This window comes from Prunus avium, chromosome 8 (genome assembly GCF_965620075.1).
Source record: "Prunus avium chromosome 8, drPruAviu1.hap1.1, whole genome shotgun sequence".
NCBI lineage: Eukaryota > Viridiplantae > Streptophyta > Magnoliopsida > Rosales > Rosaceae > Prunus > Prunus avium.
Window position 1 is genome coordinate 23807590 of NC_142291.1, and position 72089 is coordinate 23879678.

Here is a 72089-nt window from a genome sequence, read left to right on the forward strand (position 1 = left end):
ACACCATGACTTCCGCCGGAGCCCCTCTTTCAAAGACGGAGGAGAGTGATCGTTTTTCTACTTTAAAGAGCTCCTCAGAGAGCCCCTCGGAGATTTGCACTCCGGATGCTAATTGGGCCATAGCGTTGGCCTGAGAGTTATGTTCCCTTGGTAGGTGAGTGAGTCTCACATCATCAAAATCTTCCATCAATTGGCTGGCCAAGGCATGATACCCGAGCAAAGCTTGGCTAGTCACCTTATAGTCTCCGGACAATTGTTTTAAGACCAACATTGAATCTCCCATAACCGACACACTATTTACCCCAAGTTCTCTCAAGATTTCCAACCCAATGATCAGGGCCTCATATTCGGCCTGATTATTGGTACAATTAAAGTCTAATTGAAACGAATAACGAGTTCGGAATCCTTGGGGCGATTCAATGATGATACCTGCCCCACCCATATTAGATGTTCGAGACCCGTCAAAATAGAGGCGCCATGGAAATAAACTCAACGTGCCCACCTCAAGGAAATCCATGTCTTCTATTTCAACACAAGGGTGGGCCGCCAAGAAATCGGCCAAAGCTTGCCCCTTGACGGCCTGCTGGGGCACATATCGGAAAGTGAACTCCGCCAAAGCCATCGTCCATTTTCCTATCCTCCCTCTAATGATCGGCCGAGTGAGCATGTATTTTATCAAATCAGTCTTGGCGATTATATGCACTACGGAGGGCAACATGTAATGCCTTAACTTGGTCGCGGTAAAGTATAGGGCCAAGCAAAGTTTCTCCACCGGCGAATATTTCCTCTCGGTGGCCGTTAGAATTCGGCTGAGGTAGTATACCGCTTGCTCTTTCTTCTCATCGTTGTCTTGGGCTAACAAACTTCCGATGGAATTCTCCGCGGCCGAAATATATAATTTCAAGGGTCGGCCTCGCTTTGGTGGAATAAGCACCGGAGGATTGGCCAAGTATTCTTTAATGGCGTCAAATGCATTTTGGTGAGTCTCCTCCCACCGAAATTTCTCTTCATCCTTGAGTTTTAACAAAGATGAGAATGGCTCAACTTTTCCGGCGGAATTGGCTATGAACCTTCGGAGAAAGTTAATTTGGCCCAATAAACTTTGCACACCTTTCTTATTTTTGGGCGGGGGTGCATCAATAATAGCCTTAGCTTTATTTTTGTCAATTTCAATTCCCCTTTGGTGCACCAAAAATCCTAAGAAATTTCCGGCGGACACCCCAAAGGCACACTTTTTTGGGTTCATCTTCAATTGGTGCCGCCGCATTCTCTCAAAAGCCGACCGAAGGTCGTCTAAGTGACCTAGTCTAGATTCCGACTTTATGACCACATCATCGATGTACACTTCTAAGTTTCGACCGATCATGTCATGAAAAATAGCATTCATTGCCCGTTGATATGTGGCCCCGGCATTTTTTAGGCCGAAGGGCATCACTACATACTCAAAAGTTCCAATGGATCCGGGGCATCTAAAGGCTGTTTTGTGGACATCCTCCTCAGCTATAAAAATTTGATTATAGCCCGAGTGCCCATCCATGAAGGATAAAATTTCATGCTTGGCCGCCCCATCAACTAAGAGATCGGCCATGGGCATGGGATATTCATCCTTAGGAGTTGCAAGATTAAGATTGCGAAAATCAACACATATTCTTATTGCTCCCGTTTTTTTCTTTACAGGTACAATATTTGAAAGCCATTCTACATATCTAGCTGGCCTAATAAATTTGGCTTTCACAAGCCTTACAATTTCTTCCTTAACCTGTAACTCTACTTCCGCCGACATTCGGCGGGGCGGTTGCTTGAAGGGCTTGAAATCTTCCATCATAGGTAGGCGATGCTCCACCAAGTCACGACTCAAACCGGGCATCTCGGTGTAATCCCAAGCGAAGCAATCCTTGAACTCTCTCAAAAGCTCTTCCATCTTGGTCCGAAGTTCTGGCTCCATTAGACCACTGATGTAAATTGGTCGATGGTTGTCTTCCGTCCCCAAGTTGATTTCCAACAAAGGGTCTTGGACTTCCGCCTTCGAATCATCCATCTCGCTTGCCGCCAACTCTACTTCTTCGAGCTCGAGTGCATCATCCTCCGGACCTTCATGAAGAAATTCCACTAAGTTAACGGTGGACCCATGCTCGGCCGCCCTTTCGGCCCAAAAACCGTATAGCCGTCTCAAAGTGTCTTCCACCGCGGCCTTCTTCTCTTCCTCTATGGTTGTATCACTCATTGAGAGAGAAAAAATCAGCAATAGTGGGGCGCTCCCCATCTGCTTGGGCATCATGTGCCCCCAAGTCTATTAACTTTTGGCCCGAGACTCCCGTAGGTCGGCCGTTCCTATCTGAACCCGTAAAATAAAGAGGCCCAATGTCATCCTCATAAAACTTTGCCTCCACCGCATTAGCGGAAGCCATGAAGGGCCGTCCATCGGCCTGAACAGTCTCTACACTTCCGTCCTCGTGCCAAAATTGTAAAAATTGATGAAGTGAAGAGGGCACACACATACTTCCATGGATCCAATCTCGGCCCAATAAAGCATTAAAATGGGCCGTTGTCTCCACCACAAAGAAAGCAGTCATTCTCACCTTTTGCCCCACTCTGACTTGAAGTGGGATAATTCCCTTTGAAGTCGTGGTGTCTCCCACGAACCCACTGACCGTTGTTTCGGTCGGAATCAATTCATCCGAGCCCTTTTTCAATTTTCTCATGATTGAGGCTGGGAGAATGTTGACCGTAGCCCCCATATCTACAAGGACCTTGCTCACCGGGACTCCATCAAAATGGGCACCCACGTATAAAGGCTTAAGGTGGGAGGACATTTTCTTGGTGGGCATCTCATAGCACACCTTCTCTGGCAATTTCTCCTCCACTTTGGGCACCACGATGCAAGGTTGGGCACTCCATTCCTTTGAAATTTCTCGGGCCATCTCGATTTCTTTGGCCCCTTCTATTTGGACCATGGACTCAACCTCATCGAAAACATCTCCGTCCATATAGTTGGGCTGATCCGGTCGTGCTTCAAAAAATAGTGGGAGTGTAACAACCATGGCGCTCACTTCGTCAAAATCTCCAAACTTGACCTTGCCCACTTTTAATTCGTTCTCAAACTTGGCCATCTCTTCTTTTCGTTCTTTCTCCAAGTGTTCCATAGCCTCCTCAGGTAGATCCTCTAGGTACTCATCATCAGCATACTCCTCATCGTCCCCATAGATCTCTTCGTTGTCGGCTGCCGAACCTTCAAGATTCTCTGATGGCTCCTTAGCTTCTTCCTCGGCCGTGTGCCCAACTTCTTTTTCCACCATGTTGGCGTCGACCATGACTTGGTCTTCTTCGGCCCCAGGTTTGCTTAATATCTCATGGGGCTCATCCCCAGCTTCTTGGACCATGTTTTGGTCCTTTTCCTCTTCTTTCTTCTCAACCTTGGTGGATTGAGCAACTTTAGTTACGGTCGGGGCCTTGGCGATCAGAGGCTTGCTTTTGGTTTGAGTCGCCCTCATCTTCTCGCCTTTCAAAGGTGTATCTCCCTTCATCTTGGTTGGCCTACTGACTTCAACTTTAGAGTTATTTGCCTCAAAAGCCCCAGTCAAATGGGCCTCCAACTCCGAGATTGGCTCTTCCGGGGCCGTGACCACCACTCGGCCATTCACCCATTCTCGGCGTATTCTTATTTCCTCGGCCGCTGCTGCCTCCAAGGAAGCCACGGCGTCGGCCTTGGCCAGCTCTAATTCCTCCAACCGAAGCTTCTCTCGAAGTTCGACTAATCGGTCAAGTTGAGCTTGCCTCTTGTCCGCCCACTCTAACTCCGCCTTGCAAGTGGTAGCATATTGCCTTTGAGCCCTTCTCGTTTGAGTCTTACTCAAAGCTATTGGGGGAAGCTTTGCACCCCTGCTTCTATACCATTGGCCCACCTTAGTGTTTGGCACCTTGAAAGTTGGAACACCATTACCATCCGCTGGGCGGGGTCTCGATACATAGGCCACATCTCGGCTTTTGCCCTCGCCCACCGAGATCCACACGCTTCTATTTTGGCTTGAGTCTGGCGAATCAATGTCTTCATACCTTAGAGGGGCATGTTGATTTCTCCTCTTAGGTTGATATCTCGGCCTCTCATACTTATCTTGGTACTCATGCAATGGCCGTTTGTTCAGCCTCATTTCCATCCCGCCCCTTGGGCTATGTGGGCCGTAATTCTCGGCCGGACTTGTTATCACATTCTTTTCGAAACCCCTAGATCTGCCTACTTGGACTTGATCCTTGACTTGCTCCTTAGTTGGTTCCTTGGTCGGCTCCTTGAGTTTTGGCTGGACTACCTCGAGAGTTACCTCGCATTGACATCGACTGCATAGCACAATTGCCTTTGGAGGTTCTTCCTTGGTCGGGACCTTGGCCACTTCTGAGTACATCTTGGCCTTGCCTTTCGCCTTAGGATATGCCGGGATTTCCCTTGCCCTTCTTTCCGCCGCAGCCTTTGCCGAGCCACCCAAGTCCAACCTTGGCCTCGGTTGGTCTGGCCTTGGGAAGTTGGCATTCACCATGTTGACTTGAGCATTTGGGAAGGGATTCTGGTCGACGCCCATTGCAGCTTTCTCAGGAAATTTCAAGATCTTTCGATCGATGAGATCCTGCACGGCATTCCGAAAAACAAGACAATTGTTAGTCGTATGAGACCACACATTGTGAAACTTGCAATAAGTTTTATTTCTAAGTTCATTGGCCGACGAAATATCATGATCATTAGACAATTTTATGATCTTCTCTTTCAAAAGTTGGTCGAAGATTTGTTCGGCTTTAGAAATATCAAATGTGTAGGACTTTTTCACGACCGCCTTTTGGGAGGTTCCACTAAACTTGGAAACTTGGGCCGTTGTCGGCCTTTGATCTTTAGAGGCTTTAAACAAAGCCTTGCACACAAATGGCCCTTTGGCCACAATCTCGGCCAAGTTTACCTCAGCCGACTCTTCCTCCTCTTCTAAGTAAATTTCATCATCCATTTCTTCCAAGTCTATGTCTTTAATGTCCACCGCGTGGACCGCCGTAGTTCTAGGCCCGGAAGGTTTGGTCGAATTCCCATAGAAGGTTGGCCGAGGTGCCGGCCGCCCCTTTTGTTGCTCTTCTTTTAGAAGGGCTTCATATCGGTCCACCCGAAGTAGGAGGTCATAAATGTCACGGAACTCAATTCCTTCGAATTTCTTTCGGAGGTCGAGCAACAATCCTCCTTGGGCCAATTTCGCAAACTCGTGCTCCGGCATGTTGACCGTGCACCTAGCCCTTGCCTCTCTGAATCGCCCCAAGTATTCTTGAACTGACTCATTTTGCTTTTGGCTTATCTTTGCCACGTCGGCCATTGAGACTTCTGGCTCCGGCCGATAGAATTGCTCATGGAAGATTTGCTCCATGACTTGCCAATTTGGGACGGAGTTTTGTGGAAGCTTGACATACCACGAGAAAGCTGCCCCCGTAAGGGTACTTGGAAATAACCTTAGTTTCAAGCCCTCGCGATGCCCAATCTCTGCACATTGGGCCGTGAATCGGCCAATATGTTCTACAGTCGACTGAAGCCCATCTCCCGAAAATAGTGCAAAATCCGGAACCTTGAAACCCCTCGGAAATTCCTCTTGATCAAAGTGCTCCGGATATGGCCTTCGGTAGACTGGCCTACCAATCCTCCTAGCATGGGGCACCATATCTTGAATCATTTGTTCGACCGCACCTCGGTCGATTGCTTGATTTCCTAGCAACGGGTTATTTGCATTCCCGCCGAGATTATTCCAACCACCGACTCCGACAAATTGGTTGATATGAGGCCCAGCAAAATTGGCTCCGGCCCCTTGGTGAGCTTGTGGGCGAAATTGATTATATGGCGGGAACACTTGAAATTGGTTGGCCGCCGCATATGGGTTGTTGCCCATCAGCGGAACATTAATTGCTGAGGCTGGGTTGCCCCCAGCTGGTGGATTAGGTTGGGGCGGATTTACTCCAAAGACATTTGGTTGGGCCTCCATTTGAGGCCCCGCCGCTGGTACTCCATTTTGCGCCCCTTGGTTCCCATTTTGGCCATTTTGTTGGCCTATCCATCGATCAAACCTTTCATTGATTTGAGCATTTTGAGTGACCATTGTTTGTGCCATTGTCTCCATGACACGCATGAGTTGTTGGAGTTCCAATGAAGTGGCCGGATTCGGCCTCAAGACTGGTCCCCCAATGACTTCCGTAACATCTTCGACTAACACTTGATCGTGGCCGACAGCCGTGGCTCGGCCGGGGCCGTTTTGCTCTTGTTGAGCGGTCGGAACATTTTGTGGCTGAGTATTCATAGGGAGTGATCCAGCCATGCTTGTCTCTGATTCCGACCGAAGTCTAGATTCTTCAGATTCTTGATCTCTTCTAGGATTCCTCCTAGTGTTTACGACCATACAAAACCTAGTGGTCCCACCGGGCGTGCCAAATTATGTTTCCCTCTTTTCGGCCGGGTAGGCCGATTGAAGGAGTTTTTGGTCCTTCTTCTTTTGGATGCGGGGCGTGCCACCACCAAGCCCCGAATTTGGGCTTGAATGGAATGTGAGTAGATGGATGTGTTGCGCTTCTAACTTCTGATCAAACGATTGATCGGCCAAGCAAGGAACCTCCTCTTGGCCTGGGTTCTTTCACTTCCTCGGGCTCGAGGATGGTTAGGTTTCGTACGGATGTTTTTATGATTTTTAGGATTTTAAGTAAAAATAGTGCAATTAAACTAAATGTGCGAAAAACGTAAAGACAAGAATTGAAGTGCGATAAAATAAATCAAAGCAATAAATAAAGCGAGAATGAAAATAAAAGCGATAAGAACAATAAGAACGATAAAATAAAGTAGACTTGAAATTGAACTTAATCGAAGTGCGATAACAATGAAAAGCAAAGCAATGGAAATAAACTTGAATCTAAATGACACAAAAATATAAATTGAACAAGAATTGAAACTTACACTAGAAAAAGGAAGAACTCGCTACACTAGGTGCTTGAAAATAAAATCCTAAGTCTAGGAAAAGAAAAGTGCGAGACGAAAGATAGGTTTGTCTGTATGATGTTGTGTCCTTGAGGTCTTCACTTGGTGATGTTTATATAGGGCACTCGTCAGCCCATGGGCTGGCCATTGACTGGCCAATGTCAACTCTTCTTAAAAGTCTTTCCTTTCGAAGCCCTCCTATATCCGTGGGATTGTATTGATTGAAATATTCTGACATGCTTGATTCTTCCTCCTTTTGGAACACTCGGAGTTACTATTAAATTCCTTGATTTCCTTCCTTGCAAAGCCTTTGTCACGTGCATATGATCCTCTGAAAATCTGGGCTGGAATTGGTGGCTTGAATTTGGCCTCCGATTTCTCTAATATTGCCGCCCATAATATACACTGAATTCCAAATTATCCCATATATACATATATGTACATATACGCATGTGATAGAATATTATAATATATATATATATATATATATATATATATATATATATATATATAAGTATAAAATGGGATAAGGTGGGATAAGGGGGCTTTAGACTATCAGCCGCCACTCATGCACATTCATCTATTCATATATGTTTATATAGATATATTATATAATGATGAAGTAGGATAAGGAAGGTTCAAACAAGATCCCTCCACCCACGCATTTTGCAAAAGCTCCAGCTCCCAAAAATCTGGCCGCAAATAAACCAAAAGTTTGACCCTTCAAACTCCAAATCTCGGCCGCCAAGTTTCAAAAGCCCAAACCCCTTTTGTTTCCAGCCGCAATAATAACACTCCAGCCCACAGATACTTGGCCGCAACTCATCCTTTAGGAAAGGACCCGGCCGCCTATTTTGAAATTCCACCCTCCTTTATTCGAATAAGATATATATGTATAATAATGCAAGTAATCTTTCCAACTCAACAAAACCCTTCAGCCCAGTTTTACAAATAAACTAGATGCTCCAACCGTAACCATTCTCGCACTCTAGTCCAAACACCTTCGGCCGCAACTCACTCTTTTCAACAACCAGAGCAAGCCCGGCCGCGCATTCTGCTCAATTTGAAACGACGCCCGGCCGTATTGTTCAGCAGATCCGGCCGCTCCCTTGCAAGCCCAGGAGCTCCAAAACCCGGTTGTGCCCCAGCTCCATATCCTGGCCGTGCCCAAGCTATATTTGAAAAACCCGGTCGGGCATAATCCAGTCGCACTTCTCAAACCAAGCTCGAACGCAGCCCGGCCCATCCTCCTAACCACGTAACCCAGCCGCCACATCCTTAGGTACCGGCCGCATCACTTCTTCAAGCTCCACACCCGACTGCCAAGTTTCAATACCCCAGGCTGCTCGTCTCATCAAGTGCTCGGATTGGGTGGATTTTCAACACGCCCAAACAATTTTCATATTCTAACTTCTCATGTTTTAGCATGGTATCAGAGCCTAATGGCTAATCCTTAAGATCCTCTGCCAAATTGAGAGTCGTTGGCGTATCTTCATGTTACTGTAAATTCTCTTATTTTTCCTCTCCTCTATAATCAACATATTTTTCTTTCTACCTTAGCCTTTTTCGCAGCTTCTTTTATCACTGCATTTTTCTTCATTTTCTTTCCCTTCCAGTATTAAAATAAAAATAAAAATTGTCACTACCTTGTTTCTGCTAAATTTCCTCTCTTTCATCTGTATGAGCAATAAGCCCCTGGGCCATGATGGCCTGATCTGTTTCCTTTGGGCAGTACGTCCCTTGATCACCATGATCCCTTTCCTCCGTGAGCTTCGTCACCGCTCACCGAGCCGTCGCCTTCCTCTGCGAGCCTCGTCACCGCTCGCCGAGCCTTCTCCAGCCGGCCTTTGTCTCTGTCCTGCCGTGCTTCTATGTCGTTGGTCCCTTTGCACAATCGTTGGTCCCTTGACTGGTGTTGTTGCTCTCTTGCACATGTGCTGACTCTCTCCATGGACTCTCTCTTTGTATTGCCGGCACTGTCCCGGCTCCTTAGCTTGCCTGTATCTCCTCATATCTTCTCTCTCTCTCTCTCTCTCTCTCTCTCTCACGCACACCTTCACTTCCTCTCTTTTTCCTCTTATCTTTTGTTTATTTTTATTTTTGTCTCTTGTTCCCATACATCCTCTTTCATTCCCTCTTCTCTCTCTACACATCCTTTATTCTACTCTTCTTTTCTTTCTTGCTTTTCTCTCTCCTTGTGCACGTCTCTCTCTCTGGCTTTTTTCCCACTTGATAAATGGGTTTCACTTCTCTTTATATTTTAAAATTGTTTTCTCACACCTCACACCACTTCTTCTAACTGCCCACAACTCTCTCACGTGCACCCTCACTTTTTCTTTCTCTGAATCTCCCTTTGTCATTATTTTCCTTCAATGACAACATTATTCTCTCCTTTTTCGGTTCTAGCACCTCCCTTTCTTCCACTAGTTTCAATTTTTAAATTTGTCACATGCCTTGCCCATGCTTTACTTTTTTAATATTTTTAGTTTCTTCCTCTTTAATCTTCCGATGTGGTTTCCTCTACTGCTATGCAGTCAGCCTCTTTTCATGTCCTCTTCATCCTCTGCTTCCTTCTTCCACCTGCAATTTACAACTACTTTCACATTTCTTCAGTCCCAATCCGCCTTGGCAGCTCCATCGGCACCTCTAAACCTGTGCACAATCCTCTTGTCCCTCCTTAGTCCTTTCCTTTGTGATCAGAACAAAGTCTCACTCGCTCTGTGATCTCCAACCTCTCTGTCATCCAAAGAATCGAATCGATACTGGAATACAGGGAATTGGGGGAGCTTCGTCTCTTTCACCCTTTTTTTATATTCACTCTCCACACCCATTGATGGGCATATTTTATATTATATATTTAACCCCATTCTTGGTACATTTTGGTTCATATTTTGGAAGAATTTTGATACTTTGAATTGTTTTCTCAATATAGGACTTTCGACTTTCTCTGGAGCAAAACATAATCAAATGGACGAATTTTGGAGTAATTCCAGTTGGAGGACGTTCGTGAGTCGCTTGGCTTGATCGTATCAAAATTTCAGACTTTTTTACCAAGCAGTTATTTTCTGGCGATAAAATAAAGGAGCAGTGTGCAGTGCTGGAAAGTGACGTTTTGGGCTTTTATGGCGTTTTTGGAGCCCGAGATGACCTCTGATGGATTCGTGGCCTTCTGGAGAAGTGTTCAGAACGTTTTTTTTCTTTAAAACGAACTGTATTGGGCCGGATTTGGAGCAGATTTGAGGCCAAAACGTGGCTGGGCAGATTGGGGGCAGATTCTCCTAGTCCAATTTCGATTTTATGTCATGTCATTATTTTATTTTATTTAGTTTCCTTGTGGGGATAGAAAAGCAGGTTCTGGGCAGCTAGGTTTTAGGGAGTATTTAAGTTCTATTTCACAGAATTTTGGGCCTTCTCTTTTGGCTTTTGAACGCGACTTTTGCTAGGGTTTTGAAAGAACTTCTACTTCAAGGTGTTTTCGATCTTTATTATTTGAATGAAGAACTTGATTATTTTTATTATGAACATGCGTAACTAACGCTCTTTTGCTAGGGTGAGGCCACGAGCCTTAGCAAGAATATGTAATTTCTGTCCAAATTTGCTTATGATTATATGCATGCAGGTTTTCGAATTATTCATCACTGGGTTAAACTATCTAAGTGTCTTGATGCTTGATCACCATTAGGATGTTTAGAAAAGTAATTTGATGCAGTTTTGGTCGGAGGTCGGTCCCTGAAATTGACGAAGGCTTCTTGTGATTAATATGTGCAAGTTCACTTAGGATGAATACCACGTCTTAAGGGTTGCATGGTTTTTCAAAAGGTTTCACAGAACTTAATGAGTCATGTATGTTTAGATTTGATCTGAATACCACAGACGGATTGCATGTGTGATATACGCTCTATGTTGGGGGTCCAAGTAGGCATATATTAGGAATACCTAACCTTCGAAATATGCATGTATAGGTCATAAGTAATTGGGAGAACTATATAGAATTGTTAAGGTGACGGCGGATCCCTAGTGCTTTCTTAATTTGATTTCTAAAAACACAACTGTTTCTCTTGCCCTTAGCTTTAAGTTTGCATATTGCCTTATTTTTATTAGTTAAATTCGTTTTAAGTTAAGGTCTAAAAATCAAACATCTCAACTTTCTCTTTTACAATAATTAATTAGAATTTGGTTGCTACAAGTTATTTAATAATCCCTGCGGAGAACGACCTTGCGAGAATCATTTATACTACAATAACCTTGTCATTCTTGCAAGTTTTGTAGGAGTTTTAACCCTGTTTGCGCAGGTACTGAAAAGCCTATCACCCATCTCTCTGTCCATCTCAAATATCTCACCATTTCTTCCCAAACTCAGTCCCCTTCTCAAGCTCATCACCCACGAAAACCCGTTCTCTTATTGCTCACTTGAGCAACCTTTTCAAAGTTTTCCTTCTTTTTTCTTATCAGACAACTTTTTTGTCAGGCACAATTTTTCTTTCTTCCTTTTTCTTTATGGTCATGTTTTGTCTTTACCTTACTTTTTAATATTTGTTAGTCCTTCCCTGTCATGTGCTCCTGGCACCCTTCTATTTCTCTTCTTTATTTTTCCCACGCTGTTTCTCTTTATTCACTCTCCACTACCCAACTCCTATTTCTTTTCGTCCAAAAAAAAACCCCAACTCCTATTTCTTTTTTCGGTGGGTCTCTCATTTGTTTTATTTTATTTTATTTTTTCTCCTTTTTCAACAACCTAGCCACATGATGGTTGCTCCCTTTAATTATTTTTTATCCTATCTTCTCCCAATTTATGTTGTTGCTCCTTTTAATTATTTTTTTTTTTCTTATCCTCTCTTCTTCCAATTTGATCTTCTTTTCTTTATTGATTTTATTTGCTTTTGCCAACTTATTGGCCCGAGGGTGTTTTCTTTTTTTTACCTTGTCTACCTTTTTTCTCCTCTTCAATTTGACTTCTCTCTCACGACAACATCTTGTGTTTTCTTATTCTTATTCTTTTTTATGGTTTCTTTTCTCACCAACAAAGTGCTATCTCTTGTGCTCTTCTTCTTTTTCCTGTTTGCCTCACGGCCTTTTTTTTTTCCTTCTCTGTCTATTTTTCCACTGGTATCTTTTATCATCTTTTTTTCTATGTTGGCTCCCTTATATGCTTAACCGCATGCTCCTATTTATTTTCCTCTCATGCTTAATCGTATGCTCTCTCTCTGTGCACGCATGTATGGCCTTTTCCCATTTGATAATGTGTTTCACTTCCTTTTTATTTGTTCAAATTGTGTTCATCCTTTATGTTCCTTATGTTATTGAAGGCCACAATTTTCTTTCTCAGACTTTGTTCTCATCTCCACGTGCACTCTGTCTTCCATTTGTTTCACCTTGTATTCAAGATCCTATGTCATGCTCTGCCCAAAACACCCGTGGGTCATCTCATCTTTTCATTTATTTATTTTGTTTTTTGTTGTTGTTATCTTCTCTTCACTCGTGTCTGCCCGAAACACCTGTGTCTTTCTACTCTCTACTTATTTGGGTGTTACTTTCTCCAAATCTCAACTCTCACACATCGTCGGATTTGAGGGGGAGTGACACTGCTGCTGCAATTCTCATATATTCCGCTGCAATTCACCTACCTATCTGCCATGGCTTATTGTTCGTGCATGTTTCTCAAGTACCACTGATCATATGGCTCCATCGACCCCTTCTCTTCAGGGGGAGAGGGGGACTGAAGAGAAGTTGTCTATGATGTTGTTGCTACCATAGTTGTTTGCCCTGCCTTGTCTTGCTGGTGCCAGTGCCTTGTGTTGCTCTTGCTGCGGACAGTGTTGATTACTGTTGATGATGCTTGTTATGTCTCTTGCTGGGGACAGTATTTTTGCTCCTGGCTGTTATGTCTCTTGCTGGGGACAATGTTGTTGCTCATGCCTGTTATGACTCTTGCTGCTGGCCAGTGTTGTTGCTTCTGCCTGTTATGTCTCTTGCTGGGGACAATGTTATTTCTCCTGCCTGTTATGTCTCTTGCTGGGGACAGTATTGTTGCTCCTGCCTGTTAAGTCTCTTGTTGGGGACACTGTTGTTGCTCCTGCCTGTTATGACTCTTGCTACTGCCAGTGTTGTTGCTTCTGCCTGTTATGTCTCTTGTTGGGGACAGTATTGTTGCTCTTGCTGGTGCCAATGCCTTGTATTACTCTTGTTGGTGCCAGTGCCTTATATTGCTCTTGTTGGTACCAATATTGTTGCTCCTGCGTGTTATGGTGCCAATATTATTGCTCATGCCTTCACAAGGTTTCTGTGTCCTTGCCTTGTTCACAGGGTTTCTGTGTCCTTGCCGTGTTCACAGGGTTTCTGTGTCCTTGCCGTGTTCACAGGGTTTCTGTGTCCTTTGCCATGTTCACAAAGTTTCTGTGTCCTTTGCCGTGTTCCCAAAGTTTTTGTGTCCTTGCCGTGTTCACAGGGTTTCTGTGTCCTTTGCCGTGTTCACAGGGTTTCTGTGTCCTTTGCCGTGTTCACAGGGTTTCTGTGTCCTTGTCGTGTTCACAGGTTTCTGTGTTCTTTGCTTTGCTTTGCCTTTGCCTTGTTCCTATGGTTTCTGTTATCTACTGACCAACCGGCCGCACTTGGATTTGGTGTTGCCACTGACAGACCTAAATGATTAACTTCGATGTGGCCTTAGCTCCACGTGTGGCCCACTATATGGTGATTCCACGTGAGGGGGCATGTTGAAGTGGATCGACATTCTATTAAGAAGAAGCTCGATGCGGAAATATTAATAACGACAGTCTCTCTTTTGGCAAGTTGGTCATTGATGACATCTATGCACCAACTTGAGGGGGAGTGTTAGCTAAAGCTATGTTTCCTTGTTTTATGGGAACATTGTTTCCTTGTTTTATGGAAACATTGTTTCCTTGTTTCATGGAAACCTTGTTTTCTTGTTTGTAGTTGTAGGACTTGTATAAATATGTTGTAAGTAATAGAATCAAACAAGTTGAAAACCCAGAAAATTATCTTCTCTCATTTTCATATTCTCTTATATTTTCATATTCTAACTTCTCATGTTTTAGCAGAGAGAAAAAGAGAGAGACTAGAAAGCAGCCATCTTCATCATCATCTTCAGTAAAAGTAGCCATCTTCATTATCTTCACAGCTGAAGTAGTCACGTTCCGAGTCTTGCTCATCTTCACATAGATCAATACAATTATCTCCATCAAACCTCTCATTAGCATCTTCCAAGTCATTGGATTCAGACTCACCATCTTCCGTAAATATAGACAGGTCTTCATCATCCTGTGTCATTACCAGGTGGACCCCAAAGCTTTTAAAACGCTGCGAATCTAGTGTCAATTTCAGAAAATTAACTCGACACGCAAAAGGCGACTGAGGCCAGGTAATCTGATCATCCCGGTAAAACATTTCTCTGAATCGAATATAGCACAGCCACACATGACCTGACCCTATCTTTCTGAAATGGTAATCGAACTGAATAAAATGAGGTACCACTCCTGGTTGATTGACGGAAATTTTTGTTAGAAAACCATTGTAACGTCGTCTTTCATTTTGCGGGTTTTCAAGAGCAGCGTATAGAGCCAATCCTTGGTTCTGGCATTTGAAGTTTGGGGGCATTTCAATCAAAAGTTCACATGATTCATCATGCTCCTTCACATCCTTATGACACCTGAACAACGTCGAGAGAGCTTCAAAACTTGCTGGAAATACAACCTGAAATCCATGTTTCCGTGAAGACAGAAGGTGATCAAAGAAGAGAGTGATCTGCTCCTTTGCTAAAATGTTTTGCTTCTTCGTGAGGTCACGAGCCAGATTGTCGCACAGTCTCTGGCAATTACACAAGTCCACCAACTCAATCATTTGTGAGTCTTTTTTACCTTTCAGAATGTTGGACAATGATGAAAACCTTTCCAATGATACGCAATCACTTGCCTCTAACTTTACTATTTTTGGTGGAAGTTCCGGAATATCTCGAAGCCTCTTGCAGCCATGCAAGTAAAGATCCCGCAAATTGAGAAATTTCGTAATGCTTTCGGGAATACTTACAAGGAAATCACATCGTGTTAGATCAAGCATGCTCAATGTAGACACACAATCAAGAGTCCAGAGGAAATTAAATTCTGATAAATTGCTCCCTTCCAAAATGAATTCCTCAAGACTGGGAAGCGCTAAAGGATGTGATACTGCACTCCCCAAAACTTCAGACTTCACTTTATTTGGAAATGTAACAAGCTTTCGACTTCCTTGGAGAAAAATTTGGTTTAGATGTTCCAACTTATAAATGCTGGGTGGCAGATTCGTAAGATTTTCACAACTGCTTGTTCGGTTCATTTTTACACATGATTTTTCATGTTATTCACCCACTATTTTGAGTTAGTTCTTGACATTTTATAGCTTTTTACTTCCTTTTTGTGTTTTCTTAGATTTTACCTTGGTTGGAATGAAAATTAGCTAAAAGTGCATTATTGGTTATAAACTTTGTTTTTGTTCATTTTCGTAGGTCAACTTCTTGGCCTGGGATCAGCATGCTCTGGTGCTCGGATGAGGTCACGATCTTCATGAGACTTGTTCCAATGGATGTTAACTACAACATATCCAAATTTGAGCTCCATTGGACAAGTATTGCCTATCCAACCAATCCAGCATGTTACCACAGCTCTGAAATCCGAATTTGGCCAGCTTTTACCTCCTTTGTGTTATCTTGATTTTCTTGTTACCATAACTCTTGGTAACAAGAAGTTACCTTAGCTTTGAGATATTTTCTGAAGCAATTGGCATCTTATTGAGGACAAAGCTTCATCATGGCAAGGGGACAATGGGCTAAGGCTTTATCAAAGGTGGTAGTTTAATATTAAAAGGTAAAAGCTGGAAAGGAGGAGAGAGGGAAGCAAAGGAATTGCAATCTGAAGTTGGGGAGCCTTTTGAACGTGGGAAAGGAAGTCATTCAGGAGATTACACAGAGGAGAGCAGATTTTGGAGAGCTTGGAGCTTGGAGAAAGCCAAGGTGCAGCCAAGCTAAGTGGAGAAGAAAGCTTCCACCATTGATGACCTTGAAGCTTTCATCATATTCTCAAAATCTGTAAACTCTTTCTAATTTTATTTTGAGTTTGTATTTGGAATGAGTATGAGCAACTAAACTCCATAGCTAGGGCTTAGGTTGAAGCCCTAAACATGATTACCTTATTGTTTTGATGCTTGAGTGTATGAATTTCTAGATATTGTTGATGAATTCCAATTCACCAAATTAATCTATCCTTGATGTGTGTTTTTCCTTGGTTGGCCATCTTTGAAAGCATGCTTTTTGAGATTGTTGGGATTATGTGTATCTTCATGTTTTCCTAAGCAATAAATGGATGGAGTAAGAACCATCCATGTGAATTGGTTTCTTGAATACCTAATGTAAACACCATGCTATTAGGGTTCTTGTGATGTTCATATTCTCTTTGAACTTAATGGGTTTTTCTTGTAATTGAATCAAAGTACTAAGCACACCTAGATTCGATTATAGGGAAGGCACAAGTATTGTAGCACTCGTACTGCACTTTACGTACATTAGAGTGAATCAATGCGTCTTGAGCCACTCGTACTGGTCTTGATTGCGAACATCTTCATCAACACGTTTAGAGTTCATCACTTGAGTATTCATGAACTTGGGTAGAATTGTTTAGGGTGGATTCCGAAACCCTAGTGTTTGTTACAATTTGTTTCCACTCTTTGATAATTCATCTCTGCCATTCTCATTAATTTTCAAAGTCCATTTACTTTCATGCAATAGAAATAGGTCACTTCAAACAAATCAAACCCCCCCCCCCCCCCCCCCCCCCAAATGTGTGTGTGAGTTGCGTGTTTGACACGTTACGTGTCTTTGTTACTGAATTTTATCTGTTTCCGTAATTGTTTTGGACTTTTGGTCCGCGTTGTGTTCTTGCATTTTCTGTGCTGAATCCAACCGTATAAAGAACGTGAATTTTGGATAAACGGTTGGAAAATTATAGGCAAAACACTGGACAGAGGTCGAAACTGAAAAACAGAGAAAACGAATCTGCCCAAAAACGACCGGTCGCTTTTACCTGACGACCGGTCGCTTTTCACGTCAAATTTTGAGTTTCGACTCTGTACTAAAACGACCGGTCGCTTTTACCTCACGACCGGTCGCCAGACAAAAACGACCGGTCGCTCTTAACTAAACGACCGGTCGCTTTTCACTGTTCACAGCACATTTCCTTTTTTTTTGTTTGTTTGTTTCTTTTACGTTTCTTTTACATTTCTTTTAGTTTCAAATTTGCGTTTGTGCATTGTGGTGTGTTAGTTAAGTGTTCTCTTTGTACTCGAATTAGAACTTATAGGCAACCGACAAGTTCTTCGTGGGATCGACCCCGTACTTACAAAATCTATACTTCGATAGATTCGTGCACTTGCGGGTATTTTTAATTGGTTGTTTGCACATTAAATTGTGTCCTTTTAGGAATGCAACACTGCTTAGGTCTAAAAATTCAAGACTGATGAGATATGCAATTGACGCAGGCAATTCTTTGATGCCACTACCACGTAGAAACACGTGACGTAAGGAATCCATCTTTCCCCCAATTTCAGGGAAAGTCTCTAGTCTTCTGCAATCTTCAAGATTGAGAACTTCTAGAGATTTTGACTTGATTATTGGAAATAGTGTGAGGTTATGGCAACTCTCAAACCTCAAGTCCACAAGCTTATCATGAAATCCAACAGAAGGATGAACCTCAACTAAACTTGTGCAGAAGTCTAGATTCAAGGACTGTAAGTTTGGAATTCCAGAGATATTTGGGGTTTTTGTTAGGAACTTACAGCTCTCAAAATTCATGGACGTCAAATTTTGCAAACGCTATATAACACAAAAATAGAAAAGAAAAAGAAGGATCAAACGATAAGGCATAAACAAGCATAACTCCAAAAATTTAATAAACTTTTGAAAATACGAAAGGATGAAAATAATTTAAATTACCTTGAATCCCTCCCCAAGTTGTGACAAGCGGCTACGAGGCATATGAAGTTCAACAAGTTTCCTTGGATTGAAAGTAGATGGTAAAGTTTCAAAAGGACAACCAGGCCAATGAAGAAACCTCAACTCATTAGATAGATAATCCATGTGATCGCCATAAAATCGTGCATTCACATTGATGAAAAGTCGAAGGTTTTTCATCTTTGAGAAGCTGTCATCACTCAAGCATATGTCATCTGGTGTCGGAAACTTTGCTATGATGCCTTTAATATTGTTTGTTCCCTATTATTAAAATAAAATAAAAAAGTAGTGTTAACATACAAAGCTCTATAGCAAATAAAAATGCAAGTGTACACACACACACAGACTTACTGTTCCTTCTATTAGAACACGATAAACATCCTCGTGAAACCACAATCTGCTACGTTCACCAGGCTCATTTGGCGACTCTTGATAAACTATTCCTCTACCCAATTCTTCAAGCAAGTCATGCATCCCAATTGTGCCTTGTTCAATATTTATGAGGGCCTTGTCTACGAGTACTTTAATAGCATACTTAGGCTTGAGGTCACAACCTTCCAGGGTCGGTATCACATCGTACACCTTTCTACCTTTAAAGAAACATGCTATGTCAAGGAAAACTTCTTGAACCGAATATTCCAATGCATCATAGCTTATTTTGAGAGTTTTTTTAATGTCCGAGTGCAGATTCCCATCCAATGCATCATGCCACTCATCTATACTTCTACCACATAGATGAGAACCTAAAACCTTGAGAGCTAAAGGAAGACCTTGAGCATGCTTCACCACAGTTTCTGCAGCTTTCACATAATCATCATCCAAATTTTTATTTCTCCCACCATTCCAACTAATGAAGAGATCAAGAGATTCACCAAAGTTTAATTTATTGGCCTTGTATATTATACTAACTTGATGAGAAGTTAGCAAATGCTTATCTCTAGTCGTTATGATAATTCTACTGCCCAAACCAAACCAATCACAACCTCCAACTAAGTTGTTTAACTGGTCCAAATGATCCACATCATCTACAATTACGAGGACCTTTTTACGACTCAACCTTTCCTTTATCACATTGATTCCTTTATCGGCACTGGTAACCTTTATTTCCTTTCCCCTTAGAATCTCATAAAGAAGAAGATTTTGTAGGTCGGCTAGGCCTCCGTATGGTATTGATCTTTCTCTTACATTTTCCAGAAAACAACTCCCTTCAAACACATGGGCCAGTGAGTTATAAACGGCTTTAGCAACAGTTGTCTTTCCTATTCCACCACTCCCCCATATTCCTACCATGCGAACATCATTTCCGTCAACATCTAAAGCTTTATGAATATCTCGTACACGTGCCTCTATTCCAACTTGGTATTTTGCCACATTGATATGGGTATCATTTAATACTTGTAAGGAAATCTCGTTGACAATGTTCTGAATAAATTCAGTTTCACGGCTGCCAATTTAAGGAAAAAATAACATCTAAGAATGAGATTTTGCTATATATGTTTTAAATAAGGTAAAGAATGTATATATGACACAAGAAAAGAAATAGAATTTTGCTGGGTTCAAAAACAGATCACTTGAAGTTCGAAACAACCTGGCATTAGTACAATAGGAAGATTGATAATTTGATATGCTCTAGACACTTCTTCTTAATAAACTCTAGGTTTATTGATTAAAAGTTGGATTCAATCCATAATTGTCATACATTTATGAAGAAAAATAAGTAATGAGGGTTTCTTAATAAAATGAAATAAAGGAGAAATTAAGAGAAGCTCAAAAAGCCCTCAAATATAAAGAAATATACCTTTCTAAGTAATGCGACCCAGACAAATTTGCAGCTTCTGTAAGGGTTTCCTTCCATCTCAGCACCTTCTTCATATTGTCCTCGAATTTACTTTCATCATGGTTAGTAAGTTTCTCTTCTTTGAATTTGCGTTCATGGTTATTAAGTGCCTCACCATAACTACCTCTTTGGTTCCTTACATCTGAGGGATCCACTTTGTAGAAAACTGGCCAAACCATCTGTTGCTTTGATTTTCCACACTGAATGATATGAACAAGTTCATCTAAGCACCACTTCGAGGATGCATAGTTTTCAGAGAATACGACGATGGAACACCTTGATCCTTCAATTGCATCAAGAAGTGCTTGTGATATTTCTTCTCCTCTTGGGAGCTCATCATCTATGAAGGTTCTGATGCCTTTCTGGACCAAATTTTTGTGTAGATGATCTGTGAAGTTGTAGCGCGTGTCCTCACCTCTAAAGCTGAGAAAGACATCGTGTGTCCATGAATTGGTGGAAGACGAGGAAGAAGGAGGGGAAGGAGCTCCTAATAATTGAGTGGTGTTTGAATCCATTTTGTTGAAAGTTTAAAACTAAACAGGCTGAAAGGTTTGGAAATGGTACTGATATATAGTCAGAATTTGATCTCTTGTTTGGCATCGTATATGCGAAGCAGTTTCCTGGTACCTGGGGTGCAACTTCACAGGCGTTGACATCAATTGAATATGGTGTTTACCTAAAATAAAATAAGACAAGGGCCTAGACGTGAACCACCGTCCCGGAACTGATCCAAAATCTTCAAAAAACCAAGAAAAGTGGAAGATATGTATAACTTTTTGTTTGGACCAAAATTGATATGGGCCAACTTTTTAGTTATTTGGGCCAAAATTGATGTGTACAAATTTTTTCTAAAGGTCAACCTTCCAAGTTTTTGTTTACAAAAAAATTTCATTCATGGCATGTCTACTAATTTGTAATCGGATTGAATTGAGGATGAATTTGATTATTTTAGTTGAGGTTTAGATGTAGAGAAGCTTAACCCAAGTCCATATACACCTTGAAATGTATATAAATAATTTTAAAAAGGCATATTTTTTTATATACCCCTAAAAGTGTATTTGAATCTCACTTCGCCCCTGAAACTCATTTTGTCTCACTTTACTCCCTTTATCACACATATTTGTCTCACTTTGCCTGGATTCCGGTGAGCCCAACAATTTCCGGTCAAAAGAAAATATTATAAATAAAAAAACAACTTTATGTATTTTGTTTTTGTTTGTTTGTTTGTTAAAAATAGTTTATGGTGTAATGCTTTGCCCTGTTAAGGGTTTTGAATAATAATTAAACTTTTGGTTTATATATAATTTCTTTAAACCCAAATGTAAGAACCATTCATCCGTTAATAGCTTGCAAAAATATAATTAAAATGGGAAAACCAAAAACAAATACACTAGTCATAAATTTATGCATCTACTAAAACTTAATCACAAGAGACAAACTAACGGATCCGTAATGATTTTGAATCCAAACAACCTTAGTTATATATAATTACTCATTTTTTACGGCCAGAGAAGTGACGAAAGGTCCTTCAACAAATTAACAGTACAATTATATATGCTCGGACGAAGGATTGGTGTTTGCTAATCATCATGGACAACTTATACATCATTGGTGTTAGGCAATTTTGACAAGAACAAGATAGGCTTGTGGTGAAGCCAAAAGTAAAAGGTAAAACAAAGGCCTTGTCATGTTGAAGGTCATAAGGAATCGAAACAAACTGATGCAGAGTCGTTGTAAGTTTAGAAGGACGTGATTTCAGAGTGGCCTCTCTGTCTCAGATCAGTATAGCAAAATTTACCCTGTCATAAATCTCATAATCTAACAGTTATAACTGTTACTTAAGCTCAGCTCATCAAAATGAAAAACAGAACTATAACTGAATTAAATTTTAATTTCATTTGTAACCTACTCGCCTGAGCATTAAACTCTTCAACTTGGCTCATACTCATTTCTCTTATTTATATACTCCTAGTAGTTGTCAACTAGATGTCCTAATACATTGAGAAATAATTGAGTTTCAACAGGATCAATCAAGTGTTGATCGAGTGTAAAGCCCTTTTATTGGAGGAAAGTTGTGTATTTTTAGAGTTGTGCTATGCTAATATATAGGCTTCTTGGTTCTTGAATCCGCACCCTTGGTGAAGGGATGGGTTGAAACTATTGTCAGTCCTTTCTTTGCGGGTGAAACTAGTGAACTTGAGTGCTTTAATCTTTGTGCTGATGGTGAGCTGCCCAAACATGGCTTTCTTAAATAAGTTGGTTCAGTAGACTCATGGTTCAAATCGGATTTAATGCGGTTGCTCAGCCTTTCTTTTGCCGCTGGACTTCTTCCTAGTTGTTGAAGTCAACTTGAGCTTTGATTTGGGTAATCGTGCCTTTACTCCGGTAAAAGCATTTTTGAATTGTAAAAGTCAAAGCTATTGGGCTTATTCGACTTGGGCTTCTATCTTTGAGCAACTCCCTTTATGAATTCAAGCAGTACAAGGCCCATTTGGACTTTAAAAAAAATCCCTTAACGGGTCCTTTTTCCATTTTAGGCCCAAACAATAATTTCCTAGCCCTTATGAAAAACCTATATCTAGCTATGAGGCCGACGTCTTTGTGTCTTCGTCATCAAATAGTCACTCTTCATTAACTTACTTGATTATTTTAGAACAATTCATGGAAATAATATTGTTTTGAATTAGAAAATTGAGTTATAAGTGTTAAGCTAACTATGCAAAAGTGACTTGGTCACAAAGGTGTGGTGTTGTCACCAAGCTAGTCACAGTCATATTCTTTGCTGGAACTGGTTTTCTTGACTTGGCTTCTAAGTTTTCGTGCGAAATCTTCTTGGATTGAACTTTGGTCCTTTTTCATGCAGCAACACCGTTACATCTAACAGCCACTAAAAACCAGCCAATACAACAACCGCGTTCTGGTCACACGTTTTTAACCAAGTCCAGCTTGCTACGTAATATTTCCTTCCATCCCAACCACAAAATCTGCACCGTCCAAACCCCTTAGAAATTTCTCAAAATCCCTCTCCCTTCTCTCCTTAAACCAAACTCTCTTCAGCCCTCCCCTATAAAAAGCCCTCTCCCTTCTCTCCTTAATCCCATCCTTCGCTTCTTAATCTTGATCTGCCTGCCTCTTAAACCCCATCACGTTCTCTGTCTACATTCGCTCTTCTACAATGGCTCAATCCAACGCCGTCATTTTGGTGCTAATGGCTGCCTTCTTGGTGGCCTCAACAAGGGCACAATCCCCTGCATCTTCCCCAGCCAAGTCCCCTGCCTCTGCCCCTTCTCCTTTGAGCACTCCACCCGCCGCCGCTCCTTCTCCTTTGAGCACTCCACCCGCTGCTTCACCTTCTCCTTTGAGTACCTCACCTTCTCCTTCGGGCAATCCACCCTCGGCTGCTCCTTCTACATCTCCGGTCGCAGACTCTCCACCTTCTCCCCCATCGTCTTCACCTGAATCTCCGGCCACCTCTCCCCCTTCTTCGGTCTCAGGATCACCCGCCGAAGCTCCTGCATCCAACGGTGCCGTTTTAAACAGGTTCTCCTTTGCGGGATCCGTGGCCGTTGGGGTTTTCGCTGCCGCCATGCTTATGTAAAGAGGGAAAGTACAGCGGCGGTTTTATGAATTTTAATCATTTGTTTTATTGTATTTAATTTACCATCTGATTAATTCATTCATTTTATAGTTGTTGATATATCTGGGAATAAAAAGAGACACATTTTTCTGTCATGAGAATTGCAATCTAATTTTTCTTTATTTTATATTAAAAATTATATAATTTTGTATTTGCAAAAATATTTTAATGCATGTGAAAGATCAATCTTCACCCTCAAGTTTTTTACAAAAAAAAAAAAGAAAAAAAAAGAAAAAAAAAGAAAAGGAAATCGTCATGCTAAAGGGTCAACTTTAAACATATCTTAAACTTCCAACCTTTTTATATGATCTTAAACTTCCAACTTTAAACAGAGTTTCTTCAACCTTTTTCGCAAGACTGTTGAAGGAAACCTTGATTTTCTCTCTCCTATAGATATTGAGATGGCGACACAATTTCCAAATATTGAGATGGGCCGTTTTGTCTCTCCCAAATATTGATCGAAAGATATTGATGTACAAATGATGGGTTCGTTAAATGTTAGTATCCAACATAAAGTGATTATTAAGAAGTACCTGATGGAGGGATCCACCAGTATGGGAACAAGAACAAGGTTATTTAACAATAATGAATTGTTGTTTTTGGTCAATAACAGATCTTGTTTTGGTCAATGATGAATGATATTTTTTTATGGAGAGAAATGCGATAGTATTTTATTGAAGAGAAAATGAGTAACTAGTACAAAAATTAGGCTATGTCATCGGGGATTAGGCAAGTCTCTACACAAATGGGTTCGGTCGTCGGTTTAACCAAGTAGCCTTATCTGTAACAAGTACTGGTTACATCTTCAAATAATAGGTCAACAATGAAATCTGGTGGTTCTACAAACCAAATGATAACAGTGCCAATATTTTATTAATATGCGCCAACTTTTCAGTCATTAGATTAAATTTAAAGGGCATCATTAGTTAATAGATTTCATAACATAAAAAGATAATTTACTAGAATTAATAATTAAAGGGTATTTTAGGAATAATGGTGGCTGGAAAGATAGGATTATATTTTTTAAAATTTACATGGTGGGTGGGAAGATAAGGTGTGACAAGACCCGCCTCAAATTCCTCGGAATCCGGGACGAATCCTGTGGAGTGTCCGACATCATACCGATGCCGAGCCCATTTACTAACAAAAAGAACTTTCTGCCGAAATTTCGGCAAAGTCTCCCCTCAAAAATGGATTTTTCCCAAATTTCTCAAACTGTTAAAAACACATTTAATATCACCAACCGACAGCATGTACAAGATAAATTCATGCAGTTTACATAGATGGCCTTCGGCCTCACAATCATACCCTAGTACGGGCGATAACAGAGAATAATTAACTTAATTCATTTTACAAACGAAACAGGATTCAACATAAGTAGAAATAGATCAAGATTGCCCTACACAAGCTCGGGCTTCAAGTCACCGATGAATTCAAAACCAAACTTAACAACTCTAACAATCGGATTTGATCCCAATAAGTCCACAAAAATATGGTTTATCTTGCGGCTGCACCTTGGTGAGACCCCAAGCTATCTACGCACCCTTACTGAGGGATCAAGCCACATATAGTTCTTCCATCAGTAGTCACGATTTAGATAATATTTGATCATTTAAAGTAATGCCAACGATTTAATTTAGATTCATTTCAACATCAAATTCTACAAGGCAACCACTAAACTCTTTATGAGTTCCTTTCTTTTTATCAGTTCTTTCCCGCAACCATACCCTATCCAAGGCGTACATTGCCGAACAACACTTTCCAAACTATAAATCAAACGTTCACACATGTGCAGAAACTCACGAAGCACCAGTTCAAGAATCTCAACCGAACAAATCCACATATATATATATATATATATATATATATATATATATATATGTGTGTGTGTGTGTATTTAATATGTACGTAAATATATATATGTATAACGATATAACACACCTCACACCATCATCTTGTACCAAGGGAAAACAATCCAATCCGGGGATCGTTTGCCTAGACCACATGGAGGAATCCTCAACAACCATGTGGCCATGGATGAGTCGTTCGTCTAGGGGACTGGGCTAACCAGCACGCACAACAAAATCCTCAATATTCATGCACCTGTGACGAGTCCTATGCGCACAGACTAACCAGCTATCCATTTCCATGTATCCAAGTATCCATGTCCACTATTTCCAAGTATTAATATTTAAGAGGAGGTACATATGATAGTACACATCATGTACCTAGGAAAACAATCCAACGGAGGAATCGTTTAGCTGAACCACACGGAGGACTCCTCAACAACCATGTGGTCAGGGACAAGTTGTCCAACCAAGGGACTGGGCTCACTAGCAGGCACAGCAAAATCTTCAATACTCGTGCACCTGTAACAAGTCCTACGCTCGCAGACTACCCCGCTAAGGGTCTATGGTAACACCCCGTCAAGGGTGCCCGGGTTACAACATATCCAAACCATATCCACAATTTCTAAGTATCCGTCAATTCTAGAATCCGTAACCAAGGAAGCCCACACGCCGGAAAATCCAATACCACGTGTGGATATAGTAACCAGAGAAGGTACATATGATGGTGTAGTTCGTAACCCTTACATGAATATTATACAAATAATATCCCTTTCCTTAATTAAAATTTTCCAAATATCTATTTATAGTATAGAAAATAACTCTCAAGCATATATATTCCATAAAGACCAAAGAATAATTCAAATAAAAATAAAAATTTGTTTACACATAATTTCTATAAAATACTAAATTCCACAATTAAAATAATAGACTTTTGTAAACAACCCTCTATCACCCAATCCATATTCTTTAATAATAGTCATAATAATATTAAATAATAATAAACCCTTAGAGATCCCATATCCTCATCAACCCAAATTTAATCAATTTTCAATTAAAACTTATTTAAGCAAGAAATTTCCATAATAGAAGAACGAGGTACACTTAAACACAAACCTCCACTCATTTCCTAATAATTATAGCCGAGCCCATGTCTCACTTTCACAACCCACCAATCAAGTATCCCATGCTCATCTATTCCATAATTTCAATTATCAAAATAATATCCAAGAATTCCATAAGATACTATAAACAATCTCATAATCCAAACACAATCAAAATAACTCAAATAACGGTCAAGACTCATTTACACGGTCGTTCTAGTACTTCCCGAAGATGAAACTACCTCGGAAGATTCATGGTCAACAACTGAGGGTTAAACCGTCCAAACTTGGTCAACCGGGCCCGTGGGGCCCACGACCTTCAATTTCTGATCCGAAAGTTCCTATAGGTTCAACATGGTTTACTAAACAAGTCCTACAAATCGAATGGTCAAATCGCTCACGATCGCACAATCGAACAGTTACCGTTTAACCTAAACTTTGAAATATTGAACCGAAGCATCCAGCGCTCCGATTCACGATCCGTGAAATCCTACACCATCTTAAAGATGCCTAGATCAAAATAAATGAAATTGGAGTCAATCCAACGGTCTAAACATATCGAACTCGGATAACGTCTAATATGTGATATCTAATCGACAGTCAAACGATAACCAAATTCACATTCGAGTATACCGTCGTGCTCGGGACAACATGGGAAACATTTCAGGACCCAAAGGCCCGCCATAACGTGGCCCACGCGCCGCCCCACACCCGTGGGTGCCTAGAGTAATTCCGGTGATCGAAAAATCTCCAAATCGCCGGTCAAGACCTATACCTACGTGATCAGAACAATGAGTGGAGCAACTTTTGTTCTCGGAACATGGCCAAAAACTAACTGGAACTAGCTGAAAAGAATCCGAAACTGTCGGCCAAAAGTGGGTATTTTGAAATATCTGATAAACCTCAAAATCGATCTACAATACCTACAAAAACAGATAGAGCATGATGAGGGGATGAATTTTCATACCTCACTCGACGGAATTGACCGTCAGAATCGTCAGAAAATGGAAGAACATCGTTGAAAATCCCTTCAAATCGAGCTCACCGCCAACAAATCAAATCGGGTTTTGGGTGGGTTTTGTAGAGGAGGATAAGGTGAACATTTTTCGTGAAGGTGGCACGACCAACCGGTGCACGACGATGGCGTATAATGGCTCGGAAGTCAAACGGTCACTTATGCTACAATGACTGTGTCGAAATGCCAAGGAAGAAGAAGAAGAAAAATGGCGGGAGAAGGAAGGAGAAAAATAAGAAAATTGGGCCAATTACTGTAGCGGCACAGTTTGCTACAATAATAAATTTTAGAATTCAATTTACATCATTTTCGTTTTTAGAGTTTTCCTCCTTCGTTACAACTCGGAATTGGGCGTGCCGCATGTCTGTGAACTCGTATCAACGAGCTCTACGCAATGGTACCACTCATTTCCCTAAAATCCTGCCAGATCAAAAAGTGACCAAAGTGACCCTACACCCCAAGGGCAAAATTGTAATTTCACAATTTCATAAATTGAACAAAACGATTAAATTGGGTTAGGGGTGTTACAAGGTGGATAGTGAAATAGTACAGGGGTAGAAATATCAACATTATTTCTCATGCCTAGACTTTGAGCACTTCCACCCATTTGCCATGGCAAAAGGGAAGGGAAGGTAAGGGCAGTTCCTATTCACATGAGATATGAGGAGAGGAATTTGTATGGATTTTGGTGTGGGAAGTGAAGAACATGACTAGGTATTTATAGAAAAAAAAAAAAAAAAGTCTCAATTTCTCAACTTTTTGGTTTTTTTTTTCTTCAACATTTTTGGTATTTAAATTGGCCGCTGACGTCAGCTTGCCCATGCAAGTCTTGTCTTTGGGTTTGCCTAGTTTCATGGGGCCCACTTCTTGCCATGAAATTTTTTTCTTTATAGCATTTCCACTCATTTGACATGACAAAAGGCAAGGGGAGGTAAGGGCTGTTAGTATTCATGTGAATAGTGCATGTCATTGCAATTTTTTTATTGGTTTTCCACTCATTGCTATGGCAACCCAAGGGCAACCAATATTCACATGAGATATGAGGAGAGGAATTTATATAGAGTTTTAGTGTGGGAAGTGAAGAATATGGCTAGGTTTTTTATAAAAAAAAACTTTTGAAATTTTTGCTTCTTTTTTTTTTTGCTTTTTTTCATTTTTTTTGTTATTTAAATTGGCTGCTGATGTCATAATGACATCAGCCCTTGACTAGGCTGGCCTTCACCGATGGAAATGCTCTTTTTGAGATTATTTTTGGAGTCTAGACCTCCTTTTATCATGACAAAAAGAAATAGGCGGAGCGGAAGTGCTCCTACCAAGCATGGAAAATCAATCCCAAATCCCATTTGCCCTGAACCAAACGCCCCTGAGAATTCATAAAATTAATCTGGCTGGAAAATTGGTCAACCTTACTCAAACTGGTTTATTTGACTTGGCTTCAAAGTTTACGTGCGAAAAGGAAACTTCTTGGATTGAAACTTACCTGTACATGCAATAGCCAGTGAAAACCAGCCAATACAACAACCGCGTTCTGGCAAAGTCGGTAACACGGTTTCTAACCAAGTCCAACTACGTGCACAAAATCTGCACCGTCCAAGCCCCTTCAAATCCGCGTCAAACAAATTTCTCAAAATCCAACGGTGATCTATTCGCCAAACTCTCCTCAGCCCTCCCCTATAAAACGCCCTCTCCCTTCTCTCCTTAAACCCATCCCGCGCTTCTCAATCTGCTTCTTAAACCCCCTCACTTTCTCTTTGTCTTCATTTTCTCTTCAACTCTCTCTACAATGGCTCGATCCAACGCTGTCGTTTTGGTGCTAATGGCTGCCCTCTTGTTGGCCTCAACAAGTGCACAATCCCCTGCATCTTCCCCAGCCAAGTCCCCTGCCTCTGCCCCTTCTCCTTTGAGCACTCCACCTGCCGCCGCTCCTTCTCCTTTGAGCACTCCACCAGCTGCTTCACCTTCTCCTTCGGGCACTCCACCCTCGACTGCTCCTTCTAAATCTCCCGTCACAGACTCTCCACCTTCTCCCCCATCGTCTTCCCCTGAATCTCCGGCCACCTCTCCCACTTCTTCGGGATCACCCGTCGAAGCTCCTACACCCAACGGTGCCGTTTTGAACAGGTTCTCCCTTGGCGGATCTGTTGCCGTTGGGGTTTTTGCTGTCGCCATGCTTATGTAAAGAGGGGAAGAATAGCGGGTGTTTTATGAATTTTTAATCATTTGTTTTCATTTACCATTTGATTAATTCATTCCTTTTGTATTTGTTGATATATATATATGGGGATATAAAGAGACACATTTTTTGTCATTTCATTAGTTGTTGTCATGAGAATCTCAATCTAATTGTTTTCTGTTTATATTAAAAATATATATAATTTTGTGTTTGCAAATATATTTCTATGTCATTGGGTATGGTTATGAATTTTCAAGAATTGAAGATCAATCTTCATCCGTCTGAAAAATCTTGAAACTTTAGATTGAATGAATTAAAAAAACAGAGAGAAAGTTCACCCTGTATGAGAAAAACTTTAGTGATGAAACTTTAAAATTACAACCGGGTACATAAAGCCTGACCCTCGATTTATAGAATCATAAAATAGAAGAACCTGAATAATATCAGGAGTACCTCAAACCAACTAAATAAATTCTCATTACAAGCTGGTAAAATTGTAGAAAATGGTAAAGGATAAAGAATTGAATTTTGATATAAGATTCAACCATCAATATGGGAGAAATCTTGCACAAGTTTGCCTCGCTAGAGATGGAAAATGAGATCTAGCACTTGAAAGGGAGCTTGATGCTGCGTGCTTGAAGTTCAGGATCTTGTGGAAGAAGTTATAGTCAAGCTAGTTTGTGGTGGGTTTAGTTAGACAAGTTATTGAATTGTGCCGATCGGACCTGTTTGTGGCCTTAATAAGGGAGAGTTGGATTACATTTGTAGTTCGAAGAGGTTGTTTTTCCTTAGTTGGACAAAAAAGAAGTATAATATCATGCCAGGTCCGTAGTGGTTTGATTACAAATCCATTCAATCTAGTAATCGTTTTGTAGTGCTAACAATGACACATTCGCAAATTATACAATTTTCTAGATCAAATTTTACAATTTTCTAGATCAAATTTCTCCATTAGGGGAATCATATGAGTTTTAACGAGATCACGTTGTAGAACTTCTCGTTATACCTCGTTGTTTGTGTAGGAATTTCAAAACATTTTTCCAAAGTTCATTTGAATATTAAACATGCATTTAATCAAATTAATCGCAGCGGAAGTCTAAGGTGGTTGTTTAAATTCAAAACAAAACTTCTTCCAAGTATCTTAAGCCATGAACATTGATATGTTTTTCATAAATGAAAATTCAAGAGAAAGGATAAGATCTAATTACCCTTGAAGCAATTATATGAACCAATTTGTGTTTGGTCTTCTCTTGATGATTTCCTTTTTGTTGATCTCCTCTTTGATCTTTGATCTTTGCTCCTTGATCTTTCTCCTCCATGTGAGCCACAAAAGTATATGGCCTCTAAGTCTCCACACCAATGGAACCTTGAGATGAGAATAAGTATCTTGAGAATACTTGGATGCTAGTGCAAGATTCTCAAGATTGATTTCAATCTAAACCACTTTGAAAGATGAAAGTGTTTCACTCTTGAAAACTCTCTTTTTTCTCTCTTTGATCAGCCAAACCCATTTGGTTGATGTTGGATTGTGTTTGTGTGTTAATGAGCTTATAGAAACAATTCCCATACACATTCACTTAAGCATTTTCGGCCAAAACCCATTGGGCTTCCAAAATTGGGCCTTATGACACTTAAACCATAATATTTAGGTGTCTTAAGCCCTTGGGCTTGATACCCAACCATTTGGGCTTTCCGTTAACTATTACTTAGCCCAAATACGTTTTTACACGTAGTAAATCATCCACATCAAATCAATCAAATTGATTTCCTCATTCTCATTTGTATTACTCAAAGTTAACCATTTAAGGTGTGCGATCCATTAGGTTCTAATTAGCAAGGCAGTGGGAAAATATTAGAACTCTTTCTAACCAACTGGAATTAAAACCCCTTTTTAATTCTTCCTTTATTTGGATCGATCACAATCAATCCTAGGACTTCCACAAGCCAAGAGTGACATCTAGCAATATATCAAGGCTACCCAAGCTAACCAGAATAGATGAAGAACCTATTCAGTTGGAATTGCAATGCAATACGATCCTTCTCTTATACAATGTTTCAAATCATATTATTAGGGTACGGATTGTTTATGTCAAACCCCTAATATGATTTATAACCTCATGTGATTCAAAAGAACATGATTAAGAACAACTTTCTAAATCAAGCTCAAAATACTTTGGCCAAAGATTTATTGAATCACATCTTGAAACATTCTCCTTCTTTATCGAAAGTAGAGATTCCTTATTGTACATTCACATGCCCCTATGATGAATTAAGAGATCCCAACAACTCTTAAGACAAATCTTTTACGGCTTGCCTTTAAGAGCTATCAAAGATCAATAACGCATCATAGGACAACCATGATGCCTCAGGTTTAAGGACTAATTTGCATTATTGCAACTATGAGTTCTCATTTGACATGTAGATAAATACTCCATACGAGAACTACGGTTGATCGCGTTCAGTGTACTCATTCACTAATGAGCACCCACATACTTGTATTAGTGTCAACTACACAAATGGTTTGAGACTAACCATCCTCCCAATTGAGCATACATAATATGCGCTAATCTTGACGGTTTATCAATGCCCATTTGATAACCTATGATTAGGAACATTTTGGGATGCTACAGTTAGAGATTAAAGGTCTCCCGAATCTAATCTTCTTTAGATTACTTTATCTCTTATTTAGCATACCCGGGACATTTGTTTCTTTACACGATGTAAAAGATAACAAATAAGTTTGCCCTTTATATATCATATACGAAATGTATTCTAAGGAGATTACATCAAATGTATTGGCTCTTAGGGCACATTTCTAACAATCTCCCACTTGCACTAGAGCCACATAGCCATGTATCTCATACTCATTATCTCTGTATGTCTATCCAGTTGTGACTGTGACATAGGCTTAGTGCGTGGATCTGTTACGTTGTTTGCAGATGCCCCATCTAATGGTAACACTTTTCTATGTGTTTGGATCTTTGATGAGACCTAGGTTCCTTGGCTTGAGCTATCGCCCCATTGTCATCACACAGTAAAGGTACTTGTGACATTATGGTTAGAACCTCATTTAGTTCGGTAATGAACCTTTTTATCCAAACAGATTTTATTGTAGCTTCTAAAGCGACAATGTAATCAACTTTAGTTGTTCTCCAACAACTACGTGTTCATTCAAAATGAAGACGTACCCTTAGGTGGATTTGCAATAATTGATAATAGATATATTACCCAAATCAGTAAATGCTTCCACTTGCTACTCTGATGTTTCTCTCAGATGAGGAACATGTCCTTAGTCCTTCTTAAGTATTTAAGAACATACTTGACTGCTCCCAATTGATCCAATCATGGGCTTGATTTATATCTTCTAGTTATACTCGTATAACCGATATCATGTCTTGTACATGCTATGACATATATGAGAATCCCAATTGCATATGCATAAGAGATTTTTACTGATCTACTGTATCTCATAATGAGTTTTTGGACACATGCTCTTAGAAAAGTGAAGTCCATGTCATACTGGAAGTAAACTTTTCTTAGACTGTTCCATATGAAATCTCCTTAGCATCTTATCAACATACAAGGATTGAGATAATCCAATTATTCTCTTAGATCTATCAGGATAAATCTTTATCTCAAGTATGTAAGATGCTTCTTTAAAATTTTTCATTAAGAATGATTTTAATGAGTCACAGCTTCACTGAAGATATCATTCCTATATCGTTTCCGATAAGTAGTATGTCATCTACATACATCACTAGGAATGCTACCAAACTCCCACTGACCTTTTGTACACTCATTAGTCATCCATGTTTTGTATGAAGTCAAATGTTTTGACAACTTCATCAAATAGGATGTTTCAACTCCAAGAACCTTGCATCAACCCATAAATGGATCTATGTAGCTTGCATACCTTACGCTTATCAACTTTAGAAATGAAGCCTTCAGGTCGATCTATATATAGTTCTTCCTGAAGGTGGCCATTCAGAAAAGCCGCCTTCACATCCATTTTGACAAATCCCATAATCATGGTATGCAGCTATTGCAAGCCAAATCCGAATAGACTTTGTCATAGTGACAGGAGAGAAGGTTTCTTCATAGTCAATCCCTTCTCTTTGCTTGTAGCACTTTGCTACTAGCCTTGCTTTGTAGGTTTCTACTATCCCATCTGAGCCTATCTTCCTCTCAAAGATCCATTTATTCCCTATTGGTACAATACCAGGAGGAGGATCAACTAGAGTCTAGACTTTGTTGGTATACGTAGAATCCATTTCGGATTTCATGGTTCCAAGCCATTTCTATGAGTCAATGTCTGACATTGTCTCATTGTAGTTCGAAGGGTCTTCGATATCCTTACAATCACTTAGGAGATTCAACTCTCCTTTGTTGTCATGAAGGAAACCATAATACCTTTTAGGCATTCTGCTAACCCTTCTTGAACTACGTGGAGTCTGTGTTACAACAAGTTTGTGGATCTGGGATTGCACTTAGTTCAGTGTTGATTTCTAGCTCATTGGACAATTCCTTGAGTTCTATCTCATGTCCCCCTTTTCCCATCAAGAGTGTATTCCCTTTTAGGAAGGTAGCTGACCTTGTGACAAACAACTCTTGCTCGTCGATGTGATAGAAGTGATATCCCATAGTTTCCTTTTGGATACCCTATAAATCTACACTTCACTAACCTTGCATTTAGTTTATCCGCATATTGCCTTTACATATGCTGGACAACCCCAAATCTTGATCTAATCAAGACTTGGTTTCTTCCCAAAACACATTTCAAATGGAGTTTGTGGAATGGATTTGGAAGGCACTCTATTTAGCAAATGAATTGCAGTTTCAAGTGCATATCCCTAAAAGGATATAGGTAAATTAGTACAGCTCATGGAACTCATTTTAGAAACTCCATTATGTTGTGGAATTCCTGGTGGAGTCCATCGTGATAAGATGCCGTGTTCCTTGAGGTAATCAAGAAACTATGTGCTTAAGTATTCACATCCTAGATCGAATCTAAGGATTTTAATACTCTTGCTTGTTTGGTTTTCAACTTCATTTCTGAATTCCTGAAACTTTTCAAAATTCATATTTATGCTTCATTAAGTATAAATACCCTAACCGTGAATGATCATCGGTAAAGGTAATGAAGTATGAATAACCGCCATCTGTGTTTGTATACAAAAATCCACAAACATCTTAGTGAATTAATCCCAACAGTTCTGTAACTCTTTCTCCTTTACCAGTGAAAGGAGACTTGGTCATTTTACCATGTAGACAAGATTCACAAGTAGGCATATGAACATGATCAAATGATCCAAAAGGTTCCATCTTTTGCCATCCGGTGAATTCTATCTTGGCTAATGCCTCCAAGTTTAAGGTGTCACAATTTAGTTGATGTATCCACATCTCTAGGCCTCTCAGGTCTAGTTGCATCTTTATCCATATACAGTTAATGCTACCATTCATTTCTAAAATGAAAAGAGACCATCAATCAAAATTGCATAAGCAACGATTTGATTGATATGTGAAATAGAACAAAGCATTTTGTCAAACAAAACATCAAATCCATCTCTTAAAATATAGAGACGGATATTAAGCTCTTTACACATCTAGAAATGAAATACCAATTATTTCAAATTCAGGTCCTCTTCGGATGGTAGTTTGAGATGTTAGGTGCTTATTGCATTAGCAACTACATTAGTGCTATTTCCCACGATTAGCACCATTTCTCATTTTCCAAGTCTTCTACTCCCACTAGTCCATGCACAAAATTGCATATATGTTGACTAGCTCCTGAATCAACTATTCAGTTTAGAAGCTTTAACTGTAATTACTAATTTTAGAACAAGAGAGTGACCTTCTGAAGGTTTTTCTCTTGAGGCTTGCAAGACATCTCTTGCAATTTCTCTTCCAATGTCCATTCTTGCCAAAGTGAAAAACAAATACCTTTCAGTTACTTGTCTTTCTTTTGTATTCTTTCTTCCTTGGGTTTTTAGAAAACCTTTCTTCTTCTTTCCTTTATCCTTACATTCTGTTTGGATTCGGAAGAAGAAGAACCCTTCTAAAATTTGCAACTATCCTCTTTAACCCTTTATCTTTTGAGATATTCATTTAAGCTACTATAGCCATATTGAGTAGCTCATATAGGGTATCATTCATCTTTCCTATATTATAGTTCATAACATATTGGGATTATTTAATGATAGGGATGAAAGAAAGAATCTTGTTGAACTTCAACATCAAAGAAAAATCCATATTTTCCAATATCTTATGTAATGATATTACATTGAGATCATGTTGATTAACCGGGAACCCACTTACCATTCTTGTCACAACAAGTTCAGATATGGTATTGTAAGCTAGGAGTAGCTTCACCTTTTCATGGATGCCAACATGTAACTTTTACCTCGGTTGTCATCTGACACATGCTTCTTATAAGCCTTTGTCTCCTCCTCAATGGCATATGGACCAAGAGGGGTATGTGGTGGGGTTTTCTTATACACAACTAATCTCATCCAATTATAGGACAAGTTGGTGTTTGTGCATCAAACCGGATAGTTCGTGTTATCTTGGACGTTTGAGTCAAGTATATTTGAGATTGGGTTTGTGATGATTAATTTGAAATTCTGCAAAAACGTAAATAGATTTTAATTTAGATTAATCTTCTACCAAGGACTTAGGGTCTTTAAGTCATGATGGTAGCTCCCACTATTTTTGGCAAATTTCATATCCCTCCTGAAATCCGAGAGTTTCCGTTGAAACTCTTAGTGGGGATGGGAGTCTCACTTTCACATAGTTTTCCTCAACCTAACAGTTTGTTGGATTGCTATGATACTAATGAGAGGATACTCTTATCCAATCACATCATTAATGTGAATACCCATCACTATGGCCTCTAGAGAACTAGACCTCAACCTAACAGTTTGTTGGTTTCGTTCGTCTTAGTTAAGTTATTCCCACCATGCTTGTGGGTATAGGGTTTCAAGTATGACCTCAACCTAACAGTTTGTTGGCCACACTCGTTATCTATCCGCACTACATCAAGTATGTGTAATAGGCTTCCCTTGGATGGTTACAAGTACTGGATGTTGCCTCACTGAGGTCCAACAAGGTGTAAATGTGCCACCCAATAAGAGACTACCATGGTGGAAGGCCACAAAATAGCATTCGAAGTGCCATTTCGCTTATCAACTTAATATTGCTTTGAGGGTAGTTAAATTGGTCTCATTTTAATCCAATTTTAATCCTGTTAAAATTACCTATCTAATCTCATTAAATGGTTCCCAGTGCAATATATTAGTAGCACATAATACTCCCACTAAATGTTTTAGAAACCATTTGCTTGAGATAGTGGGAATACATGATACTACTAATTGATTAATTATCATCATTACCGAACATTCCAATTGCATTGGGCTTGTAGGATGATTATGGACTTTCTTGTTGATCCAACACGAGCCACCATGTTGGATCATGGTCTTGGATGGTGATTCATTTTAATTACGCGCGCATAAAAATAAATTAGGCATGAAAGCCATTTCATTATTACATAGCCAATCAAAATCGAATACATATCCAATAAGCGGCCAATCACATAGCTCAATTGTTTGGTCTAAGTCCATAACCATCCTTTAATTATTTAAACGCTTTAAACAATTAAACTAGCAATGTAAAAACATGCTCTTGGGTTGCATACATATATATGGGTTTAATTCAAGTGGTAACCATATTCAAATAAAATAAATTTACCATGGAGTGAAAACATTTTACTACAATAGTAAATGTAATTGTGGAAACCTTTTAGGCATAGTTACATTTATCATATATTGCAACTAGGTCTAAAACTATTCAACAATTAATAATGGATCCAAAGTTGATCCACTAGGGTGTGGGGTTAAAGCATGCATTTGTAAAATACAAAGTGGTGATCATGATTTTTCCAACAAGGTGAATAATCATGAATGTGACTAGGTAGGCCAACCACACTCACCAAAGTAATCAAAATTAATTTTAGTGTGGTAGGTAAATAATTAGTGATAGGAATAATTTGATCAACTTTTGCATTTTATATCAAATCACCATCATTTACATCTAGATAGTCCCCACACACTCACCAAAGTAATCTTATTAATTTTAGTGTGGTGGGTAAATGTTTATTGAGTGGAAATATTTTTGAAAAACTTTTAATTTTATAATAAACATCATCATCATCTTTTGACCTATCTTGGTGGAAAATTCCACTAAACACAATTATCAAAATTAGTCACATAACTTATGGATCAAAAAGATCCCATAACAAGAACATCAAGAACACCAAGAACATGCATATGAACTAATATGAATGTTCATGCAATTTCCGGAAAATCCATATTCCATTTTAACCATCTCATGCTCTTAATATCATATATTTCATGAAGTTAAAATCATGGGGGTTTTAATGCAACTATGCTCTAATATTCATACATACAATTATGAATACAAAGAGAGCATCAATCATCAAAACACAAATCCGGAAATTCAAAATCCCAAACAACCCCTTTCACTCCATTTGATTTTTATTCAATCAAATCAAAATAAATCAAGTATAACTATTATACTTTTAAATGAATTCACAACCCATATATGCATCTCTAAACCCCAAAAACATATCAAGTTCATGACCTATGGCTCTGATACCAATTGTAGGAATTTCAAAACATTTTTCCAAAGTTCATTTGAATATTAAACATGCATTTAATCAAATTAATCGCAGCGGAAGTCTAAGGTGGTTGTTTAAATTCAAAACAAAACTTCTTCCAAGTATCTTAAGCCATGAACATTGATATGTTTTTCATAAATGAAAATTCAAGAGAAAGGATAAGATCTAATTACCCTTGAAGCAATTATATGAACCAATTTGTGTTTGGTCTTCTCTTGATGATTTCCTTTTTGTTGATCTCCTCTTTGATCTTTGATCTTTGCTCCTTGATCTTTCTCCTCCATGTGAGCCACAAAAGTATATGGCCTCTAAGTCTCCACACCAATGGAACCTTGAGATGAGAATAAGTATCTTGAGAATACTTGGATGCTAGTGCAAGATTCTCAAGATTGGTTTCAATCTAAACCACTTTGAAAGATGAAAGTGTTTCACTCTTGAAAACTCTCTTTTTTCTCTCTTTGATCTCCCAAACCCATTTGGTTGATGTTGGATTGTGTTTGTGTGTTAATGAGCTTATAGAAACAATTCCCATACACATTCACTTAAGCATTTTCGGCCAAAACCCATTGGGCTTCCAAAATTGGGCCTTATGACACTTAAACCATAATATTTAGGTGTCTTAAGCCCTTGGGCTTGATACCCAACCATTTGGGCTTTCCGTTAACTATTACTTAGCCCAAATACATTTTTACACGTAGTAAATCATCCACATCAAATCAATCAAATTGATTTCCTCATTCTCATTTGTATTACTCAAAGTTAACCATTTAAGGTGTGCGATCCATTAGGTTCTAATTAGCAAGGCAGTGGGAAAATATTAGAACTCTTTCTAACCAACTGGAATTAAAACCCCTTTTTAATTCTTCCTTTATTTGGATCGATCACAATCAATCCTAGGACTTCCACAAGCCAAGAGTGACATCTAGCAATATATCAAGGCTACCCAAGCTAACCAGAATAGATGAAGAACCTATTCAGTTGGAATTGCAATGCAATACGATCCTTCTCTTATACAATGTTTCAAATCATATTATTAGGGTACGGATTGTTTATGTCAAACCCCTAATATGATTTATAACCTCATGTGATTCAAAAGAACATGATTAAGAACAACTTTCTAAATCAAGCTCAAAATACTTTGGCCAAAGATTTATTGAATCACATCTTGAAACATTCTCCTTCTTTATCGAAAGTAGAGATTCCTTATTGTACATTCACATGCCCCTATGATGAATTAAGAGATCCCAACAACTCTTAAGACAAATCTTTTACGGCTTGCCTTTAAGAGCTATCAAAGATCAATAACGCATCATAGGACAACCATGATGCCTCAGGTCTAAGGACTAATTTGCATTATTGCAACTATGAGTTCTCATTTGACATGTAGATAAATACTCCATACGAGAACTACGGTTGATCGCGTTCAGTGTACTCATTCACTAATGAGCACCCACATACTTGTATTAGTGTCAACTACACAAATGGTTTGAGACTAACCATCCTCCCAATTGAGCATACATAATATGCGCTAATCTTGACGGTTTATCAATGCCCATTTGATAACCTATGATTAGGAACATTTTGGGATGCTACAGTTAGAGATTAAAGGTCTCCCGAATCTAATCTTCTTTAGATTACTTTATCTCTTATTTAGCATACCCGGGACATTTGTTTCTTTACACGATGTAAAAGATAACAAATAAGTTTGCCCTTTATATATCATATACGAAATGTATTCTAAGGAGATTACATCAAATGTATTGGCTCTTAGGGCACATTTCTAACAGTTTGGTTCCTAGTTGAACAAAAGCTCTTTCTTTTGACATAAAAGAAAAGAAAGGAAAAAACAACATTAAAGCCCTATCCATGTATTATACTGCCCTGGATCACTCCGTAGTCCATGGACACTTCGTAATCCTATCCCTCTCCTTCAAGAGAAACTCTCATGTAATGCTAAAACTAATAGGCTATGGACTATGAACTCCCTTTTTTCCCTTTTTTCCAATAGGCTATGGACTCCCTTGAAGTCGGTAGCAATTTCAGCAATGCTAAAACTAATTCTGTCCATACATGTCTCATATTGGCTACCATTCCCTTCATGCTCTGGTCTAGTTCGTTTCCTCTGGCTTGAGCTTTCTGAGGGACCTGTCCAAATATTGGCCTGAAAAGGTAAGGATGAAGAAGAATGTCCAAGTGGTGGATCTTGGTGTGATGCTTCATTATGATTTGGTACAAAGGCCTGAGTGTTATTATCATAAACAAAGTCCTCTATTCCAACTTGTCTATCTTCCACCCCAAAAGTTCTTGCATCAGTACCATCACCCAATCCTAATGAGTTTTTTCCAATAGCAGTTGCATTCCCAATGACAATTTGCAAATCCTCATAGTCCTCACAAGTTTTTGTTTGAATATGCCTGTGGGTTGGGTGGGACTACAAAAACAACAATAAAATAATAATTATTAGTAATGAATTATGTACTTAGATTACCACATAGCGCATATTGAGAGAGAAGTTAAGAACCTAACCTTAAAGTAGTCTTCCCAAATTTCTTCAGGAGCAGTGAATTTCTTTGTGGTTGAGTCCCACCCAAACCCAGAGTTATGACGCATCAGCTGTGAATATTTTTGATATTCTCTCTTAAAATATTTCAACCGACTTTGGTAATGACAATAGGTTTTATGACACCTAAGTTTTTCATTAAGGATGGGAAGTATTTTGGTTTCAACAGTTGCCTTGCTTAGCACGCCATTGGCATCACGCCATCCACGAGATGCAGCATCAACCATGAGCTGCAACAACATTTTGCTCTCTTCCACACTCCAAGCACTATAATCTTTCTTGGCTTTCCCTTTTCCAGTAACTTGTTCGCAATCTCCCATTTCTAAATTATTATTATATATATATATATATAAACATGCAAATTATTGTTAGTTATACAAACAAGGATAACAATAGACGCATTATGATATACCAGCAATGTCACATAAAAAGTGCAGAAAAACGGAGCAAAATCTAAAACAACTATCAACAGCACCTAAAGAAGATAACATGATAAACTCACTTTTCCCTCTTTTTCAGGATCTGGGTAATTGAGTCATTGGATTTATGGATTCAAGTACATAAATATATAATAAAAAGAAGATTAAACACTCACAGGGTGAAAGAAAAAAATAGTATAGCTAATTTTATATATTAAAAAACCTGTTTCTTCCTTCCAATCCAAAGAAAAAAAAGACAGTTGAACGAGCTTATTAATGTGAGTATTACGGTTGGTTGACAATCATCTTTTTCTAGAGTGCAAAGTTTTGCTGGGTAAGAAATTCCATGTGCATAATTTACGATTGAATGCCTGCATGTGTTTTCCCCATTTTTCCTTCATAATTTTTGCATGTGTTAAATTTTCACCTGTTGCTTGACAATGAACTTGAGAAAACTTCATAACCGGAGTACCAGTAAACCCAAACCCCAAGATAAACCCTAAAAACAAGTTACACTCTAATAACAAGCAAAACCTCCATAAAACAAGAAAAACATCAACCAATAATCATCAACAAATAGTAATAAACAAGAAAAACCATGGAAGAAGAAGGAAAGCCAACAAGAATATTGAGAGAGCGTACCTTTGGAGGGTGGTTCGTCTTCTGTAGAGATAAAAAAAATAACACGACGTCTGAAATCTTTGGGGTGGAGTTTGGACTTATGCTGGCCTTTATTATTTATACCTAAACCCTACAAATTCTCCAAACTCCAACACTTAATTAAATCCTTCCAAATCTATCTCCTTTTGAATACAGGTAAATTTAAATGGACTTTTTCCAAGTCCTAATTGAATACACCCACATTTAAATGGACATTTTAAAAGTTCAAACAAGTCTAGATTGAATACACCCAAACTGTTATAGACTTTTTAAAAGTTTATATAAATCCAAATTGAATACACCCGGATTTTTAAAATCTTTTTAAACGCTTTATAATCCTAATTGAATACACCCCCCTTAGATTGAATGAATTAAAAAAACAGAGAGAAAGTTCACCCTGTATGAGAAAAACTTTAGTGATGAAACTTTAAAATTACAACCGGGTACATAAAGCCTGACCCTCGATTTATAGAATCATAAAATAGAAGAACCTGAATAATATCATGAGTACCTCAAACCAACTAAATAAATTCTCATTACAAGCTGGTAAAATTGTAGAAAATGGTAAAGGATAAAGAATTGAATTTTGATATAAGATTCAACCATCAATATGGGAGAAATCTTGCACAAGTTTGCCTCGCTAGAAATGGAAAATGAGATCTAGCACTTGAAAAGGAGCTTGATGCTGCGTGCTTGAAGTTCAAGATCTTGTGGAAGAAGTTATAGTCAAGCTAGTTTGTGGTGGGTTTAGTTAGACAAGTTATTGAATTGTGGCATAAGGGAGAGTTGGATTACATTTGTAGTTCCAAATGTTAGACAAGTTATTGAATTGGGCAAGATCATGCGGCATCAACTAGAGCCAGTATTTACTCTTGCCCAAAAAAGTATAATATCATGCCAGGTCCGTAGTGCTAACAATGAAACATTCGCAAATTATACAATTTTCTAGATCAAATTTCTCCATTAGGGGAATCATATGAGTTTTAACGAGATCACGTTGTAGAACTTCTCGTTATACCTTCTTGTTTGGTTCCTAGTTGAACAAAAGTTCTTTCTTTTGACCCCAAAAAAAAAAAAAAAAGGAAAAAACAACATTAAAGCCCTATCCATGTATTATACTGCCCTGGATCACTCCGTAGTCCATGGACACTTCGTAATCCTATCCCTCTCCTTCAAGAGAAACTCTCATGTAACGGGATATCATTTTTTGTTATCTTCGGCTAATAACACAATGACACGTGAGATAATTTTTACACATGTCATGATATTATTAGCCGATGATAGCAAAACAGTGTTATTCCCGTTACCCCTCTCCGTCAGTTTCTTTTTACCATTTTTTTTGTAGAATTCTAGCTTGGGTGCTTACACAATCTCCTTTTGTTCTGTTACTTGCCCTTTTGTGGGTGTGCAATGCATTCATTCTGTAACCCAAAGAAAGCTCTATCCATGTGTTTTAGGAAATAAATTCAAACCATTCTTTTCCTGTGCAAAAAGAGATTGCCAATCCTCATGTTCCTTCCTTTTTGACTTCGGAAATAAATTACTAGGTTTTGTTTTGGGTCAGTAAATTACTAGGCTGTGTTGCAAAAAGCATTAGCACGTTAATGATGTTTCCAAGTCATTGGTCCCACCCCCAGATTTCCATCCTCTCCTGAATGGATCCCCACAATCCCCTTTCTTTTCTCCTTACTCAGGACAGGAGACCAACCTTCCATTTCTCGACTGTTACAAATCCACACAAACCCCAACATCACATCCAAGGGCCCACCTCTCGCAACCTAAACCCACGTGTTCGATCCAGATTAACAGACAACTGTACCTTAGTGGAGAACCACCAAAGCCAAAAAAGAAACAAACGAACGTTTTAAACTTTGAACCAGCCAGGAACCGTGTCTTTCGCGTCAATACACTCAACACCGTCGGATCTTCTTTAAGAGGATCCAACGGATGCAAAATAAAGACGCATTGACTGCTTTACACTCCTCCACTATATGTACTCTTTCTTTCTCTTTACTTTCATTTACAGGACTTTCCAGTACCTTCCATTTCTCTCTCTCTCTCTCTACAATGGCTTCCTCAGGCTCAACCCTCGTCGCTCTGATGCTCGTTGCACTGCTTGTGGGCCATACCATGGCGCAGTCTCCGGCTAAATCGCCGGCATTGTCTCCGACCAGATCGCCACCGGCTTCAGCTCCTTCTCCGTCGTCCGCCGCTCCATCGACGCCTAAGGTGAAATCTCCCCCCAGCCCTACTCCGTCGACCGCTGAGTCTCCGGCGAGTCCTCCTTCGTTGATCTCTTCTCCTCCATCTGAAGCGCCTGCGCCGTCGGAGAACGGCGCCGTTTTGAACAGACTTTCTGCCTCCGCGTCCGTGGTGATTGGCCTCTGCGCCGTCGTTTTGGTTATGTAGAAGGGTGAATTTGATATTTCGCTTTTGTTCTGAGCGTGTCTCTTGAGTCGTGATCTTTCGTTTTAATTTTTATTTATTTATTTTGGTTCTGGTTTCAGTTGCGTTGTTTAAACTTGAAACTTAATTGTGTGTTGTTAGTTGGTTTGGATAAATTATGAATTATATTATTGCTTGTATTAATGTTGTTACTTTTATATTTATTATCCTTTCAATTCTGATTTTCTTTTTTTGTTCTTTTACTGCGAAATACAGATAAATGATTTCACAAAAAGAAAATGTACGAAAATGCAAAATAAGTATAATTTAGAGACCATTGCTATAATTAAGTAAAACTAAAATTACGATGAAGATCCCTTAGGTGTCTCAATATTTCGAAAATCGGAACAAATTTGAACAGACATAGTAAAAGGAAAATTATTCCTGTATTTGCTAAGGAATTTGCATTCATGTATCCTTCTCAAAGAGAGTGATATATTTCGTAGACCACCAACTGCAAAAGAAGCCTCCGTATATCATTCACCTTCGACAAAATAGTCCATGAGAATTCATTAGTATTACGAGAATCCGTGGCAAAGACTACACGAATCATGAATCCATCCTTTTCCAAATTTTGAAAATCAAATCAATTTCATATAACTTTTTTTATTTGAAATTGGGCATATACACTATTACTAAAGGAAGACTTTTGCATTCCTGAAGATTAGATAAATAGTAATCTATAGGTTTACGGATGATTATGGACTTGATTTTCATCTAACATCTAGCCAAGATGTTGAATCTAAGGTCTTTGGAAGGTGATTGATTTTGTTACGTGTCTTAATTACATAAAAAATTCATGGTTGTTTGGGCGTTGGACTCATGAATAATCCAAGTCATTGGACTCGCTTATTTCCATCTCTTGTTCTTCAATAGGCCTCCATCTTCCTATTTACAAAACTATTTGAGAATAGAAAACTTAAAGCTCAATGGACTTTAAGGGAGTTGCATTCTTAAGGAGGTAGAAATTACAGTTTGAAATTGAGAAAGGATAGGCATGCAAGCCCTTATTTTATTCACAAACCAATAAATCAATCAATTCCATTTATCTAATGAATAACGGCCAATCTCATAGCGTGTATGCATTTGGGGTTCATAAGTCCATAATCACCTCTTAATCCTTTAATCTCATTAGATAATTAACTTAGAATGCAATTCTAAAAACTTGTTATTGGATAATATGGGCTTAAATTCATTGAAAACACTTAGTTCAAACAAACAATGAGTATTCACAAAAAGACGAAAATATTTTGTCATTTAGTGATTTAGGGCAAAATCGCAATTAATTAAAGTTTTGGGCAAAATTGTAATTTTCAGCAGTTGCAAAAACAACTCTTAATTTTCAAAAATTGTAAGAAGACCCGAAATGGGTCCTGTCACTCCCCAAAATCAGGACACGTGACAGCGGCACGTACCTTGAGAATCCCGAAAATATAACACCTAAATGTCAAGAGTTATATTCCCAAAATTCCCAAAAGATGTTAAGCCCTTTTATTTAATTAAAACGGTTGGATTAGAGTTTTATTGGCAACGGAAAAGTCAATAAATAATTATACAAAATTTGAAAGATAAACCAACCCCAAAGGTCATGGAATAATATTAATAACCTCAAAAGTTATTTTACAAATCAGAATTTAAAATAAACACCAAACCATCCAGAATTCATTATACAGAGGAAGGAGAAACACAATCTGCTTTGTAGAATAGAACTCACGATGTGTTGAAGGTGATGTGGATCATAATCAAGATGTTGACAAGTTGCGAAGTCGCGACAAGATATCACTCCGAGGATATAATCTACATCGAAAGTAGAGGTAAGCATCACATATGTTCATCTGCCTAGCAGGGGGGGCTCCCGGGAAAGTTTGAAAATAATAATAATAATGGTGACCAAAGATTAATTATAAAAGAAGTGAAAGAATATGCACAAACACAAACCAGTTCCATTTAAATATAGGATCCAAAGCAGTTGGCATGCTCACACAACTTTCGCAAACGTTTTTCAGAGCTCCTGTATATGCTTGTCTAATGACCGATCCCTATAGGCGAACTACCCCAGCATAAACAAAAATATAACTAACTCACTTGGTACGGTAGTGAGAGTGTCCATTTACCGGCTACACTACTCCAACTAGACCTCACGCGCAGGATATTAGAAAAGTCGGTATGTGTAGCTCCTTTGGAGGTTAGGAAATCGAAACCCAGGGAAGTCGCTATGTCCCCTTCACTCTTAGGTCGTCGAGAATAATGCCTGAACGCGTATACTCTCCAAAACTTTGGAAAACCAAAGCCAAACATCCATAAAACCAAGCAATCAAAAACAGTGCATCTTTTGCACACAACAATATTTACTATGTCATACATACACTCAAAAATACAAGTTCGGAGTGAGTCCCCCTACATGGAATCCAAAGCTTATGCCTGACTAGCCTCCTGTGCCTTTGAGCTCAACTATTCTTGCCTGAGCAATTGATTCCTAGTCCAACATTCAAATATGTTACTAAAAATCCTTATTTGTAACTTAGTCCTTATAGTTATCTTTAATTGTACTTTAGTCCTCATATTTGTTCATAATTTCACTTTGGTTCTTGTACTTTCCTTTATTTATAATTTGACCCTTAAACTTATTTTTAATTGTACTTTGGTGCTTCAACTTTGTCCAAATTATAATTCGGTCCTCAAACTGTTCAATAATTATCAATAAATCCTTGAAGTCTCAAGTAATTGCAATATGGTCCTTATATGTTCTGAAAAGTCCATAAATGTCCCAATAGTCCTTGATGTTCCATCCCTGGTTCACAAACGATCAGTTCATGATACGGTAAGGTTAAAGTCCAAATAGTCCTTTAATGTCATACATCTGGACCAGAGGAAATAGGTATAATCAGGTTCGGTAATCACGGTCAAAGAAAAAGGTGAATATTGGGTCATAAGATTATTATATTTGATCAGAATTCAAACGAACAGAGTAAGTGCATAGGGGTCCAATTTTTAAGAATAACTTGGAAAATTACCCAATTAGATATTATAATTAATTGAGTTCACCAATTTTAAATTAAATTGGGTAGAATAACAGTTTAGAAAAAGGAATATGGAAAATGAATAAAAGACGAGGTAATGGAAAAAAAAATTACCTCGGCGAGATACTATGATGAATAGTAATGTGAGGGAATAGTATCTCGGGATGAAAGTTGCACAAAACCATGAATAGTGACCACGAGGATCTATTCTTCAATGAATAGTGATTTTGGATGAATAGTACTCCGAAGAATATCAGAATAGTGACTTTAATGGTGGAGGAGGAAGGTTTTGGGATGAAGAAAATGGAGTTGGGGGAGGGGGTATTTATAGAATTCTCCAACGGTTCAGATCAATTTGAATATTTAATTCAAAGGCCTATATTGAAAGATAGATGGTCCAGATGAATTCCCAACTACCAATCTAATGGCCCAAATCAAAACAGAAGTCTTTGATTTGATCTAACGGTCCAGATCGAATCCTAGAATAAATCAATGGTCTAGATTAAATGAGCTCACGGAAGAGTACTATAGAACCTAGTTATATCCCCAAAAATATATGAACTCAATCATTGATAAACCGGCCAATCACAAGCTGCCAAGTGGTCCAATCACAAGCTGCCATGTGGCAGTTACTATTTATATTTTTCTTATTTTCCAACTTTGAAAATTCACCAAAAATACTTTCGACTTCCGAAAAATTCTCCGAAAATTACCAAAAGCTTATATCGACTTCTACTATTTTTCTAAGAAGTCAAAACACCGAAATTCTAACTTCAAATTTGCCAGAAATAATTTATTCTTCAATATAATAATAGTATTAAATTGTGGAAAAAATTCCACTTACCTCAAATAGGACCGTGCAATTAATACAGTGAACGTAACAGTATTCTGAAAATTTTCAAGGTCTCATAGATCCTCTCCTAGGGTGTGCTGACCATGGGGTTTGTGTTCGTGTGTGGGTTGTGTTGTGGGTGGGCTGACCATGTGTGTTTGTATCAAAAAAACATCTTTTATCTTATTGGTCTATTTCAAAATGGAAAGAGACAAAGGGGACAAAGGTGCAAAGTTTGGTGGGATTTGTGATCCCTTGTTTTTGACTGACACATGACTCACATCAAATAACATCTAGAGAATCAAATAAAACATTTCATATCTTGGAAAAATAAAAAAACAAAAGATGAACTTCTCAAGAACACATATAACATTTCATATCTTTTTGACCCTACCAAATTCACACATAAATCCTAAAATCATGGAAAAATCATTTTCATGTCTAGAATTTTAGGACCAACATAACCATGTAAACATTTCACACATAGACACATACAAGCACAAAAATCCCCTTTGTTGCCGCTACCCCTATGTGCCCTCTCTCTTGATTTTTCTTTTCATATTACATCTCATTCCATCTATATCTCATATCCCTTGAATAAGTAACATCTCATTCCATTTTTCTTTTCATGTTGACTTTCACCATTGACTTTGACCTTTAACATTCAACGTCTTATCTTCCTCATTTGTTTCTCAAGTTTCTTTTCTCTTCAGTTGTTCCTCTAATCACATTTCTCGGTGTGCATTTTGTAGGTTCCTTTAACAAGGTAGTCGATAGACTTAACTTCTCTGAGTTGACTCATGAATTAAATTTCACTATTTAATTCATTATTGGTGAAGGTCAACCAAGTTTGAATCTTTCAGGACTTCCACAAGCCATGGTTGATGCCTAGCAGCATGTCATGGTTATCCAAGCTAAATAGGTGTATGGAAGAATCTATTCATATTGGAATGGTTGTGCAATTGAATCCTTCTCTTACACAATACTCCTTATTCACATTATTAGATAATGGAATCTAATGTTGAATATCCTAATGTGAATTATTCCTTTATATTATTATCCTGGTAAGATTTGAAGACTTCTTCTTTCAAATCTTATCCACGAATCTGCGCGGAGATTTGATCAATCATATCCTTGGAGTATTGTTTCTCCTTACTGAGAGTAAGGATCCCTTGTTGTACATTCATTTGCCTCCATGACTTTATTGAGAGTCCTGATAAACACCTTTAGGTCATGTCTCCTACAACACAGTTGCATAGTGCCCTCAAAGACAAACAACATAGCTACAAGATATCTGTGATATCTCAGGTCTAAGGATTTGTCACCATTGTAATCTATGAGTTCTAGTTTGACATGTGAGTAAAGACTTCCATTCTAGAATTCACATATTTGATTGCTTCAGTGTACTTGTTCTCCTACAAGCACCTACACACATATCTTGATGTCAATACACTCAATGACTTGAGACCTCGTCATTCTCTACATATAGAGAAGATATTGTGTGTACTGGTCTTGGCAGAATATCAACCCTCAATTGTTACACCTATGATCAGGAACATGTTTAGGATTAGGGATCATAATAAGTCTCGATGTATGCAATCTTACATAGTTCTCATGTCCACTTATAGATTCATAGGACTATAGTTGTTTTACTATTATGATAATATACCAAATATCATGGTTGAAAACAATTGGTCTTACCCATGAATAACTTAATAAGTTATTACATAAGATGTCCTTAACATTAATTATCATATAGTTAGTTGGCTTTAAGGGCATACTACTAACAATCTTCCACTTGCACTAAATCCAATGATATGTGTATCTAATACGACTAATCCTCTAGGCATTGTAGGCTTAGGCAGTGGATATGAAGTAAAGCGAAAATCAGACGAGCTTCGGATAGCCTCTGTAGTGAAAATAACTCAATTTTGAATCAAAGTGATAACCTTATCTTTTTGCTTCTCTAGAGAAAGGTTCAACAATGTGCCAAGATCGCTAGCTTGATGTAGTTGATCAACCAGTTTGGCGCAAGTAGACGAGCTTGACAAAAAGTTCGTCTTGAGTGGATCAGACACGCACGTATCCCCAGTAGCAGGGCAAGGCTTGCCAACCTTTGGGCCTTCAGCTTGCGCACAACTTTTTGCCTGAGAACACCACTCCCTAGCCTTCCTAGCCACAACCATGCTTGCCTAGAAAGGAGTCATCAACGTTGGATCGGCTCTACACTTGACTTCTCGTAACATGATAGATGATGCACGCTTGCCGAGTAAAGAAGCAGCCTTCCCAATTCAATCTACGTCCTTTGACTGATGCCGAAAAATCGAGCTCCTATAAGGAATGTCAGCAGCTCTTTACTTCTTGGCAGACTAGCTAGGTTTGGAGTAGACGTCTTTGCAAGGCAAATTGCCATTTTTGAGCTTCTCAGCTAAGGACTTGAGCAAGATATCCTGAATGTTCTGCGTGCCACCAATCTTCTTACTGTCAACGCCTACGAGGTGCTTAACTCTGGCAAACAACGAAGGAGCAGTTCCCACTTTAGTCTTCTCAGTAGACGAGATCTCTTTCGAAGAAGACTTGATCCAACAGAAGGAAATTTATGCTTCTTCCTTAATGGAAACACATCTCTTGCTCGTGAGGTAGCAGCTTCATCTTTGGAAAGCCTGGGAGCAGCCTTTCTCTTCCTATGGAGTTCGGTTGAGGACTCCCCCTGTTCGTCGGGCTGATCATTCAAGTTGGGGCCATGCAATTTCCACCTCTCAACGTCTCTAACTGGGGCACACCACCTGCCTTCCTTCGGTGCTCGCTCAACAGCCAACGACACTCTTGCAATTTAGCAGGGATGTTCATGGCTTGGTGAACTTTAACCATGTCCGGATTGAGATCAATCTTTTTGCTGATGTAGTCCTCTACAAGTAGGGGATAGAAGTTAGTCAGCTAAATAACCAAAAGGAATTTGAGAAAAGTAATGCAGATCAACATATCGTGACATACCGGCTCAGTAAGTGGTAGGAATCTTTGAACTGTCATCTGCAATGCCTTCCCATCTTTCGTTGAGCTCTAGCACGTCCGTATTCGATGCATGATCGCCGAAACTAAGGCTGTAAAACAACTTCTCTTTGTGTGCGCGGAGTTGAGCGTACTTCTCGCAACGCCTCACTTTGAAGAAATAGAATAACTCCCGTAAAGTTAAGCCTAGCCTGAAGAAGTGATTCACATTATCGAAGCAGATCACGATACGGTAGACATTCAAAGTACATTGAGTAGGAGTACACTTCACAACATGGAACACTCTCTTGAAGAACTTCGACATGGGGAATCGGAAGCCCGAAGAGAAGTAAAATGGGCGGAATGTGATGATCCTCACGTTCGGATCATTCAGTTCCGTCCGAGCCACATCGTCAGTCAAAGCTCTACCAACGTGACATGCACGTCATTCGGTATGGCCGAGGAAATTGCTTCCGCCATTTTTGGAAGTGCACCTCGCTCGTGATGTGGTGCAAGTTGGCCATAAAACTCTACTTGTGAACCTGAGAGCCACCTCACAAGTACAAAGGCACTTGTGAACCCGATGACCGGCTTCCCTCGTCAGACAACATGATAGCTGAGCAGCTACAAAAAGGAAGAAATGTAGTTAAAAATCACAAGTCAAAATTTGCAAGTCAAAAACCCTAGCTCGCGGTTCAAAAAAGAGAAGGCCACGCTACCCAAGCCTTTACCTCGGCATGAGCCGAGCCACAGCCCAGTTGACAAACCATGGCAAAGCCAAAACCAGCCCAGCAGGTCATGGCATAGCCCAGCTCAAGCAAATAAACAAAACAAAAACAGCTGCAGCCGATGCCGCCAGGAGCAGCAGCAACCATAACAGTAAGGCCACCAAGCAACTAGCTCAAGGCTGGTCCCGCAACATAACCGCTACTCATGGTCCCGACGACCACCAGTCGACCTTGGCTAGCCAATACCTGTCGTCGACGCCCTACTCGACAACAACCAGCCAGTTGGTCGTGATTCGACCAGCTGGTCCTCAAATTCTTGATTTTTTTCCCCAAGACGTCACTTTGCTTCAAAACGACCGGTTGCCAGTGGAAAGTGACCGGTCGCCCCCCCATAGTTCTTCGAACATGGAGAACCTGCTTCAAAACGACCAATCGCCAGAAGACTGCGACTGGTCGCTAGAGGAAAACGATTAGTTGTCTCAACACTATCAAACTCAGGAGAAGGAAATTAAACCGTTTTATGAGATTTTTTCCGCTCTGGAGAATTCTTCAGCTCCAGTACCACACCAATCACTTGCTGAGGAAGTCAATCAATTACTATCTTTCCCTGAAACTGATAACACTAATGAAATATCCCATGATAATTTGATTTCAGAAGGCATAGAGCCTATTTATCAGCTTCTAGAAAGGAAGAACCGTGGCAAACCTCGAGTACAATATAAAGCAGATCTTAAAGCCAAATGAAAATACCCTATCAATAATTATATATCTCTCAGCAGATTATCGGAGGCACGTATGCACTTTGTGAAACAATTGGCTAAAATATCTGTCCCTAACAGTGTGACTGAAGCACTAGAAGACCCAAAATAGAAACAAGCCATGAATGAAGAAATGTGAGCCCTCTAAAAGAATGTCACATGAGAACTCGTGCCCTTATCTCATGGAAAGAAGACAGTAGGATGCAGGTGGATTTATACTGTGAAACTCAAAGCAGATGGATCCATTGAAAGATATAAAGCTAGATTAGTGGCGAAGGGGTACACACAGAGATATGAGATTAACTATCAGGAGACTTTTGCCCCAATAGCCAAGATTAACACTATTAGAGTCCTATTGTCTTTAGTAGCAAATCTCGATTGGCCATTACATCTATTTGATGTAAAAAAATGCATTCTTACATGGACACTTAGAAGAAGAAGTATATATGGACCTATCACCATGATGTAATTTAACTCGTGACAAGAAGAATCACGTTTGCAAGCTTAGAAAGTCATTATATGGATTAAAGCAATCTCCCAAAGCATGGTTTGGCAGATTTACTAAATTTATGAAGAATTTTGGAAGAAGACTTACTGCATTGATTGTTTATGTAGATGATATAGTCGTAACTGGAAACGACACCGGAGAGCAACCAAAGCTGCAAAAGCATTTGTCTCAGGAATTTGAGATGAAGGATTTAGGTGATCTGAAGTACTTTCTCAAAATTGAGGTAGCAAGGTTAAAAACTGGTATATTTATGTCTCAAAAGAAGTATGTAATGGATCTACTCACTGAAACATGAATGCTTGGATGTAAGCCAACTGACACACCCATTGAGATGAATCACAAGTTGTGTGAAGACATGAATCAAGAACCAATCAATAAGGAATAGTACCAACGCCTTGTTGGAAGGTTAATATATTTAGCCCACACAAGACTAGATATTGCATATGCTGTGAGTGTGGTTAGTCAGTTTATGCATTCGTCCAGTGTGTCTCATAGGAATGCAGTTGATCGGATCTTAAGATACTTAAAGTCAACTCCTGGGAAAGGATTAATGTTCTCAAAAAATGGAGATCTTGAAGTTGTGGGATATACATATGCTGATTGGGTTGGCTCCATTACTGATAAACGCTCTACTTCAGGTTACTTTACTTTCGTGGGAGGTAACCTAGTCACTTGGCGGAGTAAAAAACAAAATGTGGTTTCTCGATCTAGTGCAGAAGTAGAGTATTGAGGAATGGCTCATGGAGTTTGTGAATTATTGTGGATCATAAGACTATTAACATAATTGGGCTTCAAGCCAGAAAAACCAATGGAGTTACATTGTGACAACAAGTCAGCTATCGATATTGCCCATAATCCAGTTCAACATGATTGAACCAAACATGTTGAGATGGATAGACATTTCATCAAAAAAAAAAAATTAACAATAAGATCATCCGCCTACCATTCGTAAAATCAAAAGATCAACTAGCAGATGTCTTAACAAAAGTTGTATGTGGAAGAGTATTTCATGACTCACTTACCAAGTTAGGCATTGGTGACATATATGCACCAACTTGAGGAGGAGTGTTGACGTGAGTCTCCTAATTAATCAAGGAGATTTATTTCCTTGATTAATTAAGGGATTTACTTTCCTATTCTATATAGTTGACAAATCATTGTATAATTAGGAGATACTATCCTAATTGATTACTGTATCTATTTCCTTGTAAAGCACTCATGTAAACTCCTATATATACCTCCTTATGGAGAAGAATAAAACTTAACCTAAAGTATTCAAACCATATTCATATTTTAACAATACCTAGATATCTGTCTCCTCTGTTGCATAGTATGTTGGATTAGGAAATTGGTACTGGTAGATATGAGATATAGGTCAAGAACCCTTTTCATTTTTCATCTATGTTGACCTCTCCAATATGAACTTTTAATCGTCTTTGGAGCAGATATACAACTAACACATACAAAGAGAGAATATATGTTTTTTGCAATCATTTTTGTTAATGCGTCTTTTTTTTTCGAGTTAAGGGGAGTATCATCATCGTTACTTCGACCGCTGAAACAATAAGTTCACACCACTTTTAAATGTATTTTTGAGAGTCTAATTGAAGATTTCGCTGGTCAACCAGTTTGGCTGTATGGAATGGGCATCCTCCATGGCAATTACTAATGATGCTCCATCCATGCATAATATTTGTGCCGGTCAAAACCATTTTTGCCATTTGCTTGCTCGTTGTTATTCGAAAAACAGCTTTCTCCTAATTTGGCTTTTTGGTGCTATTGTCGAACAAACGGAAAGCATTTTCTTTTGGTTGAATAATAATTTGAAGTGGATAGAGACAAAACCATGTGTTACAAAGTAGATGGCTCAGATCAAATCAATTTCGTCTCCAACAAATTTTATAAAGTTTGAGACAAAACCATGTGTTATAAAGTTTGAGACAAAACCTATTAATATATATATATATATTAAGAGTCTGGGCCAGTACCTGGTATCAGAGCCAAAAGTCCCTAGAAGAGTGGTTAAGTTTAAGGTTCAAACTAAGTTGTTGGTTTAATCTTCTGGTTTTTCTGTCAAGTTTCCTTTACTCACTAGTCATCGAGTTGTCTAGCTGTCAGATAGGCTCATTAGCCGTTGCCCGTTAAGCTAAGGCGTTGAGAGACCTAGGCAGGGACTAGCAACCTTGAATTAGGAGGAGAACAGAAGGAAAGCATAAAATCCAGAATTTTAAAATGGCAAGCCTTAGGAGAATGTTGTCTATCCGTTCTTCTGGAGAAGCAAGCTCTAGTAACAGTCCTAGCCATAGAACCCTACGAGTTAAAAACTCTCAAGAAATAATCATGCGGGACGTAGAAAAGGAGTTGTGCGACTGGGATATACCCAGAGTACCCATCACTGATATATACTATAAAGGATCTTTCAAGTTCAGATCTGATTACGCAATAAAAACTGTTGAAAAAACGATATCTGTCATTGATAAAAAAGATAGTTTTCAGCTATTCACCCAGAGTCAAATCGACCAGCATCTGGAGAGAAATTATAACTATTTGCACATAGGATTGGTGCAGGTAGCGGTGAAACCACTTACCAGAACAGGATTGCCCAGTTCAATCTTGCTTTGTGTAAGAGATGGAAGACATAGAAAGTTCACGGATTCCTTGTTAGGAATAGTTGAGTCAACCTTAGGGGAAGGTGATCGGTTCATAATTGTATATCATTTTGTACCCTTCTAGCTTATGATTTGGTTATGTTTTTGAGTTAAACTTGTACTTTTAATCCTTTTTGTGTTTATCTTTCAGCTTTAGGGAACAATGATGGCTTTGGATAGGAAATGATGCAATCCATGCATGTTAAGGCCTAATTTGGATGAATGGATGAAGAGCTTAAAGACAAACTCATTTTGGCTACAGCCCCCTGCCAGTCCAGTTCCGTAGGTCATATTGCAAGCATTGTTTCAACAACCTACATAGCTCGAATGAGGCCACATTCTTCATGAAAATTGTTCCAATTGGTGTGTACTATAACATATCCAACATTCAGCCCCATTGGATAAATCTGGAGTCCGTTACCTAGCAAACACAGAACCATGCTCAGGATGGATCTTATCAGCGCGGAAAATGAGTTAGCAATTTGTTTCGGCCTTAACTTCTTCCTCCGACCTTGGATTGGCCCAAATAACATATGGCTGGAAAGAAGACATTCTGAACTTCAATTTTGAGTGCTTAAAGTCCTAATTTGATTAAGAGAAGCCCAAGTTGTAAGCCCTTGAAGTTTCTGGTCATGCTGACCTCAGCATGTGCTGGTTGGATGCTTGGTCATGGTGAGCTAGGTATGAGCTATCATTTCTGGTTGGAAGCTTGGTCATGGTGACATGAAGATGAGCTAGGGCTGCTGGTGGGATCTATTGGTGAAGTGCATCAACCAATTCAAGATTTTCTAATACAAGTGCATCACCCAATTTAGATTTTCTAATACAAGTGCATCAACCATTTCAGATTTTATAAAACAAGTGTTGTATGCATTAGCCATATTGAATTCAGATTTTCACTTCCCCTAGGCCTATAAATAGGGAAGTTCTCTAAGCTTGTAAACACACCCCAAGGGGGGGAGCTCTCAAACACTTCTCTAGAGCTCCCTTCCCTTCTCTCCCTTAAATTCTCTTAGTTTCTCTTTCTAGTTTTCAATTGTTATAATGAGATCTTTGTGCTGAAATTCTCCTTAAGTTTTTCCAAGTTCTATTTAATTTTCATTGTTATGTAAATTCTTTTCTTTAGTTTCAAGTTTGATTAGTTTCCAAGTTTCAATTATGATTTTTGTTCTTATTCATTATGCTTATAAGTTAATATGCTAGTTTGAATGATTGATCACCATTTAGGCTTGCATGTTAGCTATCTTGGTTTGAATTAAGAGTATACACCATGCTTTAATTCGAATTGAACTATGAATAGGAAGAGTATGTATGGACATTCGACAACAGGGATTAGATACATGCTTGGTTGTTTAAAATGTTCTTCTATGCTTAATGGGTTCCTAATGCTTAATTTTAGGTTAGACAACAAATGATCAAATTAGGGAATTAGGAACACAAGGTTATGACCACACACCATGGCTTAATCATACTTTAGCTAGAATCAATCCATTAATCTAATTGAACTTGGGAACTTATCTGCTTGAGTTAGTTATTTCTTTCTTCATTGTTTTATTTATTTCCTTTCTTTTTCATTTCTGTTTTGTGTAGGGAAACTAAATTGGATCATTCAATCACCAATCCTCGTGGGATCGACCTCGCACTTACATACGCTATACTACCAAACGGCTCGTGCACTTGCGAGTATCACAAGTTGAGGATGCAACTGAATCCATTTTGGTGCAGCTGTATCTACACAACAAGTTTTTGGCGCCGTTGCCGGGGATCGGTAACATTGTTTGATTCTATTTGGCTTTCCTACTTTATTTTTTTTTTCTTAACTGGACAATTTCAAGTTTTAAAGTTAATGACATTAATGGACAAGTTGTGTTTGTAGTCCAACAGAAAAGGACAATTGCCCAACAAGCAAGAGAACTGGGTTTAAGTCCCAGCTTACACAACCCATTGGTGCTTGTTGCTTTGAAGCATGGAATTGGACGTGTGTTGATTTTTCCTTTTCATTTTTAGTTTTTTTTTTTATATTTCGTAATCCTTTAATTCTGTTTCAAGTTTTTTGTGTTCGTTTTAGCAATTTATGATAGCTTAATAAAAATGGAGAGATATGGCAACCTCAATCATAAGAATGGGGAGTGTGGAGCAGTGGGAGAAGTCGCGACCTCCAAATGCATCCATGCTCGACCTAATCGCTTCAAGGGGGAGTATTCCAATCTTTTCTCTTTAGTTGTTTTGTTATTATTTTAGTAATTTTAATTTTCTATTTCTTTTATTAAAAAAAATTAAAAAGATTTTTTATATTAGCTGACTCGTGGTAACTCCAGTGAGCGTCTCCGTCAATACAGTGTCTAGGAGTTCTTTAGGCGACACCTTCGGTGTCTAAGAAGTTTGGGTTTTAAGTGGGACCTTTGTGACCCCTCCAACCTTCCCGGATCCCCTGGCTGTGTTTTCTGAGGCCCTTAACTGGTCATCCATGAGTTGCTTGTATATTTGTGTGTTTTATAAAAAAACAAAAAACAAAAAAAAAAAACAAAAAAGAAAAATTTAAAAAAATTGAAATTTGAGTTTTTATTTTTTTTATCCTTGTAAATTGCAATTTGGAACATCTTTTTTTTATTTATTTATTTTTCTTTGTGTGGTCAGTTAGTTGTAAATAATAATAAATTTAAAAAAAAAATCAATTTGGAACTTCTTTGTTTTCTTTTTTTTGTTTTGTTAAGTTAGTTTATGTATTTATTTACGTGGTGTGGTTAGTTAGTTTATTTCTGAGTGTTAAAAACATATTATTTTTATTTCACTCAAACACTGCATTACAAACAAAGAAAAAAAAAAGAGTAAAAAATTAAAAACAAAAAACAAAAAAAAAACAAAAACAAAAAAAAAGAACATTCAAATAAATTAAAAATAAAAACAACTTCTTCTTCTTCTTCTTCGTCTTCTTCTTCATCTTCATGGCATGCCTCTATTATCTCTTACTTGCAGAATCTGCAGCAGCTCCACATGGTCCTCATTTTTTCTTTGCAGTGCTTCCACGTGCTGATTGGCACAGTAGAGCCGCTTCTGCAAGTCCGCCACCATAGCCTTCAAGGAAACTATTTCCTCGCTCATCGCGGCACACTCCCGTGTTCTCGCCAGTAAACGCATGCCCAAATTGGTAGCCGAGACCGCGTGGAGCACAGTTAAATTGTGGGACTCCTCCACTGCTGCCTTGTCAGACCTCTTTGCCACATACAGATGATCTGTCGATGTGAGCTTGCTGCCAATCATGCCTTCCAGCAGCGCTGCTCTGTTCGGCACTGCCTCAGAAAAGTTCGGTATTACCTCAGCAAAGTTTGAGGCCGTACCATGATGATATGTGGAGTTTGGGAAGACATGGTTTTGAGGAGCCCTTATCTGCGCATTCGGTGGCGCAAGGGACAATTCAAGGTTGAGATCATCAAGGTGAGTGCATGAGGATGCCATTGTTTTGTTTTTGGATTTTTTGATGTTTTTCTCTGAATTTGCAGGAAGAAATGCGGGGTACTCTTCTACTTCACCGAGATGAGTTTAAATAGACTTATACAGACGAGGGAGCCGAAAGCACTTCGGATCTCGAGGGTGCTATCCTGTGCTCTTTTCTCTCGGATCCCTTCATTTCTGGCGCAAATTGCGAGCACGTTTTTTTTTTAAAAGGGAGCATGTCTACACTTTCACTTACTTTTGCCTCCCTGTTTTCTGATGTTTGTGTTTTTGCTTTTTCAGTTTTTATTTTATTTTATTTTATTTTATTTTCAATTATTTTCTTCTTGTTTGACAGGTTTCTTAATAATGTAGTTGGAAGAAGAGACAAAATTAAAGATGCGTCTTGGACACCTGGTGCAAGAATCTCAACTCTTCTGTTAAATTCTTGTTTGAATTGCGTGTTTATTTCAGTTTATTTATTTATTTATTTATTTTGTTTTTTTTATTTAATTAGGTAGTATAATTTAAAACTCATAGGATATTCTTTGAAGGAGCTAAATTTTTGGTAACTCCAGTGAGCAACCGCAGTCTATACAGTGTCTAGGAGTTCTTTAAGGCGACACCTTCGGTGTCTAAGAAGTTAGGGTTTTAAGCGGGACCATTGTGACCCCTCCAACCTTCCCGGAACCCCTGGCTGTGTTTTCTGAGGCCCTTAACTGGTCATCCTTAAGTTTTTCTCTTAAAAGAAGAAGCAGTTATTTGTGTATTTACTTAACTAAAAATAAAAAATAAAATAAAAATAAAAAAAAAAAAAAAAAAAAATCTTGTTTGGGTCTTCGTGTTTTTGTTTGATTGTCGTTCTTTAAATTTAGGGTCAATCGTTTCTTTGAGATAGCTAACGTTTTTATTTCCCAATTAAAGAAAAAAAAACACATATACACTTTAAAATTAAATAAAAACTGAAATCATTTCTTCTTGGCCTTCGGTGTCTCGACCATAGGAGCTTTGAGTTTGGCCCTCTGGCTGTCCTCTTCCGGGGCTTCACGCACAGCCTCTTGGGGCTCATCACTTGAGCTCCCAAAGATCGCAATCTTAGCTTGAGCGTAACTACTCTCGCGATCTGCTTGCTTGCGTTTACCCGGTCGGTCTAGGTCCTCCAGCTGCTTTCGCATGTCGCGAGAATACAACTCTACCATCTTTGATAGGTTTTTATTCTCGTCCCGCAATACTTCTAGCTGGTGTCGATTCACCTCCACTATCCTTGACCTCTCCCTTTTTAAGCTCTTTATAGCACTTTGACAATCTTCAACCATACTTCGCTCCGCCGCCAACTGAGCTTTCAGCACCTCTACCTCATGGGACTTCGCAAGTAGGCGATGACCCAAACTTGCAACACATGCTGTACTCTGCACGCTCAGTGCCAGGGCATCACTCGTGACTCGGTTGTCATCCCTTATCCCGAACACATGTATATCTTTGGGAGTCACTAAATTTCTGCCAACTCCAATAGCAACATCGTTGTCTAGGAGTATTGAGTCATTGACAGACACAGGCCCCCGTGAGGAGCCAAAGTAGGGCATCCATACTGGTGCTGCTGCTTGGCCCCGTGTTTGAGTCGGTGGAGCTAGGTTGAGATCCAACGAAAATGGGTAGGAAGAGGCCATTTGATTTCTCACTTTTTTTCTTCTTTTCTCTTTTGTGTTTCTGAGTTTGTGGTTTTGTTTTTATCCCCTTCTTTTTCCTTCTTATAGATATAGTCTTTGACAAACCCTAGCCATTGCAGCGTCTAAGCATTTCTGAATCTCCAGCATTCATCGAGTCCCACAACCTTCTCGCTTTCCAACCGTACCCAACACATTTATCTCGACGTGACCTTTCTGAACGGACGCGTTCAGTAAAGTCATCACGACTTTGTATGGCCCCGTAATTTCTGCTTGTGGAGTCTGCGGCGCCTCTATGCGTCGACACGTGGCTCCTGCTTTCTGCCCGTGACTATCCATGAGACGACATTAGGGACCACGTGCTTTCTTTTCAGAAATCCCACTTTGCGCTCATAATTCACGTTTTATCTTCTTTTTAAAAAAAAAAATAATAATAATAAAATGTGTGGGCTTCAGAATTCATTTTGGGTCGGTTTTTCACCTTGTTTGGGTTTCAAGGTGGGTTAATTTCATTGTGGGCTTTGGGCTTCAAATTTTTTTGGGTTTCAGAATTGTGTGATTAGGGTTTACTGTTTCATTTTTTGTTTGTTTGTTTGTTTGTTTTGTAATTTTTATTTTTGTAAATATTTTATTTGTGTATTTTAATTCTTGTGTGTTTTGTGATTTATATTTACTTTAGTACCTTTCATTTCTTGCTATGACATTGCTTGTTCCTAATTTTTAAACATTGAGGACAATGTTCATTTCTAGGTTTGGGGGTATTGGAGTTTAGCATGTAAATTTGATTTTTTTCCTTAATTTAATTTAATTTTTTTGCTTGTTTTTATTTTTATTTTATTTTGTTTGAGTCTTGCTTTTATTTTTATTTTGATTTTATTCACTTTCCGAACACATTTGATGAGATTGTGATAAATGTTTGCATGACTTAAATGAAAATTGGATTTCATTTTATTTTAGTGTTTTTTTTCTTTATTAAAAAAAAAATTATAAAAAAAAAAATTTAATTTGGCATTGTTCTAACATGATATGCTTGAAACCTTCTTTAAACTTGCCATTTGTTTCATAATTTTCCAATTAAAGGATTTGCATGATCTAAAGAATTGTATGAAGCATAAATTAGACTTATATAACCAACCATATAAAGTGAGCTTTTGAGCCTTGTACTTCAATTCATGAGTGTTATATACATACTCTTATTTTCTTGTCATCAAAGTTGTTGTTTGATCTCATTATTCATTGATTTGGTTGAACACTTAAAAGTCATTCATTCTTATGCAATTTGATTTCATGACATTTAAGAAGTGATATTAAGGCCCTCTTTGGATCGTTTGTGCCTTTCAAGCTAACCTTATGCATGCTTAAGCATGATTTTCCATTGTTAACCATTTTGAGCCTACATGTAAACCTTTTCTTTCATTTACCAATTTTATTTCCTCGCCTTAGCCCGAAAAACAAATATTTACCTTTCTAAGGAACTCATGAGCTTTAATTGGGATGTGTTTTTCATACTAAGTTTGGGAATGGGTGTTACATTTCGAAGAAAAAAAAAATCACACAATTGGTGAAAGAAAAGAGAAAATTTAAGTGGTGGTTGATTGAAATTTCATTTTTGGGCCTTCAAAATAAATTGGTGTTTGTTCAATTAAAGGAAAGGAGTATCAATCAATGTAAATGAAGGTATAAGGAGTTTTGATCATGTAAAAGAAAAAATCTAATCGTGATGATTCGAAGTCTTGTAAACAATTATTTTATGCTCTTACATTGCGAGTTCCTTGGACTTTGTATTATCCATACCTTTCATTTCTTACTCACCTTACAGCCTTGGCCCCATTACAACCTATGCTAAAGACCTAAATTGATCTTAAATGTCATGTGGTTGAATTGCATTTATTTTTCTACTTTTAAGTGTTTGGCATCCTTCTTGAGATCATATTAATGCAAGTTCTTCATCTTTCTATTTTGAGTTAAGTCTTTATGGTTTAACTCTAATCTCATGTTTATAACTAAGTGTTGCATTATAGCCCTCTTCTGAGTGATTCATTTGTGAGAGGACAACTTTGGTGAGATTTGAAGTTGAACTTGTGCTTTGTATGATTTTTGAAATTGTGTGAAAACTAAGATTGGGGAATTTGTTGCATTTGGCTATCACACTACTACACTTTGAGCATATTATGTTTTGAACTTTGCCGCTTTGTGAATAATGTCTAAAATTGAGTTTTTATTGTTAAAAACTTTTGAGTCATGTGCATGAGTCATTTCTCTTCAGAAAATGTTCGGGAAGATTGTTTTGAGTCTTACTTTTGTTTTGTTTTTATTTATTTATTTTATTTATTTATTTTTTGGTTTTTGGTTTTATTTTTGTTTGTATAATTATTTTTATTTTTATTTTGCTTAAGGACTAACAAATCTAATAAGTTTTCTAACCATTTTGTTTTGTAGAGTTAGAAAAAACGTTTGTGGGTATCGTATCTGTTAAACCCTCAGGAGACACAACTCCTCCTACTAGGGATGCCTAGAGGTTTAAAGGCTTGTTGCATACGCTAAATGCAATCGAGTTACCTACGAAAGTGGTCTAGTTAACTTCTTCTTTTGTTTTTAACTTTGTTTTGTGTTGTTTTGCTCGAGGACTAGCAAAATCTAGGTTTGGGGGTATTTGATCGGTTCATAATTGGATATCATTTTGTACCCTTCTAGCTTATGATTTGGTTATGTTTTTGAGTTAAACTTGTACTTTTAATCCTTTTTGTGTTTATCTTTCAGCTTTAGGGAACAATGATGGCTTTGGATAGGAAATGATGCAATCCATGCATGTTAAGGCCTAATTTGGATGAATGGATGAAGAGCTTAAAGACAAACTCATTTTGGCTACAGCCCCCTGCCAGTCCAGTTCCGTAGGTCATATTGCAAGCATTGTTTCAACAACCTACATAGCTCGAATGAGGCCACATTCTTCATGAAAGTTGTTCCAATTGGTGTGTACTATAACATATCCAACATTCAGCCCCATTGGATAAATCTGGAGTCTGTTACCTAGCAAACACAGAACCATGCTCAGGATGGATCTTATCAGCGCGGAAAATGAGTTAGCAATTTGTTTCGGCCTTAACTTCTTCCTCCGACCTTGGATTGGCCCAAATAACATATGGCTGGAAAGAAGACATTCTGAACTTCAATTTTGAGTGCTTAAAGTCCTAATTTGATTAAGAGAAGCCCAAGTTGTAAGCCCTTGAAGTTGCTGGTCATGCTGACCTCAGCATGTGCTGGTTGGATGCTTGGTCATGGTGAGCTAGGTATGAGCTATCATTTCTGGTTGGAAGCTTGGTCATGGTGACATGAAGATGAGCTAGGGCTGCTGGTGGGATCTATTGGTGAAGTGCATCAACCAATTCAAGATTTTCTAATACAAGTGCATCACCCAATTTAGATTTTCTAATACAAGTGCATCAACCATTTCAGATTTTATAAAACAAGTGTTGTATGCATTAGCCATATTGAATTCAGATTTTCACTTCCCCTAGGCCTATAAATAGGGAAGTTCTCTAAGCTTGTAAACACACCCCAAGGAGCTCTCAAACACTTCTCTAGAGCTCCCTTCCCTTCTCTCCCTTAAATTCTCTTAGTTTCTCTTTCTAGTTTTCAATTGTTATAATGAGATCTTTGTGCTGAAATTCTCCTTAAGTTTTTCCAAGTTCTATTTAATTTTCATTGTTATGTAAATTCTTTTCTTTAGTTTCAAGTTTGATTAGTTTCCAAGTTTCAATTATGATTTTTGTTCTTATTCATTATGCTTATAAGTTAATATGCTAGTTTGAATGATTGATCACCATTTAGGCTTGCATGTTAGCTATCTTGGTTTGAATTAAGAGTATACACCATGCTTTAATTCGAATTGAACTATGAATAGGAAGAGTATGTATGGACATTCGACAACAGGGATTAGATACATGCTTGGTTGTTTAAAATGTTCTTCTATGCTTAATGGGTTCCTAATGCTTAATTTTAGGTTAGACAACAAATGATCAAATTAGGGAATTAGGAACACAAGGTTATGACCACACACCATGACTTAATCATACTTTAGCTAGAATCAATCCATTAATCTAATTGAACTTGGGAACTTATCTGCTTGAGTTAGTTATTTCTTTCTTCATTGTTTTATTTATTTCCTTTCTTTTTCATTTCTGTTTTGTGTAGGGAAACTAAATTGGATCATTCAATCACCAATCCTCGTGGGATCGACCTCGCACTTACATACGCTATACTACCAAACGGCTCGTGCACTTGCGAGTATCACAAGTTGAGGATGCAACTGAATCCATTTTGGTGCAGCTGTATCTACACAACAGAAGGTCCGATATACTTTAACTGTTTCCCAAACTTTTCTGTTGCACTTTCCGACGTAAATGTCTTAAAAGCTTTAACATTAAATATTCAAACTCAGGGTTATGATATGGACCCAGGATCCCAAAATCTAGCGATCATTTATAGGGTTTCATATAAGGTTATGAACACTGTCTGTCCCAAAGCTAAAGATTTAGACAGCAAAGGTGAAACTACCTTGTTCCAAACCAACCTTGAAAAATCAAACGTGGCAGTCCCAAAAATGATAAAGTGGAGTGATATAACCCTACCAGAAAAGTGGATTTTGGATGAAATAGTCCCAAAGAAGCCCCTTGAAAATCAAGAACCTACTCGGATCTCCTAATTCGCTGATGGAGAGGTAGAAATACAATTCTCCAACGCTAGAAAAACTAGGATTGATCTAGCGCCCTTTGGATCTAACCTAGAACCACATAGGTCGAGTACCTCTAGGATTGATCTAGCACCCTCTAGATCCAACCTAGAACCCCATAGGTCGAGCACCTCCTCTGATATAGCTTACGATCTAGACCATGACAGAATGATCTTGGCAGGTCTTAGGAGAACCCAGGAACAGACACAAAGGCCAGCCTACAGGTTTGAGCAAACCCTTCCAAACCCAGGAATTAGGATGAATCCACCTCAACCCGAGCCTTCCTTCTCGGATGTAGAATTTGAAATAAATATGTTAAAATCCTTCGAAATAGAACACGAAAAGATAAAAAGGAATTATCTGAGTATTGAAAATATTAATAAAAGAATCTGGTTTGAAACAGCCTTTCAGGAGCATAGGCAAAATCATCTCTGGAAAGCCCATACCGCCTTTATGAAAGAAAAGAAATTCAATTGTTTCTTTTTTACGTGGTTAGATTGGTGTGCTCAGAAATATGACATTCCTGAATATAGGAGCCATATAGAGATGATAGGAAGCCCATTCTCGACTTACACTTCCAAAGATGGGAAATCAGTAAAAGCCGTACATCCACCCGAGATGGTAATTAAACAGAAAGATATGATAGCGGCTCCCTACAAAGAAACCACTTTCCTTGATGATAGCGCCAATAATTTTCGCACAGCGAGTAAAGAGGATATAGGCGCAGTTATTCAGCAGAATAATTACACCAACCTGTTTCTGCAGTCTCTAGGAAAGCAAGTCACTAGGATTGAAACGTCTGTTTCTGTAAAGGAGCAGAAATCCGACCCCGGTCCCTCAGAAACTAAAAGGATCAAGGAAATGAGTAGTCAGGTGTTCTTCAAACCACCTCCCCCTTTAGATAATAAAAACTTTAAGATGGGAAGAACATTGTCAGAAGATGAAAATTTTGTTGATATCCTGGCAAAGAAATTATCAGAAGTAAAATTGTCAGATAAAGGAAAAGGACCTCAAGTGTCGGTTCTCACTGAAGGAGAAATAGAGGACCTTGAAACGATGTTTAAGGAAGAACGACCTGAAATTAATAAGTTAACAAATGAAAAGAAATTCACTCAAACTGCTAAAACAAGAAATTACTACCTCAGACCCACTCCAGTAGATTTACAGTTTGAGGAAGATGGAATGTGGAATTCCGCTCAGTATGATGGAAGCTCCATAGTAGAATGGAATATTGATGGTCTAACGGAATATCAGATCATTAATGCAATGAAACATATGATGATGTACGCTACAGCCTCTAAGATAAAAGGAAATGGAGATAAGAGGGTGGCTGAAGCTATCATCGCAGGCTTTGTAGGTCAATTAAAAGGATGGTGGGATTTCCACCTAAGCGACTCAGCAAGAGCTCAAATCCTGAACGCCCAGGTGGCTATTGGTCAGCAGAATGTACAAGACCCTGTAACTGGATTAATCAAAAGTGAAAACATTTACCAGGAAGATGCGGTAAATTCACTAATTTACACAATTACTCTACATTTTGTAGGAACTACAGAATTACAGCACGACAGGTCTAGAGAACTCTTAATGAACCTTAAGTGTCCTACCTTGTCCCATTTTAGGTGGTATAAGGACGTGTTTTACTCCAAGGTGTTCACTAGGCAAGACTGTAATGCTGACTTTTGGAAAGAGAAATTTCTTTCAGGATTGCCACTTCTATTCGCTGAAAAGGTTAGGAATAGAATTAAAGAGAAAAATGGTGGTGTCATTCCTTATGGGTCTTACACCTATGGGGAATTGTCCTCTGAAATCTGCGCAGAAGGATTAGCTCTTTGCACAGATATGAAATTAAGAAAACAGCTTGATAAGCAAAAGGCCCTAGGAAAAAAGGAATTAGGTGACTTTTGTGAACAATTTGGTTTTGAACCAATAAAATCATATTCACATAAAACATACAAAAAGGGAAAGAAATTTGGGGGGCGTAAGACTAAAAAATACGAGAAATATAAGTCTGAACCCAAGAAGCCATATAGAACTTTCAGAAAAAGGAAATACACAGGAGATACTAGCAAAAAGGCTAGTAAAGGAAAGAAAGGAGCTGTCCCTACATGCTATAAGTGTGGAAAAGTAGGACATTATAAATCTGAGTGCAAAATGAAGGATAAAATCAGCATAAGTGAAGACCTTAAACAACAGCTTTGCCAAATAATGCTTAATTCATCTAGTTCTGAACAAGATAGTGATGACGAACTAGCCCAACTAGAAAATGAAGAATTGTTTGAATCAGATGCTGAGACTAGCTCAGGTAGCGAGGAAGAGTGCGCCTGTCAATTTAAAGATCTGAGAATATGTGTCTTAACAAAAGAAGAAAGTCTAATAGTAGACTTAATTGATAAAATAGAAGATCCAGAAAAGAAGAGAGAAGCTTTGGAAAGTTATATCTCGTTAGCTAGAACCGGACCAAATAATCCCCAACCGGCCATAGCTAATGTAAGACAACCAGTTGAAAACTATAGTTTTAAGACTATAGTAAACAGAATGAATGGTAAAATTCATAAAAAGGAACCTACGCTCAACGACCTTCAGTGCGAGGTCCATGAGGTGAAAGAAGAACTTAGAGAGTTAAAAAATAGGGTTAGAGTTTTAGAACTCTATCGTCCTTTTTCAGAAAAAGATACAGAAGAAAAATCTGAGCAATTAGAATTCGAAAACCTAATGGAAGAATTTCAAGAAAAAATAGAACCTGTAACAAGAGAAACCCTACAGGAAGAACAAGTTAATACTATGAGATTCATTAATAGCATAGATAAGGTAATATCACAAAAATGGTATGCTATGATAACTATTGTTATTAATAAAACCTACAAGTTTACTGTTGAAGGGCTGATAGACACTGGAGCCGATCTTAATTGTATAAATGAAGGTGTTGTACCAACAAGGTATTTTCAGAAAACTACCCAAGTCCTACACACAGCAGTCAATAGTCAAAGGATGGGGATTCAGTTTAAATTATCTGACGCTGCTGTACTTAATCAAGGAATTTGCTTTGAAACCCCTTTTGTCTTGGTGAAAGGATTAAACCAGTCCCTGATATTAGGAACCCCTTTCATTAATATGCTTTATCCTTTCTCTGTTTCTGAAGAGGGAATAAGAACTGAGGTAGAGGGTCAACCTATAGTCTTTAGGTTCTCTCAACCACCCAAGCATAAGTATATTAATGAAATTCAAGAAAAGATAAAGAAGAAAGAAAGTTATCTATATCACCTGAAAGAAGAATTGCAGTACAAAAGAATAGAGGAACAACTGCAAGACAATAGGGTAAAAGAAAAGGTAGAAGAAGTCCAAAAGATGTTTGAAAATCAAGTTTGTGCCGAAATACCCAATGCTTTTTGGAATAGGAAAAGACACATAGTGGAATTGCCGTATGAGCCTGATTTTGATGAAAAGAAAATCCCAACCAAAGCTAGGCCAATTCAAATGAATGCTAGGCTAATGGAAATTTGTAAATCTGAAATTCAAGATTTATTAGGGAAAAAGTTAATTAGGAAAAGCTCATCTCCCTGGAGCTGTTCTGCCTTCTATGTAGAAAACGCAGCAGAATTAGAAAGAGGGGTACCTAGATTGGTGATAAACTACAAACCTCTTAATAAAGCCTTAAAATGGGTTAGATATCCAATTCCTAATAAAAAGGACCTTTTGGATAGATTGAATAAGGCAGTAATTTTTTCTAAATTTGATATGAAATCGGGATATTGGCAGATTCAAATTGCAGAAAAAGACAGGTACAAAACAGCCTTTAATGTCCCCTTCGGACATTACGAATGGAATGTTTTACCGTTTGGTCTAAAAAATGCTCCCTCTGAGTTTCAAAATATTATGAATGATATATTTAATCCTTACACAGCTTTCACCATTGTTTATATTGATGATGTTTTGGTTTATTCTAATTCTTTAGAACAACACTTTAAACATCTGAATATCTTTTTGAAAGTTGTGAAGCATGCAGGATTAGTGGTTTCGGCAAAGAAAATGAAATTATTTTCTTCAAAGATTCGTTTTTTGGGACACAATATTAATAAGGGACTGATAGTTCCTATTGATCGAGCAATATCCTTTGCTGAAAAATTCCCTGATGAGATAAGGGACAAGCAACAGTTACAAAGGTTCTTAGGAAGTCTTAATTATATAAAAGATTTTTATAAAGATTTGGCTCAAGATTCAAAATTGTTATACCAAAGGTTGAAAAAGAACCCAACTCCCTGGTCAGAAGAACACACTAAAGCGGTAAGAAGGTTGAAAATTAAAGTCAAAGAACTTCCTTGCTTAGCCTTAGCCAACCCCGAAGCCTTTAAAATAGTAGAAACAGATGCTTCAGAAATCGGGTATGGAGGAATCCTAAAACAGAAGGTCAATAATTCAGAACAACTGGTTAGATTCACTTCTGGAGTTTGGAAACCGGCTCAAAAGAATTATTATACTGTTAAGAAAGAAATGCTAGCCATAGTCCATGCTGTTTCTAAATTCGAAAGTGATCTTTTAAATAAAAAATTCCTGATAAGAGTGGATTGCAAGGCTGCAAAAGACATTCTGTTTAAAGATGTAAAAAATTTAGCATCAAAACAAATTTTCGCAAGATGGCAAGGAATACTATCTGCTTTCGATTTTGATATTGAATTTATTAAAGGTGAAACTAATGCGCTCCCTGATTTCTTAACTCGAGAATTTTTGCAGGGTGCGAACCAGGAGTTCCGGACAAATGACTCCAAGTAGGAGCTCTTCAGGAGCTCTTGCTAGGTCTTCCCCGACTGATCCAAAGCCCTTGATGACTTCTTCTCCATATAATAAGGGTAAGGAGAAGCAGATTGCTGAAAATCCATTCCGTGAATATATGAATATGTCTGTAGCAATTATTGAAATGAATGATCTGGACAAACATCCGAATTTTCTAGCTGAAAAATATTTAAGGGATAACCTTCCTCCCTTAAATAAGCCCCGTCTATTCTATGAAACTCTCCTAATTGAAACTAAATCTGTTAATATAGTTCATCGTCATAGGGGTGAAAATACCAACACAATAGCCTTTTCCAAAATCCAAATTCTAAATGTTATTTCCTTGGAAGAATGGGGTCCTAGCCCTGAAAGGGCTAAAAGATTTATCCATCCTGAAATTAGGCCATATTCATATAATTTCTGGGATTATAAAAAAGCATGGGAATATGTCTTATGTTTTCAAAATCAAAACTATTCTCATACTTGGTTCATCCAATTTAAGCTTCGGGCTCTGAAAGAACTCCCAAATTGGTTCAAGAGCTTTTTCCTTATCTGGGGTCCTACTATGGAATACCTTCCTCCTGAAATTAAGGAGTCTTTTCAAATGAAATTTTGTAAATGGAATAAAAATCATCCTGATCAAAGGACTTTGTTCATGTGGTTCATGATAATGTATGAGCTACCTTGGATATTAAAGTGGGAATATGTCATCTTGGAAGACATTGATGAAGAATGGACCTATATTCCTAACTTAGTCCGCAGCATCTTAATTCGTTGGTGGGATAAATTCACAAGAGACCACTTAGTTCCTGTCAAGATCACCCCAGCAATTATTCCCTCCTTTGATCCTGTTGCTGCTCAGCCTTTGGCCACTTCTCCTGCCAGTCTAAGTGTTTCGCAAAGGCTACAGATGCTGATAGATCAGCCAGGCTCTTCTTCATCAAAAGAAGATTTGAAAAAGAAAGTCCTCGAGATCCTGGATTTAGATGACGAGTCGATGACATCAGCTTCCGCCACTCAACCTGAAGATGAGGTGGACCCTTTTGCTAATGAAGACATGCTTGACCACTTTCATCCAGATCTCCATTCGGATCTTTATGGTGGGCCCAAGTAATATTATGTCTGATAAGAAGACAATTTGTGTTTACTGTAATTTGTGATAAAGCTTTTTACTTTTACGTTTTTCTGGTAAAAGCAACGTTCCTGCTTTTACTCTGTTTTTATTTGCCTTTTGTAAGAGTCTGCCTTTTTCCTTTTTTGGCCGCTTGCGTGAACGTTCGGACAGAATCATTAAAGTGAAGATGCCGCTCTACTGTAGGCTGCTTTGTGATCTTCTGCCTCTAATTGACACGTCAACAGCCAGGAGGCTTTAAATGAAGGGCTTCTCCTCCTTTGCGAAGCACCGAAAAAGATCGCCTCTCAAGCAGAAAATAAACTTTGTGTTTTGAGTGTTTTGGAGTGTTTTGAGTGTTTTGAGTGTTTTCAAGTGCTGCTTCTGCGAAGCTTCTGTTAAGCACTACTGCCTTCCCTGCTTCTATGTAAGTTTGTTGAATATTAATGATACTACGTTTGATATCGTATTTAATTTCTCTATATTATTATCCTTGGTTTTGGCTTTGTATGTTTGAATTCCTCATAATAATTATGTTTATTCTCTA

General features: G+C 38.6%; 5 protein-coding genes across 5 annotated transcripts; 3 read left to right on the forward strand and 2 right to left on the reverse strand.

Moving 5' to 3' along the window:
* Positions 1 to 14035: 14035 nt before the first annotated feature.
* Positions 14036 to 20385, reverse strand: LOC110744663 (TMV resistance protein N-like). The gene is made up of 5 exons (XM_088246257.1): positions 19765 to 20385; positions 18318 to 19410; positions 17949 to 18227; positions 17449 to 17828; positions 14036 to 15299 (listed from the first exon to the last, which is right to left on the reverse strand). Exons 1-5 carry the CDS (start codon positions 20316 to 20318, stop codon positions 14078 to 14080), a joined length of 3528 nt encoding a protein of 1175 aa, XP_088102383.1. The 5' UTR covers positions 20319 to 20385; the 3' UTR covers positions 14036 to 14077.
* A 2454-nt stretch (positions 20386 to 22839) lies between these two features.
* LOC148292348 (uncharacterized) lies at positions 22840 to 23535 on the forward strand. The gene has a single exon (XM_088245033.1). The coding sequence runs from the start codon at positions 22979 to 22981 to the stop codon at positions 23399 to 23401; it is 423 nt and encodes a 140-aa protein (XP_088101159.1). The 5' UTR covers positions 22840 to 22978; the 3' UTR covers positions 23402 to 23535.
* Positions 23536 to 29094: 5559 nt separating this feature from the next.
* On the forward strand, positions 29095 to 29718 carry LOC148292349 (uncharacterized). Its single transcript, XM_088245034.1, has one exon. The coding sequence runs from the start codon at positions 29189 to 29191 to the stop codon at positions 29582 to 29584; it is 396 nt and encodes a 131-aa protein (XP_088101160.1). The 5' UTR covers positions 29095 to 29188; the 3' UTR covers positions 29585 to 29718.
* A 10415-nt stretch (positions 29719 to 40133) lies between these two features.
* Positions 40134 to 41150, reverse strand: LOC110766385 (uncharacterized protein At2g29880-like). The gene is made up of 2 exons (XM_088245115.1): positions 40797 to 41150; positions 40134 to 40701 (listed from the first exon to the last, which is right to left on the reverse strand). The coding sequence occupies exons 1-2, from the start codon at positions 41148 to 41150 to the stop codon at positions 40201 to 40203; spliced, it is 855 nt and encodes a 284-aa protein (XP_088101241.1). The 3' UTR covers positions 40134 to 40200.
* Positions 41151 to 43926: 2776 nt separating this feature from the next.
* Positions 43927 to 44534, forward strand: LOC110746729 (uncharacterized). The gene has a single exon (XM_021946965.2). The coding sequence runs from the start codon at positions 43977 to 43979 to the stop codon at positions 44316 to 44318; it is 342 nt and encodes a 113-aa protein (XP_021802657.1). The 5' UTR covers positions 43927 to 43976; the 3' UTR covers positions 44319 to 44534.
* Positions 44535 to 72089: the final 27555 nt, after the last annotated feature.

Bases quoted from the DNA above. Each gene is read 5' to 3' on its own strand.
- LOC110746729 (XM_021946965.2), top strand. From the start codon at position 43,977: ATGGCTTCCTCAGGCTCAACCCTCGTCGCTCTGATGCTCGTTGCACTG.
- LOC110744663 (XM_088246257.1), bottom strand. From the start codon at position 20,318: ATGGATTCAAACACCACTCAATTATTAGGAGCTCCTTCCCCTCCTTCT. The intron at 18,228-18,317 runs GTAAGTCTGTGT...TTTTAATAATAG, and splicing joins GTGTTCTAATAGAAGGAACA to GGAACAAACAATATTAAAGG. The intron at 15,300-17,448 runs CAGTGTTGCATT...ATGTGTAAAAAT, and splicing joins CTTGAATTTTTAGACCTAAG to GAACCGAACAAGCAGTTGTG.
- LOC148292349 (XM_088245034.1), top strand. From the start codon at position 29,189: ATGGCTCGATCCAACGCTGTCGTTTTGGTGCTAATGGCTGCCCTCTTG.
- LOC110766385 (XM_088245115.1), bottom strand. From the start codon at position 41,150: ATGGGAGATTGCGAACAAGTTACTGGAAAAGGGAAAGCCAAGAAAGAT. The intron at 40,702-40,796 runs GTTAGGTTCTTA...TTGTTTTTGTAG, and splicing joins TTTGGGAAGACTACTTTAAG to TCCCACCCAACCCACAGGCA.
- LOC148292348 (XM_088245033.1), top strand. From the start codon at position 22,979: ATGGCTCAATCCAACGCCGTCATTTTGGTGCTAATGGCTGCCTTCTTG.